General features: G+C 43.5%; 4 protein-coding genes and 1 non-coding gene across 10 annotated transcripts; 2 read left to right on the forward strand and 3 right to left on the reverse strand.

The window, feature by feature from the left end:
- Positions 1–25,199: 25,199 nt before the first annotated feature.
- On the reverse strand, positions 25,200–42,004 carry brd1a (bromodomain containing 1a). 2 transcript variants are annotated; one of them, XM_030439535.1, is made up of 13 exons: positions 41,696–42,004; positions 38,692–40,099; positions 38,113–38,269; positions 37,624–37,755; positions 37,394–37,522; positions 35,510–35,822; positions 35,081–35,425; positions 31,079–31,663; positions 30,664–30,805; positions 29,847–29,980; positions 28,816–28,925; positions 28,260–28,414; positions 25,200–26,944 (listed from the first exon to the last, which is right to left on the reverse strand). In XM_030439535.1, exons 2-13 carry the CDS (start codon positions 40,080–40,082, stop codon positions 26,761–26,763), a joined length of 3,777 nt encoding a protein of 1,258 aa, XP_030295395.1. In that variant the 5' UTR covers positions 40,083–40,099; positions 41,696–42,004; the 3' UTR covers positions 25,200–26,760. The 2 variants fall into 2 exon arrangements, with proteins under 2 accessions (XP_030295395.1, XP_030295394.1); XM_030439534.1 differs by having other exon boundaries at positions 38,101–38,269.
- On the reverse strand, positions 36,399–36,471 carry trnak-cuu (transfer RNA lysine (anticodon CUU)). The gene has a single exon. It is a non-coding gene; the product is annotated as a tRNA-Lys (tRNA).
- Positions 41,997–51,780, forward strand: zbed4 (zinc finger, BED-type containing 4). Of its 5 annotated transcripts, XM_030439540.1 has the most exons (3): positions 42,892–43,210; positions 46,958–47,185; positions 47,384–51,780. In XM_030439540.1, the coding sequence occupies exons 2-3, from the start codon at positions 47,144–47,146 to the stop codon at positions 50,921–50,923; spliced, it is 3,582 nt and encodes a 1,193-aa protein (XP_030295400.1). In that variant the 5' UTR covers positions 42,892–43,210; positions 46,958–47,143; the 3' UTR covers positions 50,924–51,780. The 5 variants fall into 5 exon arrangements, with proteins under 5 accessions (XP_030295397.1, XP_030295398.1, XP_030295396.1 ...); XM_030439537.1 differs by lacking the exon at positions 42,892–43,210 and adding an exon at positions 41,997–42,103 and having other exon boundaries at positions 46,958–51,780; XM_030439538.1 differs by lacking the exon at positions 42,892–43,210 and adding an exon at positions 42,203–42,320 and having other exon boundaries at positions 46,958–51,780.
- alg12 (ALG12 alpha-1,6-mannosyltransferase) lies at positions 51,333–56,456 on the reverse strand. Its single transcript, XM_030439542.1, has 9 exons — positions 56,286–56,456; positions 55,126–55,258; positions 54,832–55,005; positions 54,554–54,748; positions 54,373–54,476; positions 54,030–54,253; positions 53,723–53,892; positions 52,628–52,703; positions 51,333–52,539 (listed from the first exon to the last, which is right to left on the reverse strand). The coding sequence occupies exons 1-9, from the start codon at positions 56,442–56,444 to the stop codon at positions 52,290–52,292; spliced, it is 1,485 nt and encodes a 494-aa protein (XP_030295402.1). The 5' UTR covers positions 56,445–56,456; the 3' UTR covers positions 51,333–52,289.
- Positions 56,457–56,705: 249 nt separating this feature from the next.
- On the forward strand, positions 56,706–60,709 carry creld2 (CRELD disulfide isomerase 2). The gene is made up of 10 exons (XM_030439240.1): positions 56,706–57,106; positions 57,256–57,338; positions 57,667–57,777; positions 57,910–58,001; positions 58,146–58,322; positions 58,428–58,526; positions 58,945–59,028; positions 59,276–59,371; positions 60,038–60,178; positions 60,348–60,709. Exons 1-10 carry the CDS (start codon positions 56,960–56,962, stop codon positions 60,404–60,406), a joined length of 1,089 nt encoding a protein of 362 aa, XP_030295100.1. The 5' UTR covers positions 56,706–56,959; the 3' UTR covers positions 60,407–60,709.
- Positions 60,710–60,948: the final 239 nt, after the last annotated feature.

A 60,948-nucleotide genomic window follows, 5' to 3' on the forward strand; every position in this document is an offset into this window, starting at 1 on the left:
GCAAAAACTTTAAACTGAAGACGTAAGCTAAGCTGTGCTGCAGCTGAAGTGCGCTGACTGCATCAAATCCAATGCTGATGATGAGAGTTTTGTCATGCATGTGTGGTCAGAAATGTATGTGTTTATGCATTATACATGTCCTTCTCAAAGAAGAACCCTCCCTTCAAGTGAACGGGCGTGTTGAAGAACTGATTGAAGACGAAAGCGATAACTTTTGAAATTGATGAAAGAAAGAAGTGTGATTACATTCAATTTTTAACGAGAGGAAGTCGTTGAGCAAGCGTCGATGCCTTTCGAGTACATGAAATAGAGAAGTCCTCTGTTATGGTTGCCAAAGCTTGGAGAGCAATTGGACACAGAGAGCAAACGTAATTTATTGATGCAGTGTGGGACCGAGGAGCCCAAAGCCTGGGGAGCACACAGGCCCTAAAACCCACAAATGGGATATTGATCGCTTTGAGGGGGGAGGGGAATAAAAAAAGTTATATTTAACCATGAAGTGCATCACTTAGTCTATTGAGTGGTTAACATTCTCTCCCTCTCTCTCTGAGCCTGCCTCCCCCTTCTCTCCCACAGCCGCTTATACGCCCGCTGCATTCAACAGCGCTGCGACATTCAACAGTGTATGTTCTTATGACAACCCGTCAAATCGCCCATTGGGAACAAGGCTGACAGCACCTCAAGGTGTTTCAATGAAAAGAATGATCTGAACTATAAAAGATTCTACGGTGGATGGGCTCTGTACTGTAATGTTCTGTACTCTGTGATAGGACCTGAAGAAGAGCTTCTTTGCTCCAGTTGTGTGTATTCATCTTTTCATTCAGCCCCTGAGGCCAGCCGTAATCCACTGTGTATGTGTGTGTGTGTGTGTGTGTGCGCCGCACACGTGCCTGCTCGCCTCTGCACATGCATACCCCCATTTGCAATGTCCTGAATTTGATCATCTTAACCAGCGCGTCTCGCAAACAATAAGCACCAGCGACGGTGAGAAATAGAACATCCACTCCAGCCTCAAAACTGGATATGTTGGCTAATCGCGAGCAGAGGAGCGTCGCTGCACTGTTTCTCTGGCATGTATTTTAAAATGCGAGTCGGGGCTGAAACCATAGCAACAATGCCTTAGCAAAGAGGGAAACAAAAGCATAGTTATTGTGTGCATGAACATTTTCAAGCCCACCTAAACCTCGGCTGTCTCCCCGCACACATCCAGGAAAAAAAAACGCCTTTAAGTGGTGGTGTCTCGGAGAAAGGGAAAATAATAGAAGTATGATTACAGGACCACTCATTCACTGCTCAAAATACAAAGAGAGTTTGATTTGATCCTGCATTTCATAGATGAGTCCCTTCAGGCGTTCCAATTTTCTCTGGTACAAAACAAAAAAAAACAGACCTTGTGTGTCCACAGCTAAGTTGAGGCATGAGACTCTGAGCTAAAGACGCAAAACAAAGTAAACTCAATTCAAGTTGTTCACCTCGATTTAGTTATTTGTGTATGTCATGAAATGTTTCCGATACTGGCTTGAATTTCCTTTTACTAAAAGCGCTGATAAATTCCACTGTTTGTAAGCTCCCCGGCACCAAACAGCAGCCAAGGTTAGCAACAAATTAGCATAGTACAGCATTTAACAGCTATAGCGGGAGACACTTCCCTCTGGAGTTGGTGGAGTCTAAAACAGAGCTCGAAGAAAACAGTTAACTGTTTATCGGTTAACTGCGGAAAAGATTTTTGACCCGTTACACGCTTTGCTAGAGCAAAAGTGCACGTCAGACGGAGTCAGGGCCGACTCTAGCTATTTTGGTGCCCCAGGTGAGATTAGGAGTCGAAGCCCGGCAACACACCATATCGGAAACCTCATCAATACTTAAATTACTTCTCAAACAAAAAAACCTGTACAAAACAGACAATAGACAATGCTGATAGTAACATACAATTAACAGAACTCACCTGCTTCACACTGCGTTACGCTGGAGGTCGATGGCAGATTAGAGGCCCCATCTCCAGCAGGCAGAGGCTTCTGCTAAAATGTCCTTGGTGCATCTGGACAGGTGTAGAGTAGATCAGCCTGACTTTTACTGTATAAAGCAAAGACATGTAGCTACAGCAGACAGAGAAGGACAACCAGCTGCTGCAGCCTGCACACTGCTACTGGCACCAGTGGTTCAACATAACACATTACTCCCTAATTGTGATTATGCATTGGTAAAGTAAAAGAGGTTGCACTACAATTAAATAATTACACATACCCAACAATATAGGTTACTATTTGTCAATACTGGTGAGTAAATTTCAGCACAATGACAAGCACTGTAGGTAGGAGGAGGGGTTCATAAACACCCTTAGCAGCTAACTTAGCTTAATTATCTAGCATTATTAGCTAGTTTAATCTTAGGTAGCTAGTACAAATGAAACATCTTTATACAAAACGGTATTGTTTTTAATGATATAAAAGACGACATACCTCTGCAGTGGGATTTGACTTTCCTTTCACTGTTTTCTAAATTGCGCACCTCAAGGCTCGGACATTAAAATGTAAAAATAGAAACATCTAAGTTGCCTCTTGACCCCCGCAAAGGCAAAGTTTGTTTTACTTTTTTCCTTTCTTCTCTTGCTATCAAAGAGTTAGCTCACTAATGCTAACTCGAGCCTGAGTACTATCATGCCATCGAGAACCCCTGTCACTGGACACACAGAAGAGAGAGAAGTGATGAGAAGAAGAATGAGGAGCTAAATGTTGACAAGCTAACGATAGCTCTGACAAGCAGCTGCTGGACAGCTCTCACATACCAAAGTTAACTCAATTAACTGGTTAGCTACCGGTTAATGAATGTCGGCTTATCAAAAGGAAAATGAACCAAAACTGGCATCTCTACTCCAAACAAAGTGTCAGCCGGGTATGTAATTACGCAGTTGTTTGCTAGCATGTTGGCTGCTTTAAAATGAAAGAGTACAATAAACATTATACAAGGTACAATTTGTTAATAAGTTACCTACATAATTCATACTCACATTACTTAATTACCTTTTAAGCTGGACAAAGTCTAGCTGTTTCCCCGTTGTAGGCTTTGCACTAAGCTAAGCTAATCGACTCCTGCCTCTAGCTCCACAGTTAACGCACAGAGTGAAGTACATAAATGTCTCTGCCAAAAAGTGAAAAGAAACTGTTAATTTCGATTCATTTTCTACCACAAAAACATGACAAAATTAGTTGGGTGATGAGTATAAAACAGAAATCCTTAGAAAGAAAATGTGGTTAGATTGGCAGGGCCATGTCTCTTGTCTGCTTAGCCATCTTTGGTTCAGAGTGCCAGGTAAACTTTAGATTAATCAAGGGTGAAATAAGTCAGAATTCTCCTTTCTCAACACATCAGGGGGACCATGTTTAATAGAGCATGCAGCTCATTTTTCTGACATAAGTAGCCACTCAATTAAATGCAGCAGCAATATCAAGTGTCTTAATACAAGCCCCTCAGAAGTTTATTCTGTTGATTTGTCATTTAATCCTCCTCTGCAGTTTCACGGGCAGTAAGTATAAAAGACTGGGTGAAAAGGCTTTTAGAAACAGGAAAACTTCTATCATGCATAAATAGTAATAGAGCAATTTGTGTTTTGATGAACAAAAATACACTTGTGTGTACAGAGGTGAGGATGTGTAGAAGGAGTTTTTATATGTTTAAAAAAGAGGTTTCGAGTCAGTCTGCTCATATTGTTCCTTTTCTTGATAAAAAAAAAAGACAACGCCTGAAATGTAAATCAATAGGACTTACATGTGAAGATCCTTAATAGAGTGTTGGATCACCAAAGCAAATTTAGTATAGCGCATCACGGGCATAAAACATTGGGACTGTCTACCTGACATTTGAGAGGCTGAGAGACTGTCCCACTCTGTGAAAAAAAAAAAAAAAAACTATTATTTTGGGTTTCACCGACTCTCTTATCGACACTCGCTCCTGATAAGAGCACGGGAGGAGGTGAGGTTTCGGTGTCTTCGTCAAGGGCAATTTGATGGGACATGTGACACATTTGGCTGCTGCCTGTATAAACCGCTAAACTCTCTTGCGTGAGTGCGAGAGAGAGAAAGGGGGTAGAGAGTGTGTACGAGGGACAGAAAGGGTAAGATTAGGGAGGAAATTCCATTATGTTTTTTGCTTTGTCGATTGCATAAAAAAAAAAAAAAAAAAAAAATGCTCAAATAGAGAAACTTGTGTTTAAATTGGGTGGACGTCTGGTGACTCAGATAACCACCGCACTGAGTTTGTTTTGTTTTCATCTTCATCAAACCAGCCAGTAATTTCCTGGGGATGAGGGCACAGAGCTCCTGAAACAAGGAAATATAAATACACGCTTCCTCGTTCAGTTGTTTTTTTTTCTTACGCTTATTCCAAGCAGTTCTGATCGTTCTTGAAACAAGGACACCACGTCTCTGAAGCTTTCACTACATACTATTGGCTGGTCTCACTAGGTTTATACGGTTTTGTATAAATACATCAGCCGCAACATTGAAAGGACAAACAGGTGAAGTGAATAACATTGATAATGTTGTTAGAATGCGAGATCCTGCTGGGTGACATTGGGTTCTGGCATTCATGTAGATGCCACTTGAAGAGCACTATCCACTTATCACCATAGCAGGCCGAGGACACCCCTTCATGGCAACAACGCTCTCCGATGGAAGTGACCGCCCCAGCAGTACAATGTGACCTGGTACAGCACAGAAACTGCTCAGCAATGGTCCGAGGAGGGTTAACAAGGTGTCCACCTGGCTTCTAAGTTCCCCAGATCCCAATCTAATCAAGCATCCATTGGAGCTACTGGAACATGTCCGATCTATGGAAGCCCCACTGTGGATTGGACTTGGCTCTGACCTGTTGAGGCATGGACACAGGACTTCTGGTTGTATCCTGTGGTGTCTGGCACCAGGGCAGTGGTGGTGAGTCCCGTGGGTTGCAAGACGGGACCTCCATGTATTGGACCTGTTCGGCAAGTACACGTACAAGTGTTTGATGTGCTTGTCATGTAGCATCCAAATGAATGCCAAGGTTTTGGCGAAGGTTTCGCAAGTGGAACCTTTAAGTGGATGATCAATATTATCTGAGCATTGGCAGTGAATGCTTTGAGTCATGTGAGCTGTGAAGTGGGGCCTCCATAGGAGGATAAACACTTTCCTTACCATGGTCTTTGTAGAGTGGCAAGTTTGAGATTCATAGAGCAAGGCAGTTCTGACATTGGAGTTAAAGATTTTGCAGTTTAGTCGATGTTATGTCCCTTGCCTTCAATACTTTCTTTTAGATGTTAAATGCTGCTCAGTTTTTTACGATTGTTCCTATTGAATTATTGTAGGTTCTTTTTCTGACAGTTATTGGTGAGATGGTTCAACCGTACACGTCGTACAGATTTAGATTTTTGGATGCTGATTTCTCATGGCTGCAGCTAGAATCTATTCATTGATGTACGGTACGGAAAAGAAGCTCCCTTATATTATGCAATCCAGCATGAGATGTGTTCGCCCCAAGTCTGCTTCTTCTTCTTTTTTTCTCAACATACTGTAACTTGGTCCAAAATGCAACTGAAAGGACTGCTGGTACAGTTTGGTCCTTGGAGATCCTTGTGTGAGCATTAAAAACAAGCAGAGATGATGCGTTGTGAAATCTCTGCTGGTTAGATAGATAGCTAGATAGATTAAAAAGGCAATGACATTTGGTCAGAGGTTCAGCGGGCACGTTTATGCCACCACTTTCGCTGCATTTCCATTCCCATATCCCCCAAATTAGGGGGGATATTGGATCACTGTGTCCGCCGTTACAAGCTACACACTAACACACACAAGTGCAGCTGTCATTTTAATACGCCCTTATAGAGCAGGACATGAACGCAGCTTTTATGTGCAACACCACGAGCCCTCATCATTGGTCATTGCTGGGCTGGGGTTTGAGCTGGTGGCGGTGCTGGTGGTGGACGGGACAGACACGCTAATGAGGATGTTAGCGGGTCCTTTAGCCGCGAGCCGTCCGTTAATCAGACAGGAGGGGCCCTGTGTAAAGATGTCAGCTCACGCTTGATACACATCTGATGATCATTTCCGTCCCCAGCCTGGCTTTCGCGTCCACCTGCTGCTGCCCAATTGGCGCGCCGTGCTGATGAGAGGTACAATAACTGCCTCGAGAGGTGCTCAGCGGCTGCAACAACGAGTCTGAGAGAGAGGCACAATAAGAGGATGGGGAGCTTGCCGTAGGAGTGAAGGTCTCTAGCCATCAAAACTAAGTACACCTCTGACTCCTTTGTTATGCAGTGGTACATTTCCAGTCAAACATGCGCGCAAAAAGGACACTGGAGCAAACAGAGCAACACTTGAAGCTCTATTTCACCATTTCAAGTCAATTTTTTTCGTGTTCCGTCTTCACGTCTGCACTCTCGTCATGCCTCAGTTCTTTTCTCTCCCCTTGTAGCTATTTTTTTCCTCACTCACAAGTGAATTGCGACAATAATTGACCTGCACTGTCGAGTCAGTCTGTCTCCTTTCTCCCGTTCCTCTCCTGGTTGCCTTTTCCGCGGCTCTAGATCCCAGCCGAATGCGGCAGGATTTTCTATAAGAGGAAACAAGACGTGGACAGTTTCAAAAGGGAGCTCAACTGTCTAAAACAAGCTTCCAGCGAGAGAGAGGAAGGACTATAGCGTCCTATTTGCATGAGCAGACAGAAGGTTAATAACACAGGCCCTGCTGTGACAAAGGAGAAAAAGAACATGGAGTAGGCAGGAGGGATGGAAAGTGCTGATCCTCCACTTCTGACTCCTGAGAATCCATCTAAGACACAAGGGAGGAGCGAGGAAGTAATTAGAGCCCTGGATATATGATGGGTTTCATGTAGCAGCACCACCTCCCCTTTTCTCTCCGCAGCACCTCATTTCCCAGAATGCATGTAGAGAAGGGACAGCAGCAGATGCACCGGCGGCTACAATCTGAAAGTGCGCTTCTGTTTTACATCAGTAATTACCAGCCAGGAGTATTTGCGCCCCTGGGGGTATTTCTACAGTGCCACGGGGTATGTGGAAAGAATGTGGAGTAGCTCAATTAGTTGAAAAAAAAAAAGTAATTATAATTTTGATTGAAAAATGCACACATTTGTTTGTCTTGAGGAGGAAGAAAACACAAAATTAGACTACAAACTGGTGTGACACTGATCCCTGATTTTATAATAACCAGTAAACTACCACCTACAATAGGTAACAACACAGTATGCAATAGATTCTTCTTCGGATGGCAACAGAATCATCCAATAATAGCAAACCCTTTATAGCCCACCACAGCTCCACTCTAACCCCACCTGAGCCAGATGTAACTTTCTTTAAATTTTTTGTGTGGAAGCAAGTAAGCCTGCAGAGAAGTCAGAATAGCTGGCTAAACGTAATGAAACGGTTTGAATAGTAAGTTAAAAGTAATAACTCAATTGTTAGCCTAACGAATAATGGCTGAACTGTTGACATAGATGGCCAAAGTCATGGGTAAACAGGTTGAAATAGCAAAAAGTAATGCCGTTGAAATAGTTAGCTTAACAAAATGGTTAAACTGTTGACACACTGTATATGACTAACAGTAGGCCAACAGATACATGGTTCCAACAGTTAAAAGTAGTTGAAATAGTTAGCTAGAAGTAATGGCTCAATTTTTCATATAGTTAATTAAAAAATGGTTCAACTGTTGACAGACTGTATATGCCTCAAAGTAATGGCTAAATTATTGAACTAGCTAAAAAAAAGAATGGCTAAACTGTTGATATGTATAAATGGTTGGATGAAAGTAATGAATACAGGTTAAGTTGGCTATAACAGTAAGCATAGGCTACATGTAAATGGTTAAAATACTTACATTTATTTATTGTCCAACTTCTGTCATGCCAACTTTTAGTAGTAGCCGATGACTTCAATCCTAAACAAAGCGACCAAAACACTGACAATCCAGTTGTGTAAACAATATTATTTTCATTTTACCGAATTAAGTGAATAACATCCAATTTAAAGCAGCACTGTGTAGAAATTGGCATTTTGTGAGATTTGGCGCCCCCCACTGTTTCGGAGTGCGACACCACTGTCATAAAAATAATTTCCCAGGTCTGTGACAGTTGATCAGACGTAATGTAGGTGCTGACTACAAACAAAACCCATCACGTCATGACAACATTCTGTTCTGAAAACTTGTAAGTTGCAGTAAAGATATATGTATTGTGTGATCCTACCCTCTCACTTAAGTTACACAGCGCAGAAACAAGTGATAGAGGGTGAAGTGGCTGTTACGAGACGCTGTACCACCAACATGATTTTGAAGCTGTTGTTTTAAGGGATACTGGAGCTCGTCTGATAGGCCTATGCAGTACATCAGACAACAAAAAAAAGACAGAGAACCTCTGTCTTACGTGATGCAGGGAAAAATAAGGATGAAAGCTGTTTTGTGGCGGCTGGAAAACAGGTTGGGTGTGACAGGGAGAGCAGCACTGCGTAGGAGGTGGCGTCAAATTAAACGTCTCTGCTATCCCTTTTCCGCTGTTCTTTTAAGTGCCGATGCCAAATTACTTGCTGTCAATAAAAGCACCTTTGAGCCGAACAAACGCACAGGCAGTCGAGTGCAGTTGAAAGAGGGTGAAACAAAAAATACGTTATCGGTTTCGACATTTGTTCGCGCAAAAGGCAGCATGTTATCCGCGAAAGTTTAGAGAGCTTCTTTTCGGTGTCCTCTCCTTTTCCAGCACTGTGGCTGAAGAGTGCGGTTCAGGAGTCACCAGAGGGAATTGATTATCAACAGGCAGGGGCTGGATCCTCCCCGGCCTCTTGGCATAATGAAGCTCTCTATTTCAGGACCATCAGGTGTTTTGTTTTTTTTAAGCCTCCGTGTCGCTATTCCTAGGCTTCTTCTCTGCATCCTCGGATCGTACCAGCCCAGATATGAGCGCACTGGGAATAACGGCATGAATACATTTTTTTTTTTTTTTTTTTTTTTAAAGTCTAATTCAAAGTTACAAAGTTACAAAGCTCTTCTTTTTTTTTTCTTTTTTTTCATGTCTGGCAACAATGGCTTGCAACCAAATCCGCATTGCGATAGTTGGGCTATGACAGTATTTCAACCGCATGATGGAAACAAACAAGGGTGGTGGTGGGGGGGGGGAGCTTTGACAATTAAACACACACACACACACACAGATGCAGGTGCACAAGCAACAAACACACACAGAAAAAAAAAAAAAAAAGAAGAAGACACAAACAGCCTATAAATAGCGGAGATCCATGGCAACCTGAGATTTGTTGTTTGTCGTCACATGCTGCTGAGAGCAAGAGAGGAGCGGGGACTTAAATAACGCCGGGAGATTGGTTTGTGTGAGAGGCAAAGTCAAAACAAATTACGCCTTTTCTATCACTTTGGGCCCACCGGTAAAGCATCTGAAATAGCTTTGTGCCTGGGGACATTTTACCACCGAAAAAGAATACGGCGGCAATATCCTCCGAGGACCTTAAAAAAACAGAGGGACGATGGGAGAGGAGGGAGAGGACGGGGAATGAGAGGGTTTGGTTTTTCCGCCGCGGATTGCAGGTGGCGCCTTGACCACCTAACTAACTCTTTTCACTTTATTCTCCGCCGTCCTTCCCGCCCACGCCTGTCTCTTCCTGTCTCGCCATGGTGCACCGCTGTCACTCCGAAGGTCTGCTCTATTGAAAGACGTGTGATACCGTTACACTGATGCGTCGTTATATGTATTCTTTAAAGAAGGCGGGAGGGTGGTCCAAAGTGGTCCAGGCATGAATAAATATGGTATTCATACTCTTGAGAGGCAGCCCTGAAGGTTTTTATCCAATTTCTATCAGCTCCAGCCTGTTGATATAACTTGATTTCCAGGGCAAACAAGTCAGAAAAAGACATTTCTGCCTTTCTCCATTTAAACTGACCTTCAGCAGACCTTTCTGCTCTCCTCTCTCCTTCTAATGCAAATGCCCGCTTGAAAAAAAAAAAAAGCACAAGCTTTGCACTTCTCCCCCCCCCCGCCGCCACGCGTCCTGTTTTCCTCCAGCAACACGAGCCCTGTAGCAACATGAGATATACATCGGGCTCTAATTGATTTTTGTTTTGCAAGATAAAGTAATTTGGTGCAATTGTTGCAGTTTGGCGGCATATTTGCACCCGCTCCCATATGCTGGTCATTAATTTGCAGCTAGTGGGTGATTTATCAACCTATTACACTTGGGCTCGTGCCCTTGCGAACACACACACACACACACAGTTTGCCCCCCCCTCCCCCCCACTGGTATCTTGAGGAGGCATACATGTGGCACTGCTTTGGTGGCTGGTGCTGTAATGGCTGTGCTAAAGGGGCTGGGAGAGAGCCAGGCCCTGTCCGGCTGCAGATGGATGGACCCACGGGCTGAACAAACACACACACACACACACTTGTGCCCAGACTAACCCGGACTGGCTACTTTGGGAGCCACAGCAAAGGCTAAGTGGGGCAAACCAGGCCAGGACTACATCAAAATGCTAATACCACAAGATTAAAATCACTAGTAATTACTTGATTCTACAACACACACACACACACACACACACACACACACACACACAGAAAAAAAAACTGCACCTATGTTTGTGTTGCATTAAATAATAAGTCGTGACTGGGCGTAATTAATGGATTCATGAATAAGCACTTCCGGATGCAATCTAAAGAACTTAAAGAGCCCTAAAATCTCTGGCTTCTCCAGGCACGCAAAACAAAAAAATCAATACGGTATAAACAGAGGAGAGAATATTGAGGCCTCTTGATCTTTCCATGAAATAAACAGACTAATAAGATCCACGGAAACATCTTCATGCATAACTACGAAGCAGAGAAATGATTTTTTTTTTTGTGCTTTTTTTTCCTAAACCGCCGAGAGATAATTTGTCGAAACTGGATGATGCAGCTCAATAACTGAGTCTTAATATCACCTAGCGCTCCCTCTGAATATGTTTCACCGTCGCTGACACGTGTGGTGTGATGTCGCGCTAACTGCTTCGCTAAATCCCTCTCTGTTGTTTGTGAGAGGCGCTGATAAGGAGACAGGAAGAAAAATACATTTCTGTTGTTGTGATTGCTTTGGAGAGCCGGCTAAATGGATTTTTTGTTTTCTTTTTTTTTTTTCCCCACGAGAGGCAGTTATGAAATTACAAACTGAAACAATAAAACTGTCGCCGGGTGTGAAATTCACGTTTTTTTTTTGTTTTTTTTTCACATGACATACGGCAACGCAGACGCGTTCTTCAGACTGGATGTCGATGCGGATAGCTAATAGCGAAGAAAACCAAAAAGCGAGTATTATAAGATGGGAACGGCAAACAGTCCCTATGTTATTGATTTCAGTCTGAGAGGCCTGAAGTCTCGCCTTTTTTGAGTCGGCCGATCTTTACCTCTCAGTGCGTAACTGCATGAAAACAGGACAGCGCACAGCCGCCAGAAGCCACTCTCTGTCAAAGAGAGCGTTTCCAAAGTCTCGCAGCAGAGAAAAGTGTCCACCGAACTGTTCTGTGGGAGGGTGTGAACTTCTTGGATTGTTTATGTTCCTAAGGCAGAGAAACACACAGAGGTGGCGACGGCGTCTACATATGATTATTTTTAACAATTAATTAAAAGACGAAATTCACAACTTCCAACACTTTCACAGCCCGTCTCTCCCTGCTTCTAATTACACGTGTTATTTTGCCACTTTAACAGCTTGAAGCTGCCTTTTCCTATTCCTATATGAAATCAATTCATTTATAGAGGCTCTCTTTCCTTGTGTGCGCACGTGTCCTTGACAGAGACACTTGCAGCTCAGCTAGCGTTCAGATTTCTCTGAAGAAAGAGCACACATGTAGGAGGTTTGTACTTTTTAGTCTGCAGCTGTTTAACGCTGCGTTCCAATGAATACATTATAAAATAATATGTCAAACCAGTGATTTTCAACGTCGAGGGTGCGACCCCCCTACCAGTGTGTGCAGCCAATGAATGAACAAACTAATATGTACAAAGGTTTAAACCCTAAACTCATCATGACTGCATGTATTTGTTAAACTGAACTGAATCTGGGCCCGAGATCATCTGACTTCTCTTAATTCGGAGTAAGCGCAGACACATAGAAATAAAAACCTCATGAAAATGCAGTCAAATAGAAGGAACAAAAGAGCAGCGACTAAAAATAGGCCTGAGTAGAAATATGTTGTACAGAAACCAGCACATGCACGAGAATAAATTATCAAGTTTTACATCAGCACATAACAATTTGAACTCGTGCCACTGTAGATTTCAACAGTTTAACAATTCCAGCCATTTATTTAACCAGCAAACCATTTAAAGAGGCACTCTGTAGTTTTGAAGAAGAAATTCAAACTCAGAATTTTAATATTTGCAACATTAAAGAGGTATTAACGCAAATTCAGTAATATACATGTTTTCCATAGCTGAATAAACAAGCTGTTCTCAGAGGAAAATAAGGTCCCCACAACACTGTTTGAAGCTAGAAAGGTGGCAGGGTCCGCCACATATAAACAATTTATAAAGTATGAAATTACGTTGTCCTTTTTGTCCAGTTTGTTTATTCAGTCATGAAGCAAAGTTTGTTTATTTAGTTTGTTTGGACATAACAAAAAAATCAGTCCATGAAGATCTTTCTCTTCTGATTAAAAGTTTGTCTCCAAAACTACATACTGCTCCTTTAAACCATCAACTTTACATTTAGCTAATTCGACCATTCAGCTATTACCTGAAGCTAAATATTTCAACTGTTAACTGACTACCATATAACAACAATTTATCCTTAGCATTTAGCTTACTATCATAACTGTTAACTGTGAGCTGTCTGTTCAACCTCCACAAAGCTAACAATTAAGCTAACGATTTCAACTATTTATCCTTTGCAGTTAGCTATTTCAACCACCTAGCCTTTAGCCAACAGTTAGCTAACGATATCAATCATCGAATCACGGCTTAGCTGACTGTTTAAACGATTTTATCCATTAGTCTTAGCTGACCTTTTCCACGTCTAACCCCCCATGTAACATCATTCTCTTGACAGTGGGCGCTGGTGTGAAAAAAAAACTCCTAATGGAAATCACAGCCCTGATAACGAGTCCCTTATTAACTCGTCAAGACAGCTTTCCCTCATGGCGGAGCTGCCGGACGTTGATACAGGATCGAGGGGAAGACCTCCCTCTGCGAAGCCGGCACACGCAGCCACACTGAACGCCATAAATCCATATCAGACAGACCTCTAAGCCCGGAGAGCTTTAACTCCTTTTTTTTCGTGCAAAGTACTCGCAGTGGTCTAACCAACCTTAATTAATTTTATGCAAGTACTTCTACTTAATGAGCTATAACATGCAAAACCACTACCTTTTTTTTCTCCCCCCCGTCTTAAGGAATCAATATTTCCACTAAAGACTTTTCATTAGCCGACTCTCACAATGGCCCGGCTCTCCTTTTTTTTTTTTTTTTTTTCCTTCTTTAAAGGGGTGCCGTGACAGATATTGCAAGTGAAGCCTGTGTTAGGCATAAATACGGATTCCCGAGCCGGATAATACTTCCTGTTTCTCGTGGGCATAAAGTGACAAGAGCCTCATTTTCGGCTACTACTGCATTATGCAAAGCGAGGAGGTTAAACCCCGGGCGAGCCGGCACACACACACACACACACACACAGTGAGAGAGGCTCAGGACCGGTATGCAGATGAAATCATAGTGGACATTAATAGGTAAACACACCAAAGTAAATAAACCCCATTAAAAAAAACTGACATGTTTAATTTAGCTGAGCATTTTTTTTTTTTCTTCTTCTTTTTTTTGCCTTATCTGTGTTTTTGTTGGAGAGAGAGGGAGTCGGTGGAGGGGCGCGATGGAGAGAGCGCCGCAGGTAATTATACTCCGTGCACTTGTAATCTGGGGGTCAGCCCCGAGTCCCTCCCCTTTGTTCTACAATCAATAGCCTCGGAGGAGGTGGCGGGAGCGAGGAGGAGAGACAGGGAGGAGGCGAGAGGGAAGAGACGGAGCGGGAGAAGTTGGTGGGTCCTTATTTTCAGCATTAATCATTTAACAGCAGCAGAGTGAGGGCAGGTGGGAGAGTGAAAAAAACAAAAAAAAAAACACAGTGGAAACACACAAACACTTAAGTAGTCAGGTGCAACAGGGAAATATCCGGTGGCATTAACAGGCCCCCGCAGGAAAACAGGGAATAGACCCCACAAATGGATTGGTGGGAGGAAGAGGAGGAGGAGGAGGAGGAGGAGGAGGCACAATAAAAGAGTTGAAGAGGGCTGGAGAGAGAGAAATAATCACTCTGACTTAATCCAGAGATCTGTGGGGAAAAAGAAGCAGCAGTGACTTTACCGTCTCCATCCGGCAAGATAACTTAGTCAGTTTATTTGACAGGAGAACGGCGTCTAGATGCAGTAATAAAAACAGAAGCAGAGGAGGAAAAGAAAGTACATTACCATTCCGCCCTCCAACCTGTTAGACAGACCATCTTTTATTTTTTAACAATCTCCTACCTGAGCGCTGCTGTTCCCCTGCAGCTGTACCCAGGGCAACAGCCACAGAGGGACGTTATATGGACTCACCCACTTCCCAAAACAAGGGCCCCAGTGAATAACCCTCCAATACAGAGTGTACATCAGTCCCACCATGATCTTGCAGAACCAGGTGTGTTGGGACATCTGCAACATGCCCGTCAGGGGACCCCAGTAACAGAATGGAAAAACACTGAAGGTAACCTTGGGGCTTCTTAAAGCGCTATAAAGCACTGCCAAGCTCCATAAACCCACTGATACGTGTCAGGGCTACAACTAATTTAGTTTCTCTATTGATTTTTCTGCCAATTATCTTTGCGATTGATTGATTAATCGGTCCAATAAATGGTAGAAAAACGTCACATCACAATTTCCTTCAGTCCAAACGTGAATCAACAATCAGCTCCTTGTCAGATTGTTCTCCGTTCACCGCTCGGCAAGACTGATTGATTTCATCCTGGCATGAACTTCCATCGCTGTTTACAATGTGGCTGTGACGTAATCCAAATCCTCAGAAGATCGTTCTCTAGATGTGTGGGCGTGCAGTCATGGGTGCACAGGTTGAACAGGAGGGGGCTGAGCACACAGCCCTGGGGGTCTCCGGTGTTGAGCGCTAACATAGAGGAAGTGTGACTGCCAATCCGAACTCTCTGGGGTCTGCTTGTGAGGAAGTCCAATATGTAATTACAGAGTGTTGTACTCAAGCCTAAAGTGTTTTTACAGTCAGCTTCATAGGTGAGATTGTGTTAAATGCTGAGCTGAAGTCAACAAACAGCGTTCTGATGGTGTGTCTCCAGGTGTGTGAAGACGGAGTGGAGGGCAGTGGATATGGAGAATTTGTGGGACTATAATTTAAAACGATTCATCGACTGTCACAGGGCCAATTTTATCTTTCTCAATCAATGAATCGACTGTTTCAGCTTTTAGTTTTTTATTTTTTTTATTTTTATTCGTTTAGAAATGGCAAACTTTTATTAACTTTACAAATTAAGAGGCCTCGTTGGAGCTTTACCTCGCCTGGAGGTGAGAACTGCCTGAGAAGAAAAGTTCTGGGGAGTCCTTTCAAGTGAAGTTGAGAAAAGGTTTGCTTGTAGAGAGTAAAAACGTTATGTTCATTTGAACTTGGATTATGTGGAAATATGCAAACTAAGAATTCTCCTACCTGCCCCGAATCCAACAGGTTCCAGCTTTCAAGATGAGTTCTGATCTTTTTGTCAGTGTCAAGCTTCGGGCTACAGTCCTTCTTTTTTTTTTTCCGAATGCGATTTATTAAGAAATATTTGTCTTTCTCGCTATCAGTGAAAATTGTCTGCATCCATGCATGTCAAGCATTGAGAGTAGATATGCAATTCAGACCGGGGAGAGGGGAAAGAGGCAGAGCGTGGCCAATTTAGCGCATCAGACTAATGGTCAGTAATGGATTAAATCCAGCAAAGATAGAAGAAGTTTTAAGCTGGTTCTGGTTCTCAGTTCCCGGCCGGGTGCAGAATGAGTTCCAGTTTGACCCTTTGGTGGAAAAATCCCATGTACATGAAAGAGATCCATTGAATTTTCTGACAATTTGTGTAATTGCAGGATTGCGGAGCACTCCCAGAGGAGCAATATATGGACAAGCAACGTAGATTCTTTATGAGGCACTCCTAACACATGAGACGATAACAAAGAAGCCTACGGGACACAAACACAGATTAAAACCAGCACATCATAGCTGTGTTTGTTTGTGCACGTACGTAAACATACGCGCTGGTATGAATGGATAAAGGACGGCGGTTCAGTGGTGCCTCCACATGGAATCAAGATAGAAACCCATTGTTTCCTCCTCGGCTCAAAAAGGAATCTGTCTTGGTCTGCATTCTCCTCCTCCTCCTCCGAAAACAGACTGAGATAAGGAGGGACGCTACGGCAGTAATGTCAGTCTTCAGCCAAATGGATAAACCTGGACGGCAGGCTTTTCGCTGGCGATAAGGATGCTACTGCCACAGATCTGTGGGAGACAAGAGTCGGCTTTCTGAAAGCCGATGAGAACAGGGGGCCCCAGCTCGCGTGCCCGCAGCTTCACAAACGCGGGGCATGGTGAACTGATGCCACGTTTTTCAAGGATCTGAATGGTGTAGCACTAACGACGAGCCGGAGGTATCTTTATTCTGGCTGTCTACGGGATTGATGGGAGCCGGAATAAAAATGCGCTCTCTTTATGTAGACCCTGACAGCTATTGTCACCGCGGAGAGCGTTCGGACGGCTCAGACTCGAGCCCGGGTTTTTTTATTTCAGGCGCCCGTTTACGGACGTGATCGGGCCTTGATGTGTGCGGGGAGGGGAAAGTTTGCTCCTGTTGTGCAACCCTGGAGTTGCCACGCCACCTCAACCCCAGACTGAGCTGGGCTGCGGCGTTTCTGACAAGCCCGCCACAAATCATTGTTTTGTTTCATCTCGTCAGTGCTTTGAAGCGTGAGGCGCCGGCGGGGAGAAGTGCGATTATTCAGCTAAATTCTGCGAGGGAATTTACAGCTCTGTGGCAGCAGGTGCATCCGCGATCGCCCCCGCCGCTCCGCTCGCACCCGTCCTCAGGCATAAACAGGCGCGCCAACATGGACGCATATGCCACAACACACACACCTGTACATAAAATACATACGCCTGTATCAAAACAAGCTCGCGCGGTCGCACCTGCTCTTTGTTTCTGTCTGTGTTTCACATTCACAAATCCTCCCCTACATCCCCGCCGTCGCTGGAAAGAAAGAAAGGAAGAAAAAAAAAAAAAAAAGAGGCAGCACAATCACCCAGCGACACAGATCCGCACATGATCTCGCCACAATGCAGCAGGCAGGCAGGAGCTGCTCCAGAAGAGGTAATTCTGTTTCTGTTTGTTCAACAGAGAAAAGGGAGGGGAAGATAGGAGTAAGAGAGAGGTGGGGGGAAGTGTAAATCCAACATAGGGGCCCCGTGGCAGAGCCCCGAGGATCAAATCCAATTCTGGCAAGATACACATTAAGCCCCGTCAATCACAACAGTGTCCTTGGAACGCGGCGGAATGGTGATGAGAGCGGCGAGGGGGAGCCTCTTTTCCACGAGAGCCGGGATGAAGCCACTTAGACGCAAACGCCCACCGCGCAGGCACGCGCTGGCATCGCCCCCCGAGGGGTCCCCTGTGTTTAAACCCGCCCGAGACACAGGCAACTGTAGGGACACGATCCGCAAGTCTGCACCTCGTGTTTGTTTCACGACCTTCAGGGCCAACTAGAGAGAAGCAAGTACAGGATGAGAAGGGAAATTACATTTAGAGAAAACATAATGTTACATAATAAAATGAGAGAAAATCAAAACCATTAGATCGTTTGGCAGACTCTCTGGTGGATTACAAAGTTTGAAAAAAAAAAAAAAAAAGGATAAAGAATTAAAAAGGATTCCAATGAATGCAGCAGAAACCAAAGCTAAATGTCGTATTCAATGCATTCCTTTTCTAAACCCGCTGCCTACACTACCCACGATGCACTTCAAATGCTGCAGATCGAGCAGAGATTAGGATGCCTAACGCTAGTGGCGGCTAACGTAGCTCGAGCCGCTAGCCTCGGGCACAGATCAGGTAATCTCCCCTCTCCCGTCACTTTCTCTGGCGACACAAAGGCCTTCATATGACTTCCCTCACATACGCAGCAGCACTCCCCGAGCCCTGTAAACACACTCTGATGTGTAAAACCGCCGGAGCTCCACTTCAAGAGGGCCAAAACACGGAAGGTGTCCCCCGCGAGCTGAACACACATCCAAACAAACACATGGATGCGTGCGCGGAGAAAAACGCACGTCCTCGATTTTTTTTCTAATTTTAACTGTCGGCGGCGAGGGGAGCCACGCGCTGTTCGCCTCGCTGCTGGAGGTTCATCGGGTGCCGCGGTGGAAGCGACGGTTAGCCTATTTACTTTAATTCTGGACTTTTTGCTAATTATTTTAACTACACAAGTAATTATCTTCCACATCAAAGGGGCCTCGCTCAGAGCCCTGCTGGCCCCCCCCCCCCCAACCAACCAACCAACCATCCAACACACACACACACACAGCACCCTCGCCACGTTTCCGGAGCCAGCTGAATCATGACATTAACAGATAATTAGACGATCGCGTGGCTGCGTTTGATGGAGGGGGGGAGGGGCGCATGTGACGAGGAGCAGACGTCTGCGAGCCGAGTCGCCGTTTCTCTCGTTTGTTACAGATTAGCGGTAAATAAATGACACCCCGAGGGGGACCATTGATGAATTATTACAGAAAAAGCTCTTTCATCCCAATCATTAGCGCTTGCTCTTTTTCTGATCACTCTGATCAATGGCGCCCCGAGAGCGACGTCTCTCCGCGACCGTGGCTGGCGCGGCTCGCACTGTACATCTGTGCGCACACGCTTTGATTCGCTTCGTCTAATTCATTCCCCGCCGCCTCCGGGGCTCCTGCTTCTGTTTTTTTTTTTTTTTTTTTGTTTAGTTTAGTTTGTTTTTTTTCCTGCAAACACACAATAATCAGGTCATCTGGCATCAGGCGCGAATCCTTCATTAACAATCTAACGATAATTTCTGCAGAAACATGTGACTGTGGGAGAAAAGAATTTACATGAAGTGCATTTAAATTCCTTTGAAGTTGTTTGTTTTGCTCACCTTGGAAACACACTATTTCGACTTCCCCTCTGCGGTGGGAAGTAAACGCACCCCATAAATATGTATCTACCTAGGGCCCCCCCCCCCCCAACATGCTATTCTGGCCCAGTGTTTTGAACATGGCCACTGGAGATCGGGCCTATCAGGGACCCGCCAAGAGAGAGCAAGAGGGAGGAAAGGAGAGAAAGACAGGGAGGAAGAAGAGAGGAGGAGGAGGGAGGATGAGAAGGATAATATTTCAATGTGCGTGCTCAAAAATGAAAATGGGACGGTTTGCAAGATGTTTAATGCAGGAGGATCAGGGCGAGGGGGGGTTCAGAGTGCGTTTCCTTTACGAGTCACCTCACACACCTTTTCCGAACTTTCTGTCGCGAATAAGTCTCCGCCGCATTCCGAAGAGTTTTCGTGCTTGTAGGTAGGGAACTATCTTTTTTTTTTTGGTCGTTTTAAAACTCAAGGTGAAAAACATGTTTAACCTCTCACAGCCCCACTGATTCACAGGTGGATCCCCGACAGAATCTTTGTTTACAGCCACAGAGCTTTGTTGAGTATTCCAGTCGAGTCTCCAAAGGCTGACATCAGATCTGTCGGGTTGAATCTGGAGGTAAGCTGGAGGACTTTTGATACATTTGATTTTAAACATTAGTATATAAACATGTTGCTTCAATAAACAGCTGGAACAGGCTGATATTCAATATACATGTGTGACAAATAAAGTGATGTTTCCAACCTTAAAGCTACTTAAAGGCTAAAATATAAGGAGAAGACTGGATTTAATGATAATACAATAATTATCAGTACATGTATATATGTATCTACACTAAAATGTAATGCTTTTAAGGCCTTTTCAAGATATTTTTAACCAAATTTAAAGGAGCACTGTGTAGTTTTGGAGAAGAAATTAAAACTCTGAGGTAATAACACAAAAACAAATATTGACTTTGTCCATAACTGAATAAACAAGCTGTTCTCAGAGGAAACTAACGTCCCCAGAACACTGTTTGAAGCTAGAAAGGTGGCAGGGTCCGCCACACATAAACAAAGTAAAACAGTATCCGTTTAATTTCCTTTTCTCAGTTGTTTTTTTTTTATGTTTCAAAACAAGTCCCCATCCACTTCAGTCGTTCAGGAGAACGCTGCAACGCTGTTTTGCCGCAAAGCTCCATGAATCTTTTGGGATTGCGAAAAACTTCACCAACATCCAAACAACGCGGGGGGGAAGTAGATAACGACTGACCTTTCATTTTTTGGGAGAACTGTTCCTTTAAGGACTGGGTAAAAATGTCAAAACCGTGAAAAGTATACAAAAAAAATATGAATTTAAGAAGCTGAAACTATGAGAACGCGCAAACATTCTTTAACTAGTTTTTTTTCCAGCTCTGCTTTGGGTTTGTTGTCAGAAAAAAAACAAAAAAAAAATACAACAATGGCCGGGACTGAAATAAAAGCAGCCTTGTAACTGGAATTAATCTGGCGAGAAAAGTCAAGAAAATGCCAAGAAAAATCGAAGAGAGGAGCCTTTTCTTTTTTCACCCCCTCTCGTCTTTTCACCCGAATCTCGGAGGCGGAGGAAGAGTTATCAGGGAGAAGTCGCCAGGTCTGACACTCGTGTGCAACCCGGGCGCTGCTCGCTGTCACCTCCTCGACGTCGGGAGCCGGGGAAACTGCTGGTGGCACAAGTTCATATTAATTAGATGCCTAAATATGGAATGTGCGGCGCGCGCATTAAAGCTGCGAGCGCCGTGCTGCCTTGCCTTGCCTTGCCTGCCTGCTGGTGAGTGCATGCAGAGGAGTGAGTGGGGAAACGTGACATTTCCTCCCTGAACCCTGGTGACACCTCTGCACGAAAAAAGGAGGGTGTGTGTGTGTGTGTGGATTTTACATTTCAACATACACCACACACACACACACACACACACACGCTCACCTGCTAACTGGCGAGCTCCGCAGGCCTCCGTAAACTTCAGAGGCCCCTCTCCACCTGGATGTTATTGCAGCCCGCGGCGCCCTGCTCCGCCACTCTAATGAGCGCCGCCTCGACTCAGTCAAAGTCATCTGATGACACTGATGTGGGGAGATTGATATTCACGCTTGACTCGCCGTCCTCTCCACTTGACTGCCGTGTTTACCTCCCCACACAATTAGTATCTGGAGGAGACAGACAGACAGACAGACAGGCCGACAATGAGAGGAGAGAGAAAGAGACAGAGAGAGAGAGAGAGAGAGGCGGGATGGAAGCCCGCTGTGTGTTTGCATGCGACCGCATTAGCCGCAATTGTTTATGAAGATGGGAGATGTCTTTCAGCGGCGGCCTTGAAGGTTTTTTTTCCTATATCGCGGGGGCCATTACGAGCTCGTTTAATCCCCCCCGTAACGCCACTTTACCTTCTCCGGATGTCAGCGGCTCGGAAATAACAGAAGCCGGACTGGCTTAAGTGAAAAATGCATATTTCAACAGTTCCTCTTCGGAAATTTGCATCCGAGAAGTGGCTCGGCTTCGGCCCTCTGAAGGACCCGCTCGTGAGCGAAGCCACGGAGCGAACGGCGCCAACCGCGAGTCGGGATGGTGGCACGTTTCAACTAGCCGCCCACACACAGCACTGTTTACACCCCCTCCCACCCCCACCCCAACCCACGTCCGCCATCTCCGTTAGCTAACTTTCATCTGAATATCAGCATAGATGCAAATAAAAAACACTTAGGAGGAGAATTGGCCGCCCACTCCGAGTGAATACAAAAGAAAATGGAGGAGGAGGAAGAGCGGGGGGGGGGGGGGGGGGGGGGGGGGGGGGGGGGGGGTGGCGATGGCAGCCAGTGATTGACATTAGCCGTCTTTTAGCCGAGCGCGAGGACAGAGAGAGGAGGGAGAGAAAGGCGGGAAAAAAAGAACCAGCAGCCGTGTCTTCAGACTGATTTAGCTTTAATTGACATTCTCTCTAATCGGCGCATTCGCCATTTGAACACAGTGATGAAAACAGTTTACACGCTGCATACTGATGCCCACCTGAGCGGGCGAGAGGAGCCGAGCCGAGCAGGTGGGCACCTCAGGTAAGCGCGTCTGGTTCTGGGAAGGACAGCTTAGCAAAGATGGAGGGAGGGGTTTTTTTTTTTGTTTTTCTGTGTGGAGCCACAGCGCCCCAGTGTGGACGGACCCAAAATGGCCGCCTCTTGCTGCTGAAACTTGTAGTTCTCAGTTAAGCTTGAGCAGCTGATTTATTTTGTCTTCTTTTTTAAAAAAACAAACACTTTATACTTCTTTTCCACTGCACTTCCACTTTTTCCTTTTCAGCCTGCTACATTTATTCACTCGTTACTTATTTATTGATTATTTGTTTTGCATCAGGTCATAGTGGAGCTCGTTCAGACTACTTTAAATGCTGCTGGGTAACTTCAGCTAGAATCACACATCATCAGTTAGTACTACTGGCTATATTTTGTTTTTAATAATCAGAATAGAGGAACTGGAGCTGTCAAATACATGCAGCTGAGTAAGATACTGGCTTCCAACATGCTGCTGTGGGATAGTAGTTCACACTAAAGTAGGATAAAATGGCAATACTCAAATACAAGTATCTGAAAGTTGGTGAAACTTTGGTAAATGTACTTAGTTCGACTAGTTGGCAATCCTCTTCAGCCAGCTTCCTTCACTACGAGTATTCAAAACAGTACTTAAAGTGAAGTAAAGGATTGTGAAAGTATAATCAGCTACATTTACCTGAATAATCAAAAGGAGAAGTACGCAAAGTGCGGTAAAATGTTCCCTATCACATGTGTAGCGTTACCAGGGAGTAGCGCTATACATGTGATAGGGAACAATCAACAGGATTGTGTGATTAGTATACATAAAAAGGTAAGTGTATTCCAGTCAAGTTAGAGAAATGGATGTAATTAGATTAGAGGTACATATCATATACTGCTGGGTAGTTTAATCAACAGATCATCAGGATCATCATGTTGGTGACCTGTGAGATATCCGCAGTCGAGATTTTACGATGGCGGTTTGAACACAAGACTTTCACTGGCTGTAGCGATTTTGCGATGGAAGTTTGACCAGAGGTGTGTAGCCGTCCTGATCAGCACTCGCTACAGGTTTGCAAGGTTACATCCTGAGAAGCACTAAAGATCAAGCTTTCATAAACACAGTTCCTGAGGCTGTGAAAACCCCCTGAATTCTAAAAGCCTACCTGTTATGTCTATTAGTTAGAATAGAGTTTTTCCGCTGGGGCCTCATGTGGAAATTCAGAATATATATATATATATATATATATATATATATATATATATATATATATATATATATATATATATATATATATATATATATATATATATATATATATATATATATATATATATGTGTATATATATATATGAGAGAAGCGTCTAAAAATTAACCGGAGAGGGAATTTCATGCAGCTCATATCGACGCAACAAAAGCAGGTGCGATTGCTCACCGGTCAAGATTACCTCTAACTCAAATGACTTTATGGCACTGCAGGGACTAAGACTTAAAATGCCAGCTCAACAAGCAGCAGAGAGAGCAGTTTCTATGGTTGTTTTTTTTGTTTGGTCCTGGGTTGGAGAGCACACCGCTCCACAGTCTGCTTGTTCACACAGCACACTGATGAAGTCCCAGAAAGGGCTGTGAAAACAGTCATCTTGACTTCAATTGCCCCAAAGTTGTAGCAGTCATCAAGACACAGATTGCAACCTCTAACTCTTGTGAGCATTTTAAAGTTTGAACAGAGTCGGCAGCTGCTCAGAGAAGCAAAGCCAAGTGAGCTGTATGAATCGAGTGGAAATGTTCCTTTATTATGAACACACGTTATAAAATTCCGATATTCAAAAGCGTATATAAAAAATAAAATCGCTGGAATACACCAAACATAAAAGTAATTAGCCAGATCTCATATCACATATTCATTAGATTAGATGCCAATAGAAGAGATGGAAAAAATATTATAATCTGATTTTAGACTTGTGAAGTACTTTCCATCAGCACACGTGTGGTGCACAACGGCCTGGCAAGATCATGTCTGCTCCACGCCATACAGCGCCATGTCCCGTCACAGTCCACGAGCCGACCCCTTCTCTGCAGCCTCTATTACGTAGCTGGCAACCTATAGGACACATTGTGCGATGTGTGTGGACAATCATCGGCTGAATAGATGAGCAGGGTACCGTGCCATATGGCAGGTGGGAGGTTGAATTAGTGTATGCAGCCTGCCAACCGTGAAGGACAATTTGAATCCCTCTTGAGCCCCAGATATGGATATGAAAAAAAAATAAAATGTCGCTTTAATAACGAAACCAAAGTCAAATTCTGAAGAACAATTTAGAGAACGGTGATAAATTAATTGCATTCTGAACACCGCATTATGACCGCAAGATACACTTTGGTAAAACACAAAACGAGGGCTCAGTTACTATTCATAATAACCAATGGGTTCTTTAAACCCATCATTCATTCACCTATCGTTCATTATAGTTCATTCAACTTAAGTTAATAATTATTTAACTGTTAACAAACAATAAACTGCTTTATAAACCAAGCAACTGTAAAGGTTTATTAACATCAGTTGCAACATTATAATAAATGATGCTTCATAAAATAGATTTTCATTGATTGTTAAGAGTGAAATAACTATAATCTAGAGTTTAAAGATGCTATATGTAAGGATTAGCATCTTGTTCAATTCAAAACAAATACAGGGCAGCATATCAACAGAATAACTGTAAACTGCTGCTAATTGTAGCTATTGTTTGCTAGTTAGCTCAGTTAGCCGTGTAGCTAGCAGTCCTGACTGAGAGCGCTAAGCACCAGGGGTCTGTCGGTGTCTACACAGCTAGCTTGAAAGCTTTGGACTGAGCCCGCAGAGGCTAGCTTGTTAGCATGCTAACATTATAACTGTCATAATGACCCAACCGTTACTTTCTGCACATTCAGCTGATCATTTTAGTAGATTTTTCGATGGTGTTACCAATGACTCTAAGGACATGAAAGGCACATGTGTTTATATTTGTATGTTTTATTTTTTGCTTTGCTACAAAAAACAGTCCCAGCAATATTTCATATGACCCGATTAAAAAAACTACTACAGTTAAGTACAAAATGAAATATACCAAAACTACCCAATGCTACCCAGCAAAAAATAGGTAATAGTATAAAATGAAATGTCTTGAAGTCTACTACTACAAAAAAAGTTAGAAAAGGTTACTTAAAAAGAAGGCAAGTATCCACCACAAAATGTGCCACTTTACCACAATCAAGTTTGCACGTCTTTCCTCGGATATAAAGTAACGCAGATACTTTACAATAAGTTAACGCAGGCACGTCCCCCTACGACTACAGCGAAACCAAGTAACAGTCAAATGTTTCACATAAAAAATACACTTTTACTTTTTTTTTTCCATTTTTTGGCAACAATTTCACACATCACACGGGAAAAAAAAAGAGGGAAAAAAAGGAAGAAATCAGCGAGAAAACTTCTGGGTAGCAACAATTTTTGGTTTCTTGAGAACAATAAACGCTCCATGTCCACATCGTCAAGACTGTCTGTATGAGCTCCAGAGACTTACATACTGTGTCACTGTGTATTCAAACCATATAAATATATATGAACAAAAATATACCAAACTATTTGTTATACAAAAAGGATTAATGCCAAATGGAAGCTTACGATTATAAACTTCAATAACTTAAAAATGGGAATACTTTCATACTTTTCAGAAACATGGTATTTTAGCCCTAATCTCCTCAATACTAAGGCTTTTGCATGTTTTTTATTTTATTTTTCTTGATCATACAGCACTGTCAAAAGTATGCATCAGGTATAAATACTAAGAAAACGCCTGTACAGTACCCAATCATGTCAAAACTACAAAATAAGTTAGTGTCAGGCAGCTGTACACATTATTTACAGTTAAATACAAAGGAGGGTATTTGTCAATGCAGATGAGCAGGGTGTCAATATGTAAAGGCTTTGGCTATTCAACACAACGGGGAAATGTTTGTCCACTTTAGCTAATTAACCAGCTACTAAATGCTACTTTTTTAATAACATGTAACAGAAATGATGATTTTGGCTACCTGCCGTGTTAAAAAACTGAATCAGCCTCAGCCCAAAAAATTTTAACGGTGATTGTGAAGTTCTTGTCCTGACACCACAGGTGAATTTGGTAAGGCTACCAAAATGTTTTGTTGTTGTCGTTTTGTTTTTTGCCTTGAAATGATGAATGAAAATGATTGGTGGAGTGAAAAGAAAGAGCAGTCTCTAAGCACAGTCACAAGCCTGGAGGAGGTGGAGAGGAGAAGATAGACACATTCATTTCAGCAGCAGCCGTATCCCGTCGGCACATGGTAGGAGTGTGTGCGAGTAGGAATGGATGAGGAAGAGACACACCACCTGTTACAGCAGGTGCCCAGTAAACATTTGAGTCTCCTGCAGAGACAGAGAGGAGGGGGCGGGGCGGGGGCGGGGGGAGAAAGGTATTTGGTACAGGAGAGGTACAAGTTTGTGTGTGTGTGTGCGTGTGTGTGTGTGAGAGGGGAGAGAGTCAGCAGGTGCCATCAGTCCACGTCGCTGAGGTCGCTGACTGGCTCGTCCTGCACTATGCTCAGGTGGTTCATGGCGCGGCTGAAGGCGATCTGGACCGCCTTGCGGATGCTGGACGTGCGTCCCTCCATCATTTTGATTTTGTCTATGGTCTTGTCCATCCCCAGAGGAACCATCTTGGATCTAGGAAGCCACTGCCTGAAGGCGAAAAAAGACAACATCAGTGTTACAGCACCTGAACAGCAGACAGGCTCAAAGGTTTAAAGGACATGAAAACTAGTTTATCCCAAGAAAACAACACTCTTTTAACAAGATAGAAACGCACATAATTAATTACAAAATGCAGTTTGGTGTAATTGTTGTTTTTCATTTGCAGTGAGAAAACACAATGCCAAACATCCTGCATATCTGTCATACTGATAGATTTTGCTCTCAGCCTTGTTTTTTCCACACAGCAACCATATTAGCGACAGTATTGAGGCCTGCTTTTCTTCTTATCTATGAAAGAAAATGACTAACTTATGAATATAATCGTTTGCTGCAGCCCTAGTTTGAAGGTCAAAGATTATCTTCATTATCTGATAATCCTGATTCTTTTTTTCAGATAATCGTTTAGTCTACACAAAAACAACCATTAAACGGTGTGAAAGCCAAAGGTGATTTCACAGGATTTCTGCAGGTAATCAAGGTTTAGCGAGAAACAATCGCAGCACTTTCTGTTTGCAGTTTCTTCTACCACTGGATTTTGGGTATTAGCATGGCAGGAGGTGTGCTTATTTTTAGACACATTTCTACAAGCACAAGTTGATAAATTCAACACCTGAGTGATCGTATACACCTGTTACACACATTTCTGTTGATAAATGAGGGCCCTGGAGAAAAAGTCATTGTCAAAACTCCCAACTGAGTTCCTGGTATTCACGTCCTAATAGTAACAGTAGTAGTCAAAAATAGTTGTCCTAAAACACTACTGTGACTAAAACTGAGTCATAATCGGTGTGCGGTGCTCTGTGGGACTGAAAGTGTTTCTTTGGTAAAACAGGAAAGATAAATGACTCAGCGTGTGCCGCGACACAAAACAACACTACAGAGAGTCAAATGAAGGAATTAAAAAAAATTTTTTTATCCACTTGTTGGAAGTTTAAGAATTTTTATTGTCACTTTAATTATCAAACAATACAATGAATCGATGTGTTTCATCATATTTTTGACTCTTCTTTTAGTACATGTTGTAAGCTTCAGCTCCATCATGGTCGCCCCGAGATGCGGCGTGTTCTTCTCTCGTAGCAGACAGAAAGTGTGACACAGTAATGTCCAGCACCATCGTCACCGTTAAAGACTGAAAATCATTTCCCCAGTGAAGCGAGTCCAGGTGAAATTTTTAAAAAGCCATTAGTTGTCTCTTGACAATTGATGCGGCGCAGCCACGGGAGAATAATGATCGGCTGACGGGCAGGCTGACAGGTTTACCCTTGTAGGCCCCTGCAGCAGTCTAAATCGTCCCCACACTCACCAGCTGCGCTTGTTGTCGAAGAAGAGGACGAGGTAGAGTTTCTCTTCGGCTTTGTACTGCATCTGTTCTCCGATGCGGAGCACGTCCATGGGGGGCATGGGGATGGACACCCCGTTGTGCTGGCAGCCCACGCGCGGCATGTGGGGGTCGATGATCTACATGCGGCGGAGGGTGAGAGAGGGGGGTTAAGACATGCAGGCTCATGAATGCAAACATGAAAAACATACATCCATCCACGGAAGCAATCAAGCAGACACGTCTGTACTGTATACACACATACAAATGCATTCAAACAGGCTTCTTTTCTCGTTTGTCCTTTTCATGCTAAGGTCAAATTAACCTGGTTAACAGTGAAAGACTGCCACCTAGAGGCAAACCAGGACATTTTGGAATTTAAAAAAGAAACAGCTGCAGTAAACTATGGCCTCTTCCTGCGGAACAGAAGGTGTCATGATCAGGTTCCAATGTGTCCCAACGTCAAGAGGTGACAAGAAGATGACAGAACACAAAGACTTTAGTCAGTGATTGTCATGCATTCACTCCCACAAACACTCACCAAGGCAGGGTAGGAAGGGTATCCACTACATTTGGCCCAAACTAGCTTTAGGGGTTCCAATGCAACTGTTGCAGCACTAGCGGGCATCCAAATATTGCTGTTGCCAACCTCTAAAGAAGCGGGAACAACACCAAACAAGTTACGTGTGGGTTTAAAAACACAAGACAGAATCACATCTCCAAAAGCCGAGCTGTAAGTGCACACAGCAGATCAGGGCAAGAAATTAACTTTTTTGCAGATGGATATTAAAATATACCAGCCACTTTGAGCATTTTATAAGCCAAATGTCAATGTTTGACGAGGGGAAAAGTCTCCAGTTGCTGACTGGTCACACGCCATGATGGCAGGAAGAGTACAAAGACTCACCACTCACTGCCAAAAGTCACACCGAGCTGGCTGGCGGCTGCTGTTAATTTCCAACCCTGATTCTTTCTTAATGTGTGTATGAAGACCAGCTGTGTGCAAGTTCTATCAAGTTACACTTTTAACAGAGAATTAATGCTGAAGGTCGAATGGAACACGAGGCCAATTCTCCAGCTTAATAGGAAAAGTAAAAGAACTCTACACCTTTCACAGTTTCCATAACATGATTTAAGACATTTTAAGATTTTAGAGGACCTGCAGACATCTGGAGATATACAACGCTACTTCCTGGCTGAGACTGAGTGCGACAGCTTACAACAAATGTTGTCTTTTGTCTGAAATTCACTTAAGTCAATTACTGACACTAGCTTATCACATACATATCAGTATCTGTGCACATGTTGCCTGATAATAAATAAGAAATAGCAGCTCTTGTTTTCTATTATTTACTCTTTTAAAGCGAGTTGTTGTAAGGTGTCAAATCTCTCGCTCAGGTAAAAATCTTCCAGTACTAACCTAAAAATATGTAGCAGAGAATTACCAACATTGAAAATATGAATTAAACATCATTATTTCACTGAAGAGAATCATGTATATTTATCTGAAATGGTGGATAATCCTAGTGCATGCGTGCAGATTCTTTTAAATACATAATGCAGCAAACTCACCGGCGGCGATGCGCGCAGCTTTTGCAAAGTTCCCGGTTTCGATGCAGGCGATTAATTCGCTCTTATCGTCCACAGTGTTTCTCCGGACCAAGGCGGGTTTCCCCTTCCCGCATTTTGGAAGACTGAGAATAGTGCTAAGAACAACAAAAAAAAAAAAAAGCACACCAGGGTCAACTTTATAAACATAACACCAGGTGCCAGATATATAAAACTCTGTAGGTTCATGACTAAAACTGAACAAAAGACAAAAATATGCAAATATATTCTTTCAAGGGCAGCAAATCTCAAATTTCCAGCTCTGTGTGGACAGAATACTCACATTTCACTTGATGATTTGGCTCACATCACATCACAACATTTCTGAGATGAGCCAAACAAAAAGTGAAATGTGGCAACTTTGAGATGTGCTGCTCTTTCATGTTTTTTGGAATTTGCTAACTGGATTTGTTTGGGTCCAGACCTCCACTAAGAATCCCAATTGTTGATGCGAAACCCTTTTCTATTCTGTCAATCTTTGTGGAAATGGGCGAACATGCCCAACTGGATGCTAAATTAATGTAAAAACACCCTTTAACATCTGTTTGTGTATCTTCACTTGTGCCCGCTCAACCACTCATTAGACCATGAAGAACAGAAATTGTGATAAAGTGCAGTGTGGTTTAACCAGCTGCATCAGAACGGCTGTCATTACACGCCACTGTGGTTATTTATAACAGTCACATCACAAATTGATTACATGTAATCCATTGTTGGGGTAATATCTCACTCATCATTATTAAACGTCAGAAGGATGATCAGAGATTAATCTACAGACTACCTGGTGCTTCCCGGCAGACTGCTACACGAGGAGATGGATGACTCAGAGGCGCAGCGTCGTCGTGGCTCCACGGGTCGACTGGCTCTACTCGAGTCTTCCAGCTCCTTCTCCTCCTCCACCTCCAGAAAACCACTGGACAGACCTGAGAGGAGAAACAACACCAGAGGAGGCTCTGAAAAAAAAAAGATCTGAATCTGGATCCGCACCACTCCTGTTCCAATGTGGAATGTTTCTGCACTGGCTGCAGGTTGTTCAGTCTCTGGTCTCATTTCAGAGCTAAATATTGCTTTGCTAATTTAAATACAGTCTTGGAGACATGTCATTAAAATTCAAATATGTGGTAACTCAAAGAAACATTAAGCCATGCAAAAATAAAAATCAGCCACTGATGCAGAGCTGTTGTTTTTTCTCTTACCAGTGTCGAGTCGTTTGACAGGGGACTCTCCCTCCTCTTCGTGCTCCCCTCCTCCCTCCTCCTCACTGTCTCTGCTGCCACTGTGCTTCCTCTTCTTGCTGTGCAGTAGCGTCTCCAGCCTGGGTATGACCACTGACAGGAAGGATTTGGAGCCCAGCTGGGTGTCGTCTTCATCCTCCTCCTCCTTCTCACCCTCTTCTTTACTGTCCACATCATCAGCCGCCTTGTCTCCTTCCCTTGGAGGCTTGTGGGGGCTGGCGGCCTTCGACTTGCGGAACAGCACCGCAGTGCGGCGGTTGACTGTGCCCGTGGGCTCGGCGAGGGTCGACGTGGCCACCACGCTCACGTCTCCGTCGAGTAAGGAGCTCTGGAGGCTGTCGTGGGAGTAGCCATTGAGGCGTGGGGTAGAGGAAAGCAAGTCTGGAATTTCACCATCAAACTTCACCCGCTTGCTGGGAGCTTTGTCTTCGCAGTCGGGGGCGGCATCGATTGGTTTGAGGGTGGGGGGCTCGGGGTCTGTGTCCGAGTGGATGAGGGGAGGGATGGAGTCTGAAAGCTCCAGTTTAGGAGGGAGAGACTTGTCTCCTGTAGGGGAAAGAAAGAGAAAGAGAGAAAGTTTTACTCTTCAGCCATCATTAGAGGAGCACTATGAACTTTTGGGCAAGACATTTTAAAGGTGCAATATGTAAGATTTTTTATGAAAACATTAACATAAACTCAAATTATCAATGCAAATAGTTTTGACGTAATGAGGTCCGTGCACTGTGTTGCAAGGCTATCTACTGAGGTTAGCATGCTAACCAGCTAGCCTTGGCCCATCGCGGTCCAAAGATTAGGGGTCGGGGTCTAAACAAAACCACTCTCCTGGTGCTCTGAGCCATTCCCATTCTGTACTGCTCGCTGCATGGCTAACTGAGCTAACTTGCTAAAGGCAACTAAAGTAAGCAAATAGCAGTCGATCTAGCAATATGCCGCCCTCTATTTGTTTTGAGTATGAATTCAACAGGTGGCCAATTCTGACATACAATACCTCTAGTAAGAGGAGAGAGATCTTCAGTGACTGATTTGCTTTTATATCAAAAATAACTTAAAAACAAAACTGACCTTAAAGGACAACACAGTTTCATACTGTTTAACTTAACATTATATGTGGCCTGCCATCTTTCTAGCTTCAAAAAGTGGGCCTCATTCATGAACCGTTCTTACGAACAAATTTGTTCTTAAGTCCCACTTAGGAAGATTTATGAAGATTGTGGCATTCATGAATTTTTTCTTATCTAGGATTTTTTTTTAGGCAAAGACAAAACCTACGAACACTCAGGAGTACTCTTACGCACATTTCAGTGCCAAAATGTTGGCATGGTTGTGTTTTCATATCATCATATTTATTCATTTATTTATTTATTTCATATTTTTGGTAATTTACAAAGAATTTAAATTCTAAAATAAATGAAATGTGCCAATGATTTAAGATAAATCAAGTAAATTGGAAACATGCCATCAATTAGTAACCCCCCCACCCTATTTATACGTGGCATTTCTCCATCCAAGGCCCGCAAAACAATGGCATATATATTGCTCCTGCGGCTTTCATCAATGTAAGAACACAGCTGCGAACAATTCTGAGGCTTACGAACGAGTTGGTGAATCTGACGTAGGGTTTTCTTAAGGAACCTCTTAAGAACAACTTAAGAAAGAATCTAAGAAGATTCTTAAGAAGATATTGGTGAATGAGGCCCAGTGTTCTGAGGACCTTATTTTCCTCTGAGAACCACTTGTTTATAGCGGTTATAATTTTTATTAATGTACTTTTCCTTTCTCTTTCTTTCTATTTCCATCTCCTCATGGTGCCATAGAAATAAAGTATAATAGGTTTTGTTGTGAAGGATTAGCGATGCAAAACGAGCATAATGAAATCTTTGGCATCCTCTTTCGGAAAAACAATAGACAAAAAGCTACTCATAAAAAGTACAAACATAAACAGTATGACAAACTGCCAAAGGCAAGATATATGACCTGCAGTACAACACTATTACCAACAGTAATGCGCTGCAGCACTCACACTTTGTGCTTGCTGACACAGCATATTATCATATGGCTTTTGGGTTTATCATAAAAGTAAAACAAGGCGCTGTTTAGCATAACACTGAGGCACCTCAATAAATAAAGAATGAGAGCAAAATTACTTTTTCCTTTCTTCCCGTTCTTTCTCCTCCCTCCCACCAGCTCATTATAACGCTGTCTATTCAGGGATCAGTTCCACAGAGAGACATAAGAAACGCTGTTAGGACTCAACAGTAACACTTTCTCTTCCGCTGCTGGAGCACAACCATCATCGCCTCCATGTAATGCTCAACTTGTTCCTGTCCGCCACTGAGATTCTTGAATCAGGAGTTCACAAAGAGGTTTTCTGTGTCACTGAGCATGTGGAATAATTTTCGGTTACATAAAGACTGTGTGAACCATCTACGAGAAGTTGCCTTGTTGAAAGCACATTTTTTAACAACTCTCTCACAGTTTGTGTAATACGGCCCTGTTCACATTTGGCATCATGGCACATGTGTCCTGGGCCATACTGGAGGACCGCCTTCTCAGCTGACATCCTCTGTGAAACAACAGGCAGAATGGGTTACGCTCTGTCGGGTTTCTGTAAAGATGTTTGTGAAAGCGCCGTCCGATTCACCCGACCATAGAACTAGTGACTGCGACATCCCCAGGCTCCCTCACCTTGTCCTTGTAAAAAGTGAAAAGTTTTGTCGCGGCATGGCTGTACAAGCCTGTCCACTTCTGTACAAGCCTGTCCACTTCTGTGTCTAAAAGTGCATCACCTGCACTGGATTTCACCATTTACACTAAACAAAGAACATGTTATCGACGCAAACATGTTAAATTTCACAGTAAACAGAAAACTAAAACACGTAACCTCTGTCCGTCTGTTAACAATTTACTACCTTTAAAAAAAACACAAGAATTTGAGACTTGTGAGAAACGTAATCAACTCTGTGAAACGCTGTCGACAAAAGATTCTCAACTATTTTGGCCTTCTTGTTAATTCTGCATTAAATACTAATATTAAGCGGTTTCTGTCCTTGTAAAAAGTCTCAATTTGTCAAGCCATTGCTGTATCAGCCTGTCTGCATCTGTGTCTAAAGTGTGTCACCTCCTGATTTCACCATTTACACTACTTTAACTTTTACATTAAGGCTACTTCTTTCTCTTGGTGTGAGATGCCCCTTTCTTTATGTTAAAAAAATGTTGTATCACTATGTTCTAGTGATGTACGTCTATTTTTGTATATAGAACGGGGAAGTGAGATCTAATCACAAGTGGTCACATGAGGCACATACCGAGATGCATCTTAATGCTGGGTGTCAATTGACCAGCTTGAATCTGCCCAAGACAGAAGCTGATACCAAATGTGAACAACTTCTCAGACCATCTAGACACAAAACCTGCACTAGAAATAAGATTAAGATATAAATATATCAATATATCAAATATGTATACCAATAATCCTGTTAACATACAATGGTTTTATCAGTTAATGACACTTAAAAGTTGTCTTTTCTTGATTTGAGAAACAAAAGTTCATGTTCACAACCACAGGCTGCGCTACCTCAAATACCAAGAACAAATACCAAGAAATGTGCGTCAATCTCTCAACACCGGCAGACAGACGCTAACCTAATGACAAACAGAGCAGGGTTTGTAATGATTATGTTTTAAAGTGGCCTGATATTGGGATTTAATTGCCATTTAATTCCCTTTGAAGCAAATGATCAGAGTTCTGGGAGGCAATAAGTCTTAAACCAGGAACTATTGTCATGCGAAAGCATCAAAGACAAATTAGGTATGGAGAAGAGCATGTGACTTTGCTCTCAGAGGCCGTGTTTTGGGTTGCAGGCTAATCTCAGACCTTTGAACTGTGCTCCAGGCTATTAAGGACATGTGACTATCTTCTAGTCAAACACAAAATACTCTTTCTAATAAATCCATACGTACCCTCATCGTCTGGAAAATGTCCGTTGGGCTGCGTTTCCTCTTCTTTAGGTTTGCCCAGCTCTGCGTGGGAGGCAGCAGCTGATGAAGATGATGCCGATGTGGAGGCAGTCGTGGAGGACGAGGAGTGGTGGTGGTGGTGGTGATGGTGGTGGTGGGAGGGGTGGACTCTCTTTAAGCTCATTTCATTGCGCACGTCGTTGATGGTCTTTTTGAGTAGCTTTAAGCGCTTGCTGCGGGAGGGGCTGGACTTCATGGCGCAGGTCAGGTCGAACTTCTCCAGGAGCTGCTGCAGCTGCTTGTCAGGAGAAAGATGCTGCCGATTGGCCGGCACAAGGAGGCGGTCGACTGAGGAAAGAATTAAAAAATGATTAACACATTTTATTTTCGGCGATGCGTCAGAGAGGCGTGTGTCTTTGCTGCTACTCTTACCGTCCTCCCAAGAAAACGTTGGTGCCGATTTGATTTCAGGAGCTTCTGACAGATGCATGCCGCTTTCCGTGTCAAAGCCAATTCTCTCCACATCCTTCCGAGCTTTTCTCAGCAGGGCCCCGCCCTGGTCTCTGAGGCGCACGGCAGCCCGGTAGAAATACGTGTCTTTTGAGTTATATTTCATGCAATTATCAACAATCAGGTTGAAGTCGCTCTCAAACTGCTCCAAGTTGTTGTAGCCCTGTGCGTCGATGCGCTGACGCATGGCAGAGAAGTCCATTGGGTGCTTGATGTGGTCGAGGTAGTCAGGCACCTACAGGAAACAGAACATATAAAGTTGTTTTTTAAACTTACTTAAAAAAAAAAAATGAAGCAAATATCATTGTATGTCGCATGTTAATGCTGCAATATGTAAGAAGTGGCCACCTCTTGAATTAATACTCCAGACATATGGGGGCAGCATATCTTCAGAGTTACTGTTAAGTGCTGCTAACTGTAGCTGTTGTTGGCTATGTAGCTGAGTTAGCCTAGTAGCTAGTGGTTTGGACTGGGAGCTCAGGGTGGTATTACAAGAATAGACTGGCTGCTGCTAGCTGGTTGGGATGCTAACGGCATCAAAATTATCATTTCTTCACATTCTCTGTTAACGTTGGCTGGTTTTTGAGAAATTTAAACTTCAGTTCTTACATGTGGCACCATTAACTTGAAGTCCTATCCTGACCTGACAACAGTGCCATCAGAAAAGAGTAAACAACTTCATTACAACGTAGTATGACATCTTCATACTTAGAAACTTGAATCCAAATACAGACACATTTCACACATGCTCAGCCTACCAAGAATAAAATGAATGTAGTAGCAAGATACTGGACTCCAGAGTCAAAACTTACGCCCAACGTGGGGCTCGAACCCACGACCCTGAGATTAAGAGTCTCATGCTCTACCGACTGAGCTAGCCGGGCATGCCAAGGAAGGATCTTTGCCCTCTACAGAAGGCTGCCTGTGCACCTTACTCTCTGGTTACACATTCATCATACCAGGAAGTCATGTTGCTCAACTCTTGTAACACAGGAGAAGGGGGGGTTGATTTATACCCTGGTGTCACTGTGACCAGAACCTGTGACATGGAGCGAGCGAGCAGTCATCTGCTGGCTGTAGTCTTTGTGGTGTGTTCAAGTGCAACTTCTAACGGATGTGTCGTGATAGAAGAGAGAGCAAAAGGTGTGAGTATTCTCTCCTAGGTATGCGAAGTAAAGCACGTATCTGGCAACTGGCCAGACAAACAGGTCAGACAGACAATTGCTGATAAAACACTACCGGCTGAGTTCAAATGCAAACCAGCAAATCCAGCTTGAAGGCGTATCAAATCTATCTGCGTTTTCTTGGCTGAGCTTGTTTAACTTGTGAGCACAAGGACTAGCAGCACTGCAGTTGAGCCGGACAGTTAGAAGGAAAAATTGATAACAGATCGATGGTTTCAGTCAATTTCAAGCCGGTTCCTATTCTTAATTGTGAGACCGACAACCAGCAGGTATGTTCTTTGCTGCTTTCTTGCTGGTTTTGGACAGTTCTTTGGACAAAAAAAGCAATTACAAAAGATGTCACTTAGAGCTCTATGAAATTGTGACTCAATTTTATAGACTAAACAAGATTTATCAAGAAAATATTCGGCAGATGAATCTATAGTGAAAATAATAATCATTAGGAGCAGCCCCATAGTGAACCAAAAGAAAAATACTCTGTTATAAAATCCAATATTTACATTAAGTAAGTAGTATTGTTTGGTGAATTTCTGGCATCCAAAGGAAAAAAGAATGCAAGATTCTTTGTGGACGAACTCAACAACAGAACTTGAACAGTATATGGGTATCTCCTTAAGTTCACCTCAGTGATGTCGACGGGCTGGGTGAAGATCTTGGCCTGGTCTTTAGCCTGGAGCTGGTCCAAGAGAGCCCGGAGCAAAATACTGAAGGGAGTCAACTGCATCTCCAGGAGAGTCTCCTGCTGTTTAATCTAAAAAAAAAAAAAAAGGGCCGAGATGGAATACATTATAAGATCAAATTGTTTCCTTTGTTTTACCTGTGTTAGGTCAAAAGTCAAATCTGTGCTCATACCTCTTCCCTCTTGAGCTTCTCCCTCTTGCGGATGAGCTCCAGCAGCAGCCGGGCTCTCTCCAGGTCGTGTCGGAGGCGATGCCACTCCTTCAGCTGCTCCTTCAGCGCCCTGCTCTCCTCCTCGTTCTGCCTCTGGAGAAGACACAGAAAGACAAACACATTAAAGAACAGAAAACTGACTAATGACTAATGATCTGACTTTCACAGCAGACACTTGTTTCTCTCGAGACTAGTTCTTCCTATACATCTTCAACAACTTCTTTTACTTCAGGGCACGCGTCCACATTTAGCAGGAAAATACACAGCACTGTAAAACACCTTGTTGACAGTAGTAATAACGGGCTGAAAAGCATACTAGGAAGAGCATTAAAGGCTTAACAAAAAGTGTTGATAAGGACTTGCTGTATGAAAAGTGTAACATTTTTCACTTGGGTAAAAGGCAAAACGAAGACTGAAAGCCTTCTGTGGTTGACTGACGGTTGAACAAACCGGCTGTGCATTCTTCTGAGACTGCAGGCTTGTCTGGAGGCGTCTGATGAGGGGAAGCCCGTTCCTTGATTGCCTCTTTAGCGTCCAATAATTTAGGACCAGCTCCACAAATGCTTTCTTCTTCTGGATTGACACCTGGTTCATAATGGTTTGTAACCTAGAGAAGCCAGCAAAACAGGTATAAGAAGGATATAGACAGAGAGAGAGAGAGAGAGACAGAGCGAGAGAGAGAGAGAGAGAGAGAGAGAAAGACCAACAAGCAGCAAGGATGTTCTCTCAGAAAACAGACTACAGGAACAGTGGCTGGTCACCTGTGGTCCTGGCTTGAAACTTAACCACGGACAAAATTTTAATCAGCATTGGACTAGCACTCAAAAATGTGTTCAGGTAGGTCGCTCAAACTTCTACCTGTGAGGGAATACATTTGCCAGTTGCACAAGCTCAAATCCTGTGAACACCCAATGTTTGTACATCAACAAATATAAGTCCTATCAGCGTCTTGAGAAAGACAGGACAGCCCTCCTCAATCACAGACCAGGCATCAGTTCCACCCTGACAATGATGAAAACTCAGATATACCTGTGAGCAGGAAAAGTAGGCACAGTGGCAGGGGTTTCTTCGTCACTTTCAGGTTCAGGCTCAGGCTTCTTACTCTTACTCTTCTTCTTCTGCTTCCCTTTCGACTGTCCCTTCCCTTTGTCCACTTTCTTACATAGTCCATTTTTGGGTTTGGCATCGTCGTAAATCGTGAGAGGCCTCCTTATGCACCCGTTAGGCGTGTGAGCTCCGCAGTAGGCCGTCTTTTTCACAGAGAACGTGGAATCCCCCGTTTCTGTCACCTCCTTGATCGGCTCCATCTTCATGAAGAGGCCAGCCTTTTGGGCGCAGCTCACGTGGAAGGCGGTGTAACAGTTGGCTTTGTGGCACTGGATGCACGCGCCGACACCTTTCTCTTTGCAGAGGTAGCAGGTGAGCTTCCAGCGGGCTGGAGGAATGTGGCTGACCCCGTCGATGGGCTCGATGAAGGTGGTGTTGGAGAAGCCGACCTCGGGGACCCAGAGGGCGCACACGACGTGGCCCCAGCGGTCGTCGTCGGTCCTTTTCACCGCTCCGCCCTTGTTAGGACAGAGTATGCAGTCTGCGGGCTGGGTGGATGCCTGGAGGCAGTGTCTGCAGAGCCACTGGCCCTCAGGAATGTAGGGCACACCGTAACATTCCTGGTGCACGGCCACGTTGCACATGTCGCAAAACAGGATGGCGTTGCTGTTGTGACACTCTCCATCCATGCAGATGCAGCAGACGGCGTCCTCATCGATGGGGGCGTGCTTTTCACTGCACTGGTCCAGACTCTCCAGGTGCAGCTCTTTCTCAAAGCGGTCGACTAGGAACTCGAAGACGTTGTGAGAGACCTGACTGACCCCCTCGCCTCTCCGCTTATCATTGACCAAATCCAGCCAGGCATAGTCTTCCTCGTCCATGTCATACTCCGTCTCCTCATCCAGCTCTTCCTCCGTCTTCTCTGTGAATTTAAAAAAGGCAGCTGAACGCTTAGGAACTGCTGGAAGATTATATTCCACTGTTCGAAATTTAGGCTCTGGAAGCTTCGGGCCGGCGTTCACACCAGCATTATGTCCTCCTCCCTCTCCAGGAGCAGTGATGCCCAGCGCTGCATTCCTCTTCTCCTGGTTGTTTTTTAACCTGACCGACCTCAGGAGGACCTGCTGCTGCGGCTTCTCAGCGTTCTCCTTATTGCTGGTGCACTCCATCATCTCCTGCACCATGGGGTCATCGTCCGAGATGACGTCCAGCTTGTCATATATGCTGATCCGGTGGACGCGGCCATCGATATCGAACTCCACCATGCGCTGCGCCTGGGCGTAAGTCAAGATCTGCTTGTTGGGGGAAGGCTTGATGGGAGACGGGGGCCTCTGCGGCACCGAAGGCCGGTGCTGCCGAGCTTTCTTCTTCATCTTGCCGCTCCGTGTTGCTGTGGAGAGGGAAAGGAAAAGTTGGAGAAAGTCAATGCTGTTCACTAGAGTAGCTGCCATTCAGGGGTCACAAAACACAGACCGGGATAATTTTCTGAAACAGTGAGGGCCGCAACTAACGCTTATTTTCATTGTCGATTATTTTCTCGGATAATTGATTCGTTTTTGGGTCTATAAGTGTCAGAAAATGTTGAAAAATGCTGATCAGTGTTACCCAAAGCACAAGATGATGACCACAACCCAAAGATACTCAGTTCACTGGAGTAAAGGAACCAGAAAATTTCACATTTAAGATGCTGGAATCTGAGAGATTCAACTTTCTGCTCTTCTTAAAAAACTACCTCAGCCTCAAATGGTTATCAATTGACTTGACAGTTGAAAACTAATCGATCAAACAATCAATCAGCGCAGCTCTAGATACTGTAACCTGCAGTGTAATCCACACTTACTCATGACTGGCATGGTACAAAACATTATAGGAGCCGTATAATTGACAAAGCCTCAATTACTTTCTTGAACAGCGCGAGTAAGGTTATAAAATGATGTGCAACCCCGCAAGTAAGATGAATTGATATAGAAGTATAGTATTGACATCCATTACAGCTGATGCTATGACAACGTAGCATATCCACTATACCTTTAGAAATTATATTTAAAAGGAGCACTATATACTTTTGAGGAATACATTTTAATCAGGAGAGAAAGATCTTGATTTAGGATTTTTTTTTCAGTGGCTTAACACACACACAATCTCATACTGTTATTATTTTGTTTTTAAATGTGGCAGACCCTGCCACCTCTCTAGCTTCAAACTGTGTTTTCCTCTGAGAACACCTTGTTTATTTAGTTACGGACAACAAATATATTTCTGAGTTTGTGTTATTACCTGATTAATATTGTAAATATAAAAATGCTGAGATTGATTTCTTCTCCAAAACTACATAGCGCCCCTTTAACAGCCATTATAACTGATGCTATGATAACTATTTAAGACACAAGGTATTTCAATTCAACCCAATGTTTATCTGCACCAAGTGACAGAAACAGTTTAACATCACTGTGTGACCTGAATGCATTATGTCAGGGTTAGCCAGCTGATGGAGAGGGCAAAGGGAGTGGGTGACTTTCACTGATGTTGCTGCCTCAAGCTAACTTCCAGTGACTTTGTGGCTGTGTTGTGATGTGGTACGTTACACTTTTGTCAATGAGCTGGGGCATTTAAATGCGGTGGGAGGCGGTCACTCACAGCGGTTTCAACATGACTGCGCAGGAGTTAGCCCTCGGCCGTTTGGTGCAGAGGTGCAACTGCCGTTAAACCAACCAACCGACAGTCCCAGTGGCAAAGTTGCTAACAATAACATTAGCTAGTTAGCCAGCCAGCTAGCTAACCAACTAGCCAGCGGAGCTAGCCACCCCCCTGAACGGTGCAAATGGCGTCAAGCAAAACAAGAGCTCTTTAAAAAAAAAACAACAACGTTTGTTAATTCAGACCCAGTGTGTAGCGCTGAACGCGCATTTTGCAGACGCATTACATACACGTCTTCTCACGGCCACAGAACAAAACACAGGAATGCATATAAACCAAAAGCACATACCTCGGATTCACGAACAGTTTTGCTAGCTGAGGAAGACGGTAGCTAGCCCGCAGCCTTACAAAGCAATGGCGACACGGCCTGCTAAGTGGCTCTAATTCCGTACACAGTGTTCTCATCCAACGGGCGATACTGGGGTCTTTGCAGATACTAATGAAAAAGATGAAGAGGCCTGCTTGGTGCCTGTGAGGTCTCGATGTGAAATCCCACACAGAACACAGTATCGTTTGCTTTTGGGGACCATTCATAGGTTAGAGTCGCTCGCTAGCCACAGTCGACCAGGAGCAAAAAGCAGCAGCAGCAGCAGCAGCACTACGAACGGGCTCATCCCCCAACACAACAATGCGTTTCACCAGACAACTCCCACCAGTACGCACTACTCTACGTGTGACGCTGGAGGTCATGTTGGTGGTGAGTCGTAGATTTCACACAAAAGCCCATCTGTCACACAATCAATGCATTGCCTTTTCTTTTCTTTTTTTTACTCGATCCCTACTAGCAGTACGCTGGACACAAAGCGCGAACCGGGGCACTGTCTGAGCAAAGCCGGGGACGGTGCGTCTTGTTTTGGCTCTCCGGGACCGGGCGAGGGGGGAGTGTAGTCACAATCGACGGGTATGAATTTCAGGTCGGTGTGCCTTGTGTGTCATGGTTCGGGCTATTGATTCAGCATTTCTCCTCTAGTCACAGAGGACACAGGGACCAGGACAACAACAAACCGCTGTTAAATGCCCCACCCTGGTGACCGGTTCGCCCCAGATCGCATCCTTGAGGTGAAGAAAAAAAGCAACCCCCGTCGGTTTACGAGAGTTTTAATGTCGTGTTGATAAAACCAACAATATATACAGTTAGATTCGTATGTGAAATGAGCGCTGTGGCCCCAAGCCGTGAACGCAACACGGAGCAGAAGTCGTGCGTTAATTGAGAAGTCATTATGTCGTAGTAATAAGCGGTCGAACTTTGTTCGATTAGTTAAACGAACCGCCGCCAGTGGTTGTTTGGAGGTTGCGTCCGATACCGAAGAAGTTCGGCTAATGTTCAAACTGGATCAACCATTGACGTAAATTAAAACTGTATTATAAATTATTATTTTATTATTATTATGATTATTATGGAGTGTTATATTACAGTAGAAAGTTAGTTATATGATGAAAGTGTACCCCCCCCCAAAAAATTATTGATACTGTTATTCGCGCGTATTATAAATAAATGAATATGTCACAACAGACCTCTCAACTGTCATTTTAATAGTAAGTCGTCCATGGCTGATTTTTACGAGTGACAAATAAACATGTAATGTGACATACTGCTTAAACGTGTTGCCCCCTGCGCCCGGTGACATCATTAAAACATGTTCCTTCCGTCCGACGCTGTGTGGAGCTGCTCCGGCCGAACGTGAACTGCTAGCTAACCAGGAGACAAAAGCAACAAAGTGAACCCCCCTCCGGATCAATCAAATGTGTCATATTTAACTGTTTAGGAGCCGAAACCTTGTGTCCCGCATCGCCACACTTCACAGTAAGTACCCCGAGCACACGTACGCGTCCGAGGAGAGGTTTAATTCGGCCGGGGACGTCGTGGCGAGCCCCGGTCTGATTCGGATCCCGTGTGGTTCGTGTGTTGCCACGGCTGGGTTCTGCCTCGCCAGGTTAGCTTGTATGTCCTGTGTGTGTGTGTGGCCTAGCTGGCAGCTAACCAGCTAGCAGTCGTGGTGTGGTCCGAGCTTTCACCGAACGCCTCTCCCCGGGCCACCAGCACGTTAATGGGATAGTTGTGGAAGTTTCATTGCGTCGAATATTTGTGCCACTAGCCCATGTGACAGCGGTGTTGTACCCTATGTTTTGTTTTTGTGTGTTTATTAGCCTTGTGGCTAACCCAGTTAGCACCAGGATAGCCACCGTGGTGTTTACTGATGATGTAGCCTAACTGGCCGAATTTTTTAATTACAGCGTTAAATATTGACCAGCGTGACGGTCGCACAAGGGTCAGGGTTTGTGTGAGCTGTTGTTCAACAAAGGTGAACCGAAAGCTGGATGTGTGGATAAGCATTTACAAGTTGGTGTGTTGTGTAAAGACGAAGGCTAGTCAGCGTTGGCAGATATCTGCTGTCCTCTCTCATCTTCCTGACTAGCACTTGAGCCAAACCCGGAAAAACTGTCTGTCACTGTTCACTTAGGAAATTAATTACTTTTGCTTGCTCTTTTTGAAACGGACTCGCGTATTATTAATCAGTTATACCGTTTTGTTATCCTTCTTACAATCCCCAGGTTAGATTTTGATGAATTAACGATACATTTTTACCAACATTTATTACAGGTTGAGGTTCAAGTTAGTCTGGATCTAAGGGATCATGTTTACTTGGGCAAATGTTGTCAGAGCTTAACGTTATGTGTCTTGCACGCACTGTATTGTGCAATGTGAAGCCTCCTTTAGGGCTCGTTTATATTGTTTGTTCATGTATTGTAAAGATACAATTATGTAGTTTTAGTCTGCTTAGTATGCTAGAGCTTGATCACATTGGTCCAATGAGCAAAGTACACACCAGTCCACCCAGTTACCGGTTTATAATCTAAACTGATGTATTCTAATACATTTAAAAAATACTCCTTTCATGAAAATAATGTTGTTTGTCGAGTTGTGGATATAACTTAATGTAACCTGTAAACTGTTGAGCTGTTTAACTATTACAGTATATTGAGAGGTGTTTTTGATATTTTGACTACCCCATTCATGTCACCAAGGCTAGTTTGGATATTCTCTGAAAAGATTTCAACAAAAGCTGAAAAATGTAGCGTTAAAGGTGCACTATTTAGTTATGGGGAATCCTTTTTTAGTCAGGGGCGTAAGATCTTCATTTACTGATTTTTTTTTTTATTATGCCAAAATAAACTATTAAAACAGATTGTTTTAATTTTCACAAGTGGATAAACTGAATATACAAAGTATCCATTTTACTTTGTGTATATTTGGCTGTGACCTTTCTAGCTTCAAACAGTGTTTTGGGTATCACTTTTCCCTTAGAGAACATTTTGTTTATTCAGTGATTAAAAAACACTTATATCTGGATTTGTATTATTACCCCATGCATATTGTTAATATGACAATTATGATACTGTTTTGTCAAACTATATGGTGTCCCTTTGATTAAGGTATTGTGTATTGCAGGGCTGTTGTATTGGACTGCATTAGCTTTAGCTAAGTGGAGCTAACAAACTGACGTTTTAATGCATGTGTTCTGGTACGTTTCACCATGCGTACTGATCACACTCATGCATGTAAATCTACCTGTATTATGACAGGATAATTTTAACTGTGTGATGCTGAGAAACAGCTGATGGTCTAACAATGTCGTGGCAGAAATGGTAAACTGGGTGTCCCTGAAAACATGAGTCCTGTGACTAACACACTACCCAGAGATGATTTCAGTCATTAGTTCCTCTATATTTACCAGTCAGTTCTGCAGTGTGGTTGAAATATTTCAGTGTGATACAAAAAAAGCACCCTTTATACATTGATCCACATTCAGTTTACACTACATTTAAGTACCATGTTTGCAGAGTTGTAGGACGTTTTCAGTTGTTCATAGATCTACTGTACCATGCTCAGTTATACATAGCTAATCAAATGTGATGAAAAAATAGGCATTGGCACTACAGAACATATAAAGTCCCAAAACGAAAACTGAACATTTTTTATTGACAGTTTAACTATATGAATATTTCTTCTGTAAGCTTCATGATACACTGGTCAGCCACAGCATTAAATCCACTGACGAGTAAGGTATATGTCATTGATCATCTTGTTACAATACAATGTTTGGCTGGGAAACCTGCCTTCATGGCAATGGCACTCCCTGATGGCAGTGGTCCTTCAAACAGGAAAGTGTGCCCTGCTGCACCCGAATACTGCCAAAGAATTGCTCAGGGAACATGACGAAGAGCTCAAGGTGTTAACCCCGTATTCCCTAGATCCCAATCTGATCGAGCACCTGTGGGACGTGTCGAAACAAGTGTGATCCATGGAGGCCATCCCCCAACCCACAGGACCCAAACAATCCACTAATGGCAGACACTATAAGGCAACCTCATAAGTCTTGTGTCCATGCCCTGACGGGTCAGAAACCTGCAGAATATAAAGCAGCCGATTTTAATATTGTTTAATATTGTGGCTGTCAGTATTGAGAAAGTGTATTCAGTTTATGGGAATGGGAACAGGGGATTATGATTCAGAAAGCTGACTAAATCGAGCAACAGTTCTGTGGAAGAAGCTAGGAGAAGTGTTCTTGCCCCTATTAGATGATTACAGTTTCCCAGGTTGCTGCTTGCATATTTAAGCTGTGGGCCATGAATGAAGGACCTGAAGTCCAGGCTTATCCTGCATATGTAAATAAGACAGATAAGAAACTGTGGAGAAACAAATAGAAACAAAAATGAAAACTGTCTTTGGGTGGAGCTTGCCAATTTGCAATTTCAAGCATTTCCATATCTATTACCGCAAGGTTGCACTCAATTGAAAATCAAAGTGGTCAACAAGGCAAGAGTTTTGTAAAGCTTGATTGTACAGCAAAAGACATTTTGTTACTTTTTAACATCAACACACATTTACACATTAATCCTTGTGTAAAGAGCCAGGGCAATTTGTTTTATAAAATTAAAGTATGTATGTAATTTACAAGACATCTGTGTCATAACAGAATATCTACACTGATCAGCCACAACTTTAAAACCACTGACTTAATATTGTGAGGGTTCCCCTTGTGCACCCAAAATAGCTCTGACCCATCAAGGCATGGTCATAAGACCTCTGGCAGTGTCCTGTGGTGTCTGGCACCAGGACGTTTTTAGTGGATCCTTTGGGTCCTGTATTTCTGGTGGTTCGGCCTACATGGATCAAACTTGCTCTGGCACTTCCCATGGATGCATGATCGAATTGGGGTCTGGGGAAATTGGAGGCCAGGTTAACACCTTGAGCTCTTTGTCACGTCCATCAAGCCGTTCCTGAGAAGTTTTTGTTGTATGGAAGGGCTCGTTGTCCTGCTGGGTCGGGGGGCGTCGCCGTGAGGGGGTGAACTTTGGTCCACAATGTTTGGATGTCCACAAGAATGCAAGGACCCAAATTACCCAACAGAACACTGCATTATGATAAGATCAGTGTTACTCAGATCACCTGCCAGTGGTTTTAAAGCTGTGGCTGATCTGTGTATTTTACCTGCGTCATTTTGGGAGAATACACTTTTTAATCTATTTTCTCTCTCCCACTCTCCAGGTTGTGTGCAGACTGGTGGAAATACTTCAGTCATAAATGGAGAAGGACAAGCAGGCAGCCTGTGTCCCAGACAGCCACACACTCATTACAACTCCCGCTTGAGAACTGCAGTATCGATGCCTACACCTGAAATAACTGATTGCATCTGACAACACAGACCTGACGAGAAACCCTTGGGCTGCTGCCATGGATGGGGAGGAAGATGTCCCTCACATGAGTGAGGATATGGTCAGTGAACCTAATGGCTCCATAGAAAGTAAAAAGAGAGAGGCAAAAGGGACCTGCCTGAAAATTGAGGGCCAGGATGGCTATGTGTTCAAATCCTACAGCATTAATCCTCATGAGAGTGTGGATGCAAAGTCACCTGCTTGCTCCTCAATAACACTGGATAAAGACTCTCCTCCTTCTTTTCATTTATCTTCTCAGGACAACAAAGAGCTGGAGTCAGACCAAGCAAGTGAGACTGATCCAGCATCTCCCACTCTGTCAAACAAATGCCTAAACACTGATACTGAGGAAAATATGGAGAGTGAAAAGTATGAAAATGGCAATGAAGAAAGTCAGCATATCAAAGAGGAGACTGAGGACGCTAATGGAATGGAGGAGGACACCCAGGATGATGAAAGGCTCGCATTTGGTAGCTCAATTGGCCCTTTTGTAACTAGAGATGGTGATGAGTATAGCAATTTATTTAGTGGATACACAAGCACCCTTTATGATGTTGCCATGGATGCTGTCACTCAGAGCCTTTTGTCATCTATGAGGAGTAATGCCAACCCAAGGAAAAAATCTCCTGCATGGAACCATTTCTGTATATCACCACGAGACAGTACCAAAGCGATCTGTTTATACTGCATGAAAGAGTTCAGTCGGGGGAAGAATGAGAAAGACCTCAGCACAAGTTGTCTAATGAGGCACGTACGAAGGGCTCACCCCACTGTGCTTTTACAAGACGGAGTAGACCCATCCTCAAATCTGACTGGCTTGCTTCCCTCATCTTTGATACCTCCCTCCCCAAACTCACCAAAAAATGGAGACTTGACAAATAGCATTATTTCTTCTGCCTCAAAGAACACTTCACCGTCCACCTCCTCAGCTGAAAACTCAGATCTGTCATCCAAAGAAGTGTTGCCCAAAGTCGAACCAAAACTAGAACCATATGCCAACACTGACACTGTTTGCAGCATGCTCTCATTCTCACATTCCAATGAAAACAACCTTGAAGACATGTCTGACGGAGTGCCCGAGCGCCTTCCTGGGACACCTAAAGGCTCGAGTTCCCGTCGGAGATCAGCTGTATGGAAACACTTCTACCTGTCGCCTGCTGACAATTCCAAAGCAGTATGTATCCATTGCATGAATGAATTCAGTAGGGGTAAAAATGGGAAGGATTTGGGGACAAGCTGTCTTATCCGTCATATGTGGAGGGCCCACAAAGAGGTTGTCATTGAGGAAAATGGACAGGGCAACCACATTCCCCCACCCTACACAAACCCGCCCTCACTACTGTCCCGCACACAACTACAGGATCCACTGGAAATTAAAAAAGAATCACCCCTTCTTCCATCCTCGCCAGAAACCATATCAGATGAATTACCCCAAAGCATAGTGGAAAGCATGGATATAAAAGAGGAATCTGAAGAGCTCATGCATCTCTCGGGACAGGAGTCCTCTCTCAATCTGTCCTTCAAAACTCAGGGGGAGGATACACCCTTAACTTCCTCACCTTGCGACCTCTCTGAGGGCCCCAGCCTCAATCAGGATCATTCAGTTTTCCAGCAAAACAAGAAGATCATGAAACGGGTGAAATCTGAAGTGTGGCATCATTTCATAGTTTCACCAGTTGACCAGTTAAAAGCACTGTGCCGTTACTGTCCATGCGTCATCAGCCGGGGGAAACGGGGCGACTTTGGTACAAGCTGTCTGATGAGGCATCTTATGAGACGCCACCCAGACGTCCTCAAAAACCAAAAAAGCACAGATGAGAAGGAGTCCTCCCCTCATCCCTATGTCAGTCTCACAGCAACAGATGCAGTTTCAACCAAAGAAACTGAGAGCCCTGCAAGTGAGAAAAAGCCACAACCCCTGCCCGTTTTCAGCAAAAAGACGTCGAAACTGTGGAACCATTTCTCCATTTCACCTGCTGATCCCACAAAGGTGGTTTGTTTGCACTGTAGCCGCACAATTAGCAGAGGCAAAAAGACTACAAACCTCGGCACAAGCTGCCTCTTCAGGCATATGCAGAGGTTTCATGGACATGTTCTAGAAAGCAACAATACTATCTCAGGTGATGTGCCGTCTGCTGAAATTCGCGTTAAACAAGAGCTCATGGACACCTCTGTTTATGAAACAGAACAGACTCGCGAGAGGTTTGATGAACACCACCCGGTTGCCAAAAAAATCACCAAACTTATCGCTGAACTGCTCGCACTGGATCTTCAGCCATCAGCTATGGTGGAGAATGCTGGACTGAACAGACTACTTGAGTACCTCCAGCCTCAGTATTCTCTACCACCTTCTTCTTACTTTACCAGCACTGCCATACCAGATATGTACGAAAGGGTGAAGGATGTTGTGCTGACCCACCTGAAAGAGGCTGAAGGTGGTGTTGTCCACTTCACGACTAGTATTTGGGTCAGTAGCCAGACAAGAGAATACCTGACCCTCAGTGCCCACTGGGCAACGTACGAGTCAAGTGTCAGACCCCAGGGTCAGGACTTTCACTGCTCCGCTCTCCTAAGTGTCTCACAGATAGACTGTGATCACGATATGCATGACATCCCAAAGCAGCTCGAGTATCTGTGGGATTCTTGGATCACCTCATCAGGGCTGAAAAAGGGTTTCACTGTAACTGATAACCACACCATCAGAAACACTTTGGAGGACCATGGCCATGTCACCATGCAGTGTTTTGGACACACTATAGACCTCATTGTGAGCGAAGCCATAAAGAGCCAGAGAATGGTTCAGAACATTCTGAGTATTGCACGAAAGATCTGTGAACGTGTGCACCGCTCAGCAAAGGCCAAGGAGAAGCTGGTTGAGCTCCAGAGGGCCCACCAGCTGCCAGAGAACCAACTGATTCAGGACGTTCCTTCAAAATGGAGGACTTCCTTTACCATGCTGGAGCGGCTGGTGGAACAGAAGAAAGCCATCGACGAGATGTCGATCGAGTGCAATTTCAGGGAAATTATCAGCTGTGATCAGTGGGAGGTCATGCTATCGGTCTGCAATGCACTGAAACCTTTTGAGGTCGCCTACAGGGAGATGAGCAACCGCACTGCCACTCTGGGACAAGTCATACCACTAATTCACATCCTCAATCGAAAGATAGACCTGCTGTTTGATGAAACTGTGGGCATAGACAACATGCTCAAGTCTCTAAAGGAAGCCATGGTGAGCAGAATGTCCGCAACTCTGCGTGACCCACGATACACCTGGGCAACCATGCTGGACCCACGATACAAGACTTCATTGTTCACAGAGGAAGAAGCTGAGCAATGTAAGCAAGATCTAATCCACGAGCTTGACTTGTCCTCTTCTACCTCAGCAGCAGATAAGCCTCTGCTGCCCAATGGCTGCAGTGAGGCCCCCGTTTCATCCGACACCTCCGACTCAAACAAGGACAACCTCTGGTCCCTAATGGCCGACGTCCGACAAAAGATAAAACACGAGGAGAAGCCAAAGTCCTCAGAGCTGACAGTGCTGGAGTACCTTGAGGAAGACATACTTGATCAAAGCTGTGATCCCCTCGACTATTGGAACCTGAAAAAGTTCCTGTGGCCCGAACTTGCCAAAGTAGCTGCCCGTTACGTGGGCTGCCCTCCCAGCATCGTCCCAGCAGAGACACTGTTCAGCACAGCTAGTGTCAACTGTACTCTAAATCAGCCCAGACCTCTACTGGAGAACATGGAGGGTCTGCTTTTCCTCAAGGTCAACCTCCCTTTGATTTATTTTCAGTACTGATTATCGCTGACCATTAACTTGAAAACCCTTTATCAAGGACCAAGTTGCGTAGCTGTGAAATGGGGGTTTTTCTGTTGGGCAAAATGTAAAATATCAATTTATACACTGATTGATTCTCAATGCAAAGGCCAGATTTGAGGGTTTTATTGTATTCTGTGTACTACTGTTAAACACTTTGGAGCTGTTGTGATGAAAAGTCTCAGTCAAAAGTGTATCAGGGAGGGAGGGTTTTTCTAGCTGTAGGGGTTGGTGATAATGTGTTTGCTTGTAAATCGATGTTTTTTTGTTTTCCGTGTCTACTCTCTCCTTGTGCCTTATCCAAAACTACTTCAGGTCAAAATGCTGTAAATATTTTGTTAAATTGCGCAGATCACTTCAGGATGCTTTTTTTTTTTTTTTTTTTTTTTTCTCCTCTTCTTCTTGATGATTTATGTGTTAAAGTTAGATGCAGAGTTGTTTTCTGGATGAAAACATGGCCCAAAAATAAATGCTGTGACTGAAAGATGTTTTTAAGTTAATGTTATTTAATTTTCATTGTGAATTTGTGGCTCATGGTACTGTCATTTAGAAATAGACCAGTTTTTTTTAACTCGCTTAAATGTTTTTAATAAGAGTATGTATAATATTGCTGTATTTTCAGAATAAGCAGTTTGTTTGGAATATACAATTTGTCTCTTAAGCACAATTTAAGTTTATGTCCAGGGGATTAAATTATGGGTTTATTATTGAGTAAAACAATGTACTGTACATTTTTATATGAAATGACTTCTGAACCTAATTTGATAAATGTTTTAGCATTGAGACTGGAACCATGCAAATTTTGTGGTCATTTGTAAATAAAGGTTTTCCTTATGCAATATCGCAGGTATTGAGGCGTTTTCATTGGTTATGGAGGTTTTAACGTTTAGACGAGTTTAAATAGTGGTGTGTGTGTGTGTGTAGGTGTGTCTTGAGAAATCTAAGTGCAATTCAGGAATCTGGTTTCAGCTTTATTAGTCTATAAAATCCATCTACAAAATATAACATCACAACCTGAGGTAAAAAAAAAAAAAAATACAAATCTGTCTGGAGAAGGTGAAAAAAAGTCCTGCACTTGTCTGCTAGAAGACATTTAATTATCCCCTTGCTTTTCAGGGGAAACAATCCATTACTCCTTAGCATGACAACAGTGAACCTTTTTAAGTAGCCGGAAAGATTTGACGGCTCAGTAAAACAATTTTCTTCTTGGGTAGCACATAAGCAGTTTTACTGCAGACAAATGTGACGGATGAGAGATTTGTTATTCTCTTCACAGTACCCTTCACTTGTTTCGGTCACCTTTGGTCTATTTTTCTTGGTCACTCCTTAATCCAATGCATCATTCCCGTTAAACTCCCTCTTTTTGTTGCCCGCTTGCAGTCTTTCTCTCCATTAGCACTGTTTTTCTGTCCAAACGCACACTGAGAGGAGGGAAGTGATGCATGTTGAAGGCAATGTTGCTGTAACCTTCTATGAAGGCCAGAGGCTGATGACTGTGCTGAAGTAGCCCTATCTTGGTGGCGTTGGCCTCCATCAGTAGGTGTGAGTACATTTTGATCTCGGGATTTGTAAGGCTCAGGTCCTCACGTTTGTCGTATCTGTTGGGGGAAAAAAAAATAAAAGTGATGGCATTACAGAAGTGATAACTGGCTTTTGGCAAAGTTTGAGTTTGAAAATTGTACTAACCTCCAGTTTCTGTTCTGCTCCAAGAAGCGAGAAACTCCAGTTTCAGCAGCGTAAGTGTCGATGTGAACAAAGACATCTGAGGAGAAAAAGGCATTGTTTAACTGCACACTTGAATGTTTTGAATGACTGAGTATGTGAGTATATTAATTTTGTACGATTTCTGAAAACGCGAGCCAATTACAATTATTATAACATGGTTTGTGTGCATGCCCAAATAAAGTTACAAATTATTTTAGATTCTTGCACAAAGTAGAAAACATCAAAACTAAAAGACAATCTAAGAGTTAACCCGAAAATTGCATACTACATGCACATATTGCTCTTAAAGGTGGCAGAGAATTAATAGTGGGTCTGACTTCTTGTTTAAAGGGATAGTTCGGGTTTTTTGAAGTGGGGTCATATAAAGTACATATCTATAGTCGATCTGTTTCCTACCGTAATCACCGATCAGCGCAGCCTCAGTTTGGAGAAGTAGAGAGCCGCTCCAGCCCAGACGCTCAGCTTTGTACTGCAGTGAACGGGGTTCAACAAAAAAGCGAAATTAATCACCTAAAACAAGGCTCACGTAAAATTTTTTACACCAGTTCAAGTGTACATTGTATAGGTAAAATTCACACCGCTTTACATCACTGTCAGACCGCGCTTTCTTTTGGCACTACATTTTCTCAACCACAGAACCTTCGTATCCCTACGCATTAGCGTAACTGGGCAACAGCTGATCTGCGCTCATGCGTAGGGATATGGGGGTTCTGCGGTTGAGAAAATGTAGTGCCAAAAGGAAGCGCGGTCTGACGGCGATGTAAAGCGGTGTGAATTTTACCTATACAACGTACACTTGACCTGATATAGATTTTTTTAGGTGAGCCTTGTTTTAGGTGGTTAATTTCGCTTTTTTGCTGAACCCCGTTCACTGCAGTACAAAGCTGAGCGTCTGGGCTGGAGCAGCTCTCTACTTCTCCAAACTGAGGCTGCGCTGATCGGTGATTGCGGTAGGAAACAGATTGACTATAGATATGTACTTTATATGACCCCACTTCAAAAAACCCGAACTATCCCTTTAAGAAGACACAAAAATGAGCTGAAAGTGATTCCAACCTGCTGTGACTGGCAACAGCCTGTGCAGTTCCTGCAGCCCTCGGCCCCCTGGGTAGTTGTGGTGGGAAACATATAGGCAGATACCGGAGTACGCTGCATTGATCAACAGCTGGCCAACCACAACCGCAGAGCCCAGTTTATACATCCAGGATTTCTGGTAGTTGCACAAACTAAAGCACAAGGGAAGGAGAAAGTGAACGATGGCTTATGCTATCTTTAAAATGATTTGTTCTCTGAAAGTCACGCAAGTGTAGATTCCTGCCCTGAGTTGTGAATCCAAGCAGTGGGCTAATTAGTTTCGACTCACATGAAAGAACAGCCTCGCGCAGCCACCAAGCTGAGCACGGGGAAAGTGTACATGATGAAGCGCATCTCCTTGTGGGGCAGCAGCGAGTAGAGGAGGATGAAGCCCACGGTGGGTAGCAGCAGCAGCCTCATCCGCCTGTCAAGGAGGCCGAGGGGGACAAAGAGCAGCGTGCAGCCCAGAGCACGGGGCACCGCGGAGTAAAAGTACCACAGAAAGGGAGAGGTTTACTGGGGAGATGGAGTCAAGGAGAACTGGGGGTGGGATCATCCTTTATGGTTTTTAGTGACAGTAAATTAAACAAAAAGTTGGAGTGAAATGTACTCTTGTAAATTAAAAAGGATATTCCCCAGTTGGAACTTTTGTTGAGAATGGTGTTGTACCACAAAACCTGACCTTCGGGCCACAACATCTTCCTCCAAAAGATGGTGTCGATGGCCACCGTCAGAGCTGGAAAAAAAAACAAAGGAATTTAAAAACTGTTTGGATCATTTATTTCAATATTCACACACTGTACATCTACTCACCCAGTGACAGGATCCCAGCAGGAACAGCGTAGTAAAGCAGCTGCAGCAGTCCCAGCTTCCTGCTCAACAGTGACATCAGTAACATGAGTCCCATTAAGATGCAGAGCTCCGACCGGAACACGATGATGACAAAAGCCGAGAGGCTTATGAACCGGCCGTGTTTCTGAGCCATCCAGGACGTGAACGCGACCAGAACTGGGAAGAAAAATGTAAAACCGTCATGTAACTGGGGCATTCACTCGCTTCACCCAGACTCATTGATTAGTGTTTTGTCTTACCTAGGGGCAGTGCGAACACATTAGGGAGCGTCCTGGTGCTGTAGAACATGAGGTGAAACTGAGAAGCACACGTCAGACAGAAGAGCCCGGCGACTGTGGAGCCAAACTGCCTCCTCGCCTCCCTCTGCATGTGCCACAGTGCGCCGATGACACACACGCCCAGCGATGCTCGCACTGAAAAGGACGCATCAAAATAACGCATTTATTTAGACTGTTTAAAACCAATGCGGCAACATTGTTTTTGACCCAACAGTGGATTGAAAGATGCGAATCAGGCAGATATTAACGGTTTACCTGTCAGCTGTGTGTAGAATTTCGGTGCATCCAGCAGAGAGGACAGAAACACAAAAGGGGAGCAGAGCATGGAGAGAAGCAATGGGCCAAGGAAGGTCCGCGGCACCACGCCAGGGAACTCATGATGGTCGTACTGGAAGACAGCAAAGCCTCTGTTTTCAGAAACACTGATACAGCCACATCTTAATACAGAAAGTGCTTTTGGGCAAACAGTTTACTCAATTATTTTGCTCTAGTGTTGATAATTATGGTTAATACCTACACATTTAAAAGAAAAAGTACAACATGTATATGATGTAACCATGCATACTGCATTGCAGTCTGATTAATTGATTAGTCAAATTAATGCCAAATGTTTGGATCATCTATTAATCGTCAAATGTCAAACATTTGCTGGTTCCAGCATATTAAATGTATTGATTTGCTAATTTCCTTTTTTTATTTATGACAATAAATGAAGAATCTTTTCATTTTAGGCCACTGGATAGAGAAAAAGAAACAGCTTCAGAATTTCACTGAGCAATGGGAAACTGCGATGAGCAAATAATCAGCAGATCAATCAACAATGAAAATAATAATCTAGAGTTCAGAATCAGAAATATTTTATTTTATCCCCGTAGGAGAAATTAGGTATGTTACAGTTGCTCTTAATAGTATAGAAAACATCACATAGTGGACATCAACATGATTTAAATGATTGATGATTTGGAGCTATACAAATAAAACTGATATTCATACCTTTTCTTTTTAGATAACATGCTAATAAAAAATATCATTTCTGATGTCAGTAAGATTACATTTTACAGTATAGCAGAAATAATTTTGCTTTTATTTTCTGACAACATAATTCTTCGTATATATAAATAAATGCTTCCTTGTAGTTATTATGAACATTACTCATGGCTCTTTATTACAGTAAATTTCTACTCTATTCAAATTGTGGTACTGTCAAGGAATTTCACCAACTTCCAGCTTCTACAACTGGCAACAATATAAAACTGGGCACCTATAAAATACATACTATCTTTAAGTGTCGTCTGCGTTGTCTGAGTAACGTTTTCACAAAGGCTGAAATAGAAAATAATCATTTCATTCACTGGTGCTGTGCATAGTTAGCTTATTAGCACCATCCAGTACCTGCATCTATAACACCTGCTTACCTTGTCAAAGTTAAGTCTGTGATACAAAATGTCGTGCGCCGCTTGTAGATTAAAGCTCTCCTCGACTTTGGTGAACGGACAAAGTAATAAATGTAAGAGAGCCACAGCTATTAATAAAAACAGCAGTGGCAGCCCCAAAACATTCCTCTTTTCAGCCATGACAGCTGAGAGATATACATCACTTCCGGTCAAGACAGGAAGTGAACCACGCAACATGTTTCATATCGATAAAAAAGAATTAAAATCACCTTTATTAATGGGGTTAAGATATAATTCAGAGGTTTGATGAAATGCGCCAGCCAAAGGGAAAAACAAAAATATTTAAAATAACTACTACGAGAATTATCGAATTTTCCACGTGTGGAAAGACCTTTTGGTCCCGCGCGTGGCGGCTTGTGATTGGCTGCACACGTGATTGACAGGCAGCGCTAACAAATCAGCGCAAGCCACAATTCGACCAAGAGGCTGACGCGGAAATCTAAAAGCGTTCGTTTTTTCAACACCCGGCATGTAAATACCACTTTGTTGCGCTTTGCATAGATAACGCAAACTCACGTTTAATGTTTAGTACGGCTCGTTTAGATGTGTCCGAGCCCTGCAGCGCTTTAGTGTTAGTTGGACGCTTGCTTACGAGTGGCTGAGGCGTGTGTCCTGTTATGAATTGAACGGCTGAGATGCTGTCCACCGGTCCACAGCTGCGGCTGCTGCCGCTGCTATTGTTTTGTGTAACTCTTGTTTTACTTTTTCAAGTCACCTACGCCAAGAGAGATTTAAAAAGCGCCTGTGTGACCTGTCAGCAAATTACTGACAACTTCAACAAGGTGAGAGGACATTTCTGAACCCCTTCTTTGTGTTGTTTGCCAGTTTGTCCATAACTTGCTTTGATATGTATTGTTGGTGTGTCCTGCTAGCTTGAATGCTGCCAAATGTCCATAACTGTACAAACAGTGGCTGTGTTTTTGTATTTTAGGGCTTTGACAGAACAGCAAAGCAGGGCTTCGGTGGGGGCAACACAGCCTGGGAGGAGAGAAAACTGTCTAAATATGAGACGAGGTGAGCCTGTCCTGTCCAGACTACAGGTCACCCTGCCATCAGACCTGTTTGCTTTGCAGCAGAGCTGCAGGCTGTTACACTTGGCACAAGAAGTGTGTCAACGTTGTAGATTAGCGATATGCATTTGAATATATATCTGTGTATCTAACTGCACGAGTGGCTGGCAGCATATTTAAACTGTCAAACTGCAGCATTTGGCAGGTGCAATTGTTAATTCCCCACTCCCGGGAGGCCTACCTGACGTAACGCCTCACACACACAATTCTGAACTAACTTTCCATGCAACACTTCTTTTGAAACGCCCTTGCATCATGTTTTTCGTCCACAGTGAGATCCGTCTGATGGAGATCGTGGAGGGCCTGTGCGACAGCAGCAGCTTCGAGTGCAACCGGATGCTGGAGGAGCACGAGGACCTTTTCGAAACTTGGTGGTTCAAGAGGTGTGAGTCTGCCAATGCAAATGTTTTCAGGGTCACCCTGGGTGGCAAGTAATTTGGTGCTTAGAAGATTGTTTCACTTTGGAGAATGTGGTAAACTCGTGTTTTCCTGTGTTGTTTCCTGTTCCAATGCAGGAAAACAAAACATCCTGATCTTCATAAATGGTTCTGCATTGAAACCATCAAAGTGTGCTGTCCAAAAGGAACATTTGGACCTGACTGCAATGGTGAGGAAAAGCATGAGTACAGTGGTTCTGTTATTTGCACAGTATAGCCTAAAAGTAAACTAATAAACACAAGAACATGTGACCGGCATTCATGTCTTACTAATGGAATGGTGTTTGTATTTGTGCTGATTTTATTCTCTGAAGCCTGTGTGGGGGGCTCTGACAGACCCTGTCATGGAAACGGGATGTGCGATGGCGACGGGACTCGCGGAGGGGACGGAAAGTGCAGCTGTGACCACGGTTACGAAGGGGAGTCCTGCCTAGACTGCATCGACGGATACTTCAGTGAAGTGAGGAACGACACCTTCTCTCTGTGCACAGGTACACTTCCAACACACTGACCAAGCAGCAATGCTTCATATACATGGGGAAAGCAGCAAGGAGTAAATCTGTCATCATTCTGAATTCTGGCTTCACCTCATACAGGATGCCACGAGTCCTGCAAAACTTGCTCTGGAGCGACCAATCAGGACTGCGATGAATGCAAGGAAGGCTGGGAGGAGGATGACCAGGAAGCTTGTGTCGGTAAGAGGACCAGTAAAAAAAAAAGTCCATGTAGTGTATATAGGGGGTTAAATGTGCAGGTAGCCTGTTAAAGGAAGTTACTCGTGCTTACAGCATCAGCGTATTTTAGAAGCGGATAACAATCAAGCAGCCTGAATTTGATATTTGATATGTAATTTGTCACGTTTGACAGTTCACTTGTTTACGCCTGATTTGTTGCAGAGCACTCGACGTGAACATATACTTCAGCAAAAAAAGGGGAACTTAATTAATCATGTGTCATGTTTGTGAACCCAACTGATCATTTTACTGGATGGCAAATTTGAAACGGGTTTACTTTTTTTTTTTTTTTTTTTTTTTTTTGTGTGTACATCCTGTTGTGGTAGAAAGTGTGAAGAATGCTCAGTAGATCAAGCCGTCTGTGTAACACTCTCTGCAGATGTAAACGAGTGCTCCAAAGATCCTCCTCCATGTGAAGAAGATCAATACTGCCTGAACACGGATGGCTCCTACTCCTGCAAGGGTAATTACTCCCGTTAAGAGCAACATTTTGATCTGTTAGATTTGGACAGTAGCTACTAATATAGTAAAAAAAAAAGTATGTGTATATTACAGTTAACATAATGTGTCTAAAACTCTGAAAATTAAATTTTTTACTGTGGTTGGTTTACAAAAAATGTGTTTTTAAACGAATGCGTTTCCTCCTTCTTAGAATATTGTTTGCTGATATCCATCTAACAGAAAGCTGTTTCTGTGTCTGTCCTTCACAGCCTGCAGCAAAGTGTGTGCCGGCTGCACTGGGGCTGGTCCTGATAACTGCCAGGCTTGTGCCAGCGGGTACCAGGACACAGAGGGCACCTGCACAGGTACGATGTCGTATATCTACATGGGTGAAAGGTGTTCGTCCTTTATTAGGTACATCATTTATAGAAGAATTCTGAGATGTGGTTTTTTCTTCAAGTTTTCAGCAAGTGCAGCAGGAACACTCTGATCCAGTAGGTGGCAGTATACACCTTTTTTAAAAATAAAAAAAAAAAGAAAGATGAATGTTGAGTGGATTTTAACACAAATCCTAATAGAAGCCATGAAATATTAAATTGTTCATCTTTGCTCAACTCATCTCAGTCTTTCATACCCTCAGCTGTGCATATACCACAGGTTAGCAACTTTTTGTGCATTGTTGTCAGTTATCTTCTCTGTATCGGCTGTGAGAAGCAGGTCATCATCGGTGTCAGCTGAAAAACATCCATATTGTGCATGACTTACTTTAAGCTGCAGATTAAAGATTGATGCTTGGTGATTTATTATAAATCTGCCTTATTATTCTATCCGTTTGGTGCTTTTGCATTGTCTGTTGTCATCTGGTGTATCTATGCCTCTCCTAATACTGAGTCCTATCGGCTTCAATTACACTGATTTTGTCACACTTGCTGTAGTTGTTGCCACTTCTCAGTGATGAAAGCTTTCTTTCAACAGTGACTGCATCAGAGGAGAGTCAGGTCGTTGTATCAGTGTCGCATTGTGTTTTCCAGATATCGACGAGTGTTCTCAGCCGGAGCCCGTGTGCAGTGAGGAGCACCAGGAGTGTATCAACAACAAAGGAAGCTACGTGTGCATCTGCTCGAAAGGCTACGAGGAGGAAGACGGCAAGTGTGTCGAAACACCACAGTCGGGTGAGGATGAGGACCTGATTCACATGTGCTCCACACATTCTATTTTTGAAAATACATGGGCAATGCCACCAATTCAGCCTGACATTTTTCTGTAACTTCACAATTATATTAATATTCAAAGAGAATATATGACATTATTGTTATTTATTCATGCTTCTCTTCTCTTCAGAAAAAGATGAAGAGTCAGAAGAATCCGAGGCAACCGCAGGCCAACACGGGGAGCTCTGATGTAAAAAAACAAAAACTGACCAATGGGAGCGAATCGTGAAGAGGATCTGCTCATTTTTAAAATTAATGACAACATGCACTTAAAGTACCAGCTGCACTTAGAACCAACAGCCGCTGCTCCAGTCGTGGATTGTGGATTTAAGGACAAAAAAAAAAAAAAAGAGACATTTAATGCTCTCAGTACGCTGGTCGTTGTTGCTTCTCTCTGCTGTGCTCGAACTACCACTTGATGTCTTTATTTGTTGTATGGTTTTAAAATCAAAGGTGTTTCAATAAAGGTGAATCATGTTCAATTTAAGGTAACACCATGTCAACAAAATGTGCATATTTTATTGTACACTTGTGTCTGTTTTGAATCTTGATCACAGATGACCACACGGTGGCAGTCTAAGCCTATGAAATGGGGACGCTCACTACTGTGTAAAGATGAAGGCCTTACTTTACTTGATCTAGAAAGGTCTCATAGTGTGTCTCACTGGTTTTAACCCTCCCTTCTCCTCATGTCGCAGATGCATGACCAGATTTGAGTGTGTATTATCGCA

The sequence above is a fragment of the Sparus aurata genome, chromosome 14, assembly GCF_900880675.1.
Source record: "Sparus aurata chromosome 14, fSpaAur1.1, whole genome shotgun sequence".
Taxonomy (NCBI): Eukaryota; Metazoa; Chordata; class Actinopteri; order Spariformes; family Sparidae; genus Sparus; species Sparus aurata.

Excerpts from the sequence above, each read along its gene's own strand:
- zbed4 (XM_030439537.1), top strand. The coding sequence starts at position 47,144 with ATGGATGGGGAGGAAGATGTCCCTCACATGAGTGAGGATATGGTCAGT.
- creld2 (XM_030439240.1), top strand. The coding sequence starts at position 56,960 with ATGCTGTCCACCGGTCCACAGCTGCGGCTGCTGCCGCTGCTATTGTTT. Across the intron at positions 57,778-57,909 it reads GAAACTTGGTGGTTCAAGAG|GAAAACAAAACATCCTGATC; the intron begins GTGTGAGTCTGC and ends GTTCCAATGCAG. Across the intron at positions 58,527-58,944 it reads TGACCAGGAAGCTTGTGTCG|ATGTAAACGAGTGCTCCAAA; the intron begins GTAAGAGGACCA and ends CACTCTCTGCAG.
- alg12 (XM_030439542.1), bottom strand. The coding sequence starts at position 56,444 with ATGGCTGAAAAGAGGAATGTTTTGGGGCTGCCACTGCTGTTTTTATTA. Across the intron at positions 55,259-56,285 it reads ACAGACTTAACTTTGACAAG|TACGACCATCATGAGTTCCC; the intron begins GTAAGCAGGTGT and ends GCTGTCTTCCAG. Across the intron at positions 54,254-54,372 it reads ACAAAAGTTCCAACTGGGGA|ACCTCTCCCTTTCTGTGGTA; the intron begins ATATCCTTTTTA and ends TCTCCCCAGTAA.
- brd1a (XM_030439534.1), bottom strand. The coding sequence starts at position 40,082 with ATGAAGAAGAAAGCTCGGCAGCACCGGCCTTCGGTGCCGCAGAGGCCC. Across the intron at positions 37,756-38,100 it reads CACAGCCGGTTTGTTCAACC|AGGCAGAACGAGGAGGAGAG; the intron begins GTCAGTCAACCA and ends TGTCTTCTCCAG. Across the intron at positions 31,664-35,080 it reads ACATTTTCCAGACGATGAGG|GAGACAAGTCTCTCCCTCCT; the intron begins GTACGTATGGAT and ends TTTCCCCTACAG.